General features: G+C 42.1%; 2 protein-coding genes across 2 annotated transcripts; one reads left to right on the top strand and one right to left on the bottom strand.

Annotated features, from left to right (window-relative positions):
* Window positions 1-18,481: 18,481 nt before the first annotated feature.
* Window positions 18,482-64,229, top strand: FAM114A1 (family with sequence similarity 114 member A1). The gene is made up of 14 exons (XM_082243405.1): window positions 18,482-18,618; window positions 27,455-27,738; window positions 30,799-30,886; window positions 33,082-33,168; window positions 35,516-35,613; window positions 37,049-37,183; window positions 43,196-43,351; window positions 46,119-46,242; window positions 48,773-48,858; window positions 49,129-49,296; window positions 51,360-51,499; window positions 55,156-55,228; window positions 57,718-57,771; window positions 63,711-64,229. The coding sequence occupies exons 2-14, from the start codon at window positions 27,460-27,462 to the stop codon at window positions 63,804-63,806; spliced, it is 1,584 nt and encodes a 527-aa protein (XP_082099531.1). The 5' UTR covers window positions 18,482-18,618; window positions 27,455-27,459; the 3' UTR covers window positions 63,807-64,229.
* Window positions 52,818-53,358, bottom strand: LOC309544500 (ATP synthase subunit d, mitochondrial-like). The gene has a single exon (XM_082243406.1). The coding sequence runs from the start codon at window positions 53,319-53,321 to the stop codon at window positions 53,040-53,042; it is 282 nt and encodes a 93-aa protein (XP_082099532.1). The 5' UTR covers window positions 53,322-53,358; the 3' UTR covers window positions 52,818-53,039.
* Window positions 64,230-72,089: the final 7,860 nt, after the last annotated feature.

The following is a 72,089-nucleotide window of genomic DNA, read 5'->3' as shown; positions in this document are numbered from 1 at the left end:
CATGCCACTAAAGAAATTCCATTGAATCTACTGAACTTGATCCCTATTCAGTATCCAACCTCCTCTGGTTGAATCCTAAATCTCATCCACCTGCTCTGAACCCAATTACTAAACACACCCTTTCAATCTGGGATAATGTGAAAACCACATATGGACTTCAGTCTGCACACAACCCCCTTCTTTCCTTCTTACAAAATCCATTATTCTATCCTGCCTGGGTTTCCCCAAGATCTTTTCGCAATTGGACCACCACCGGTCTAACTCGCTTGTATAACATGGCCTCTCCCTCAGGCCTATTACCATTCCCGGATCTATGTGAAAATTTTCACTTGCCCAACTCTGAAATATTCCGTTATTTGCAAATCATAAATGTTTATTCTATGCACACGTCTAGAGATGTCCCTTTGAATCAGCTATCGCCCTTCGAACATATATGCTATACAGAGCCTCATGCCAGAGGCTTAATTTCAAAATTGTACCTGCAATTACTTACCAAACCTGATACTGGTCCCCCAACATATGTGGCAAAATGGGAATCCAATTTAGGTCGCACCTTAAATGACACTATGGTTGGACATCTGGACTAATACCAAATCCTACTCCACCAACACTGTTGCGGTTGAAGCCTCCTATAAGGTCTTTATGCGCTGGTATCTGGTTCCTGCCAGGATTGCCAGAGTTAGGCACACATCTACATACTTGGTGGCATTGTCCCATTGTCACCTCATATTGGGGTGAGATCTTTGATCTTGCATCCACAATGTTTGACACCCAAATTCTACCTGACCCGGTAACGGCTCTTTTGAATGCTAAACCGGATTGTCTTTCGCGCAAACAATTTAGACTTTTTATCCAACTCCTCACCGCTGCAAAGCAGACGATAGTCAAAGCATGGAAATCCCCTTCTTTAAATTTCCTTGAAACCAAGAACCAAGCACCATATGAATTGTGCCATGTTACATGCTAATATGACAGCTTTGGAACCTTGAGCAAATTTGACTCCATCTGTAGACCGTGGATTTCTAAAATTCTTCCTCCAGATTTTAATGAATCTGTTACTTTTTTGGTAATGCCCTTATCCACACTGGATTCTTGCCCTATTCTCGAGACCTACTTTCTACCTTTCTTTCCATCCTTTTCTTGACTCTGCAGCCTCTTTTCTCTATTCTTTTTCGGCTCGCCCCTCCTCCTTTCTCTTTCCTACACCCTTATTGTATGGTTTTCTTTAAATACAATTATTTTTAGCTACAGTCATCTACAGTTGTGTTCAAAATTATTCAACCCCCACTGAAATTGATTGTTTTGGCCAGTTTGACATTGATTTTGATCATTCAGTGATCCTGCTTACAATTAAATCAAAGAGGCACGTGTAGGTCAGACAAATATAACATAACATTTATAATGAAATAACCACAAATGTCTTTTCTGTGCTCACATCATTATCAGTTTTATTCAACCCCCAAGTGACATTCAATCTTAGTACTTAGTTCAACATCCTTTTACAGTTATAACAGCTTTTAAACGTGAAGCATAGCTTGACACAAGTGTCTTGCAGCGATCTACGGGTATCTTCGCCCATTCGTCATGGGCAAAAGCCTCCAGTTCAGTCACATTCTTAGGCTTGTGCACTGCAACTGCTTTCTTTAAGTCCCACCAGAGGTTCTCAATCGGATTTAAGTCTGGTGACTGTGATGGCCACTCCAAAATGTTCCAGCCTTTAATCTGCAACCATGCTCTAGTGGACTTGGAGGTATGCGTGGGATCATTGTCCTGTTGAAAGGTCCAACGTCTCCCAAGCCTCAGGTTTGTGACGGACTGCATCACATTGTTATCCAATATCTCCTGGTACTGAAGAGAATTCATGGTACCTTGCACACGCTGAAGCTTCCCTGTACCTGCAGAAGCAAAACAGCCCCAAAGCATGATTGACCCCCCGCCATGCTTCATAGTAGGCAAGGTGTTCTTTTCTTCATAGGCCTTGTTCTTCCTCCTCCAAACATAGCGTTGATCCATGGGCCCAAACAGTTCTAATTTTGTTTCATCAGTCCATAGAACACTATCCCAAAAATTCTGTGGTTTGTCCACATGACTTTTGGCATACTGCAGTCGACTCTTCTTATTCTTTGGAGACAGCAAGGGGGTGCGCCTGGGAGTTCTGGCATGGAGGCCTTCATTACGCAGTGTGCGCCGTATTGTCTGAGCAGAAACTTCAGTACCCACATCTGACAAATCTTTTCTCAGTTCCTCAGCAGTCACACGGGGACTTTTCTCCACAGGTAGTGCACAGCAGTCGAAGTCAGCATCTTCTTTCTGCCACGACCAGGTAGCGTTTCAGCAGTGCCCTTTGCCTTGAATTTGCGAATGATGCTTCCTATGGTGTCTCTTGGTATGTTTAACATCTTTACAATATTCTTATAGCCATTGCCCTTCCTGTGAAGAGTAATCACCTCTTCTCTTGTCTTCCTGGACCATTCTCTTGACTTCACCATGTTTGTAACCACACCAGTAAATGTCTAGAAGGAGCTGAATATCACAGTCATTTTAAAGCTGCCTAATTGGTGCTTATTAGGCTTTATTGCTGCTCCCTGTCATCCACAGGTGTTTTCAATACCTGATTGAAAACACTTCAATGAACCTCTGTTCTTCAGAGTGGTAGTCTTTAAGGGGATGAATAATTGTGTCAATGAAGAATTCACAAAATAAACATTTACTACTGTATTACAAAACCAATTGATGTCATTTTAGTTACATATGGTTCTTTAAAAAGTCCTTGTAGGATTTCATTCTGAATACAATTACAAATGTACACTAAATTCCCTAAACCCTTTACAGCATTGGGGGGTTGAATAATTTTGAACACAACTGTATTTTCGAAATACTCTGGTCCTATCTCATGGTGTCTTTACAAGACACCCCATGCCTACATTTTTCTTATTATCTTATTGCTCCAAACGGAACATAATTCTTCTTGATGCCCTATACTCATGTTATATTAGTTTGTATGTTGATTTTTTTTACTGTATGGTGTCCCTCAGGGCCACAGTTTGATCCCTTTTGGGGTGTCCTGGAGGAGATCATGACCTTGGTCTCTTTTTCCTTTACCCCGATTGAACTCCACCTTTGCAATATAGTTCTATACTTCAAACTTGATAGATATGTTTTGTTCCTGTTATGACCCTGTGCTATGCAATTTTCATGTATTTGGGAAATTACTTCCATATCCTTATCTATTTTTTATATGATCTTAAACTAATAAAATATTTTGAACAAAAATGCAGATTTCGGCGTTTTGAATACTTTGAAGAGCATTGGAGAGGTTTGGGGTCTTTTAGACCCCAGATCTCACCATAAATAGTCCCTTTCACTGCTTATTACTGTCACAAGGGATGTTTACATTCCTTGTGACAGCAATAAAAGTGATCAGATTTTTTTTATTTTTTGGAACAGTGTTAAAAATAAAAAATAAAATAAAATAGATAGGAAAAAAAAATTTTTTTGAGTGCCCCCGTCCCCGTGAGCTTGCGCACCAAAGAAAACGCAAATGTAAGTGGCCCCTGAAAAGGTAAATGGTGTTCAAATTGGTATTGCCGCCATAATCAGAGCAAGAGCAATAATTCTAGCAAAAGACTGCCTCTGTAACTCTAAACTGGTAATCGTAAAAAAAAATGTAAAGCGCCACCTATGGAGATTTTTAAGTATCGTAATTTGTGTCCAGGAGTGTGCACAATTTTAAACCGTAACACGTTAGGTATCTATTTCCTCGGCGTGACATTATCTTTCACAATATACAAAAATTGGGATAATTTTACTGTTTTGTTTTTTAATTCAGTGAAATGTATTGTTTCCAAACAAATACAGCGTGACAAAAAATATTTCAATGACCGCAATTTTATTCTCCAGAGTCTTTGCTAAAAAAATATATAGACTGTTTGGGGTTTCTAAGTAATTTTCTAACAAAAAATACTGACTTTAACACTTAAACAACACGTCAGAAATAGGCTCGGTCCTTAAAGGACATGTACAGCCAAAGCTTGTTTAGCTGTACATCTCCTATGGATCACAGGAGTGCAGTTCGTTCTGCACTCCTGTGACCCGTTTTCAGCAGAGAGTGGGCTGAAGTCCACTCTCTGCTGACGTCACCGATGTCGGTCCACAATTTGACAAAAGTAACCCTCTAATGGGATTTTTTAGGGCATAAACATCAACGTGAGTAAAAAGTAACAAAATTTTATTCAAAATGGTTAAAAGGACATGACAACAGTCATAAAAATTATGCAATTGGTGGCAACAATGAAACAAACAATGCACAGAAACCCATCTAGTGACTGTCAGAGATCATCTGGCAGAGAATAGCCAGACTTTTTTCTTCTTCAGGAGCGAATGGTTAAAGTGCAGATGCTTTCTATGAATATATAATTCTGGATAGAGAGGCCTAGATTGGCCCATACCAATAAATTTATATTGCGGCCTCCAAAATTGTAGCAGTCTAAGCAACAAACAAAGATTTCTGTAGATTATGGCCTATTGCTGAGTGTTTCCCTACCCTAAGATTCTTATTGCGATCACACAACAGATCCGCATGACATCCGTGGCTGGAGCCTCCATCTAAACTGAGCCTTCTATATAGGAAGGTTCTGAGGGAGGGATGACTCCCGCACCATTTTGCACCTGGTTACTCCTATGTAATTATGCCCCTGGGTGGTCGGCACGCGCTGCCACCCCCATCCCCAAGTACTGGAGGTGATGTTGTGATGTCTGTGTGGAGGACGCCATGCACTGCAGGTGCAATGACGTCATCTGCCATCCGACGCATGCGCCCACTGGCCAGGGGAGTGGCCTCATGCATCAGCCACCAACCGACGCAGTCATGGTCATGTGACGAATGGGAAATTACCCAATCATCTAGACCAGAAGAGAGGCCGACGGAGAAGCTGAAATAGCCTCCCAGACTTCTCCCGTGTGCCATATTTATCTCTTAATACATTGCTAAGTATAGATATAATTTAGAACTTCTGATTTACATCAAAAAAATATATATATATATAAAAAGAATAAAAAGAAAAATACAGGACAACATCCTAATAACAGAAACAACAACCGTTATTTATGAATGTTGCTAACCTCTAAGCACAAGCTCAATATGAAGAACTCACTTGGAAAAAAGAAGGAAAAGATTAAATCAGGAGGAATTCTTAGTGAGATTAGAAATCCTAATAAACTGATAACGTAGAGGTATATGGATGAGTGTAGATGACCTCCCACATGGTTGGTTCATTTCAGGGTCCCTGAAAAGAAACCTTATAAAGAGAGGTTTGTGTAGTGTAGATGGAAATACATTTAGAAGGAAAATGAACTTCTTCAAATTAGCTGATAATATAGAGAATTTATATAAATAAACTACCACAAGATTCCTCTAATTCAGGATTCCCTGAAGAAAAGCCCTGCAGGAAAGGTTTATATGATATGGATTTGTTTATTCCAGGTGGGGATGTGGCCTTCAGCCTAAAAATCCACCTCTATTCGCGTTGTAAAATAATTTTGTTCCGATTCCCCCTCGAGACCTGGATGTACCCTATCTAGGATTATAAATTATATTTTGGGGAAATTGCCATTATGAACAGTGGCAACATGTTTATCCAGGGGGAGATTGGGAGTGCAGGATTTCATGCTTAGTATATGGCGATATGCTCGTTGCCAAAATTCAAGTTTAGTCTTACTTATGTAAAAACATGAAAAACACATTTAGTTTTATCGTTCGCGAAATGTTGGGGTATATATTTATCACCATTAGGTATTGTAATGGATGTTGACACTTCCATATACCTGCAATAATTGCAACCTCCGCATTTGAAGGTACCTACTCGCTTGCATGGGTCTCTGTTGGAACCCTTCCTGTATTCGCAGGAGAATAATTTGTCTCTTAACGACCAAGCTCTCCTAAATGTAAATAATGGAACTTCAGGTATCCAAGGGTCCACCATGGAGTCCATAGTTAGCATGTGCCAATATTTTTGAACAATATGTCTAATAATGGAATGTTGGTTGGAGAAACAAGTGATAATTCATAATAGGGTGTTTTAAGTTTGTGGGGTAGGTGGCTTGTATAGCAGGTCATGAGGTATATTTCCTACTGTCCCTTTTATATGCCTTCTTTAAGGAGGTAGAAGAGTATGCTCGAAGGAGGAGTCTTTCTTTAAGTTTATCTGCCTCTTTTTTTAAATTTTCGTCATCCGAACAATTGCGACGTATTCTAAGCTATTGGCTAGATGGTACTGATTTTATCAAGGGTAAAGGATGGAAACTACTAGCATGTAGGATTTAATTTCCTGCTGTAGGTTTCCTGAAAAGGCTACTGGACAGTAACCCATCCGAATCTTTATGAATCTGCACATCACGAAAGGTGATGGTACTGACATCGTATGTCATGGTGAAACTCAAATTAAACATGTTGTTATTGATGAGTGTCATGAAATTTAATAGATAGTCAACAAACTGTCCATATCAAAAAAGATGTCATCAATATATCTGAGCCAGAGAACCATGGATTCCATGAAGGGAGCCGGGTTCTCTGATGTATTATTATTTATTATTATAAAGGATTTATATAGCGCCAACAGTTTGCGCAACGTTTTACAATGTGAGGGAAGACAATACAGTTACAATACAATTCAAAACAGGAGGAACTAGAGGGCCCTGCTCATTAGAGCTTACTGTATGTATTGATGAAGCGTTCCCATTTACCCAGGTACAGATTGGCGTACGAAGGGGCACAGCATGTCCCCATTGCAACGCCCTGTACCTGGAGGAAATGGGAAGCATTGAAAGTAAAATAATTGTGGTTCAGAATGAAGTCCATCGCCTCAATTAGAAAGGCATTGAATTTCCATTTGTGACGACTTTTCTGAGATAATACATGTCTTATACATGCTAGGTCTTAGTGGTGCGGTATAGAGCTTTACAGCGGCTCAACGTCAATGGCCACCAGAAGCGCATATGGAGGTATACAAATACCATCAATGTTTTGTCACAAATTGATAGTATCCCCAATATAACTAGGAAGCCATCAATAAATTTACTTCATTTTTCGGTCAGGGAACCGTTTCCTGAAATGATTGCTCTTCCGGAGGGTTGTTGTAGAGTCTTGTGTAGTTTAGGCAGGGAGTAAAATGTTGGTGTGTGAGGAAATTTGATACGTACAAATTCCCAATCAGATTTGGACATAATGTTATCAGAGAATGCTGAATCCATTAATTGATATAATTCTTGTTAGAACGTATCTATTTTAGTGGTGAAGATCCGACAATACCATTGTCTGTTATTGAGAATTTTTAACCACATCCATACCGGCGCATAGTAATATGACGCCGGCAGGATGGCTTTACCGTTCCGGGCGGCCGTCATATGACGCATCGCAGCGATCAGGGATGAGGCTTGTCCCTCGGACATAGCCCATCCCTGATCAAGGTAAACAGCCAATAGAAATTGGCTGTTTACCATGTGATCGGCTGTGTCAATCACAGCCGATCACATGAGCGGCTCCAGCACGAGCCGCTCGTTCTCTCTGCAATGTGCGCCCCCGGGGGCGCGCAGAGCAGCGATCGGAGACGAGGCTCGTCCCTCGGACAGAGTCGATCCCCGATCTAGGTAAAGAGCCAATGAAATTGGCTCTTTACCACGTGACCGGCTGTGTCCAATCACAGCCGGTCACAAATGTCAACAGAGAACACGGTAACTAGCTGTCACCGTGTTCTCCTCCTCACACAATGATCCTGTGTGAGGAAGAGAGTGTGGTAACAGCTAGTTACCAAATACAGTGCACCCCAAACACACTGATTGCCCCCCCCAATAAAGAGCACCTGTCACTAGCCCATCAAAGTACCCGAGTACCTGTCATCAGCCCATCAGGTATTCTGATGACAGGTACTCGGGTACTCTGATGGGCTGATGACAGGTACTCGGGTACTCTGATGACGGGTACTCTGATGACAGATACTCGGGTACTCTAATGACAGGTACTCGGGTACTCTGATAACAGGTACTCGGGTACTCTGATGACGGGTACTCGGGTACTCTGATGACGGGTACTCGGGTACTCTGATGACGGGTACTCGGGTACTCTGATGATGGGTACTCGGGTACTCTGATGATGGGTACTCGGGTACTCTGATGACGGGTACGCAGGTACTCTGATGACGGGTACGCAGGTGCTCTGATGACGTGTACTCGGGTACTCTGATGACGGGTACTCTGATGACAGGTACTCGGGTACTCTGATGACGGATACTCGGGTACTCTGATGACAGGTACTCGGGTACTCTGATGACAGGTACTCGGGTACTTTGAGTACCTGTCAACGGAGTACCCGTCATCAGAGTACCTGAGTACCTGTCACCTACCCATCAGAGTACCCGAGTACCTGTCACCTACCCATCAGAGTACCCGAGTACCTTCCACCTGCTCATCAGAGTACCTGACGCCTGAAGTACCCGAGTACTTGCCGCCTGCTCATCAGTATCCATCACTACTCATCAGTACCTATCACGTATCAGTACTGATCATCAGTACCCATCAGTACAGTATCACCTATCAGTATCAGTACTACTCATCAGTACCTATCACCTGCCTGTCACCTGCCCATCAGAGTACCCGAGTACCTGTCACCTGCCTATCGGAGTACCCGAGTACCTGCCACCTGCTCATCAGTACCAGAGTACCTGTCACCTGCCTGTCACCTGCCCAACAAAGTACCCGAGTACCTGTCACCCTTCATACAGCCACCATGTCCAAGTCCAAAAAGGTTTATATACGTCCTTCGTTTAAACCTAAATACCGGTGTTATGGCAGCAGATAGCTGCCATATCCCTGGTATTTTTTTAAACGGTGGACGGTTGGCTTTCCGATAAGGGTTGGCTTTCCGATAATCGGCGGATTCACCGTGGGATCACCCTTCCGGGATGGCGGAAGAGGTGCCCCCCCCCCCCTCCAGCCGCGTCCGGTCCTTTTCCCCGCTTACCGGACCCGCCGGCAGCGGGGAAAACGATCCGGTCCCGGATCCTCACAGACAGGATGTTGAGTGAGGGCAAGCTTGCCCTCACTTGACTCTATGGTCTTGGAGGACCGGAGCTACGGAAAATGTTGTTGCCTAGCAACCGGTTTAAAGGTCCTTTTTTTTTTTTCATTTTATATAATAATTTTTTTTTTTTTCTATCTTTTAGTGTACTTGTGAGATCTGAGGACTTTTTGACCCCAGATCTTACAAAAAAGAGGTCCTGTCGTGCCTTTTTCTATTACAAGTAATGTTTACATTTCTTGTAATAGAAATAAAAATGATCAATTTTTTTTTTGTTAAACGGTGTAAAAATAAAAAATAATAAATAAAATAAATAGTAAAAAAAAAAAATAAAATAAAGCGCCCTGTCCCCGTTAGCTCGCGCGCAGAACCGACGCATACGGAAACCCCGCCCACATATGTAAACGGTGTTCAAACCACACATGTGAGGTATCGCCGCGATCGTTAGAGCAAGGGGAATAATTTGAGCCCTAGACCTCCTCTGTAACTCAAAGATGGCAACCTGTAGAAATTTTTAAATTGTCGCCTATGGGGATTTTTAAGTACCAAAGTTTGTCGCCATTCCGTGAGCGTGTGCAATTTTGAAACATGACATGTTGGGTATCTATTTACTCGGCATAACATTATCTTTCACATTATGGAAATAAATTGGGCTAACTTTACTGGTTTCTTATTTTTTAATTAAAAAAAGTGAATTTTTTCCAAAAAAATTGCGTTTGGAAGACCGCTGCGCAAATACGGTGTGATAAAAAATATTGCAATAATCTCCATTTTAATCTCTAGGGTCTCTGCTAAAAAAAAAATATATAATGTTTGGGGGTTCTAAGCAGTTTTCTAGCAAAACAACTGATTTTAGCTTGTAAACACCAAATGTCAAAAATAGGCCTAGGCAAGTGGCTAGGATGCATGATGATGCTCCTTGGATGTTGGGCCCCTCTATATGGCTAGGCTGTGAAAAAGTCTCACACATGTGGTATTGCCATACTCAGGAGGAGTGGCAGAATGTATTTTGGGGTGTCATTTTTGCTGTGTACATGCTATGTGTTAGGAATATCCTATAAATTGACAACTTTGTGTAAAAAAAAAAAAAAGTTTTTATTTTTTTCCCACATTTTCCAAAAACTTGTGGAAAAAAATGACATGTTCAAAGGACCCATAATGCCTCATAGAATATACGTTGGAGTGTTTGCTTTCCAAAATGGGGTCATTTTGTGGACTTTTCCATTGTATTGGTGCTCTAGGGCCTTGAAAAGTGTGATAGGTAGTAAGAAAGTTTTATGTGTATTTATGCTCCTAAAATGCCTCATGGTGCTACTTGGACGTGGAGTCTCTTTTTGTGGCCAGGCTGTGTAACAGTCTCACACATGTGGTATCACCATACTCAGAAGGAGTAGCAGAATGAATTTTGGGGTGTCATTTTTGCTGTGTACATGCTATGTGTTAGAAATAGCTTATAAATTGACAACGTTTTAGGAAAAAAAAGAAAAAAAAATGTTTTTCTTAATTTTCCCAAGAATTGTGGGAAAAAATTATAACTTCAAAAAACTCACCATGCCTCTTACTAAATACCTTGGACTGTCTACTTTACAAAAAGGGGTCATTTGGGGGGTATTTGTACTATCCTGACATTTCAGGGCCTCAAGAAAGGAGATAGGCCATCAGTACATCTGGTGTGATCAATTTTCAGTAATTGGTACCATAGCTTCTAGACTCAATAACTTTCACTCAGACTAAATAATATACACTAATTTGGGTTAATTTTACCAGAGATATGTAGCAGTATAAATTTTGGCCTAAATGTATGAAGAAAAATTAATTTTTTGCAAAATTGTATAATAGAAACTAAAAAAAAGTGTTTTTTTTTCAAAATTTTTGCTCTTTTTTTGCTTATATCACGAAGAAAAAAAAAACCCAGTTGTGATCAAATACAACCAAAAGAAAGCTCTATTTGTGTGAAAAAAATGATAAAAATTTTGTTTGGTTACAGTGTAGCATGACTGAGCAATTGTCATTCAAAGTGTGAGAGTGCTGAAAGCTGAAAATTGTTCTGGGAAGGAAGGGGGTCTAACTGCTCTGTATGGAAGTGGTTAAACATATATTGACATATTTGTAATTGTCCATGATAACGATGTTGCCACCTTTGTCTGATGGCTTGATCATGATCAGAGGGTTTTGTGATAATTCCCATAAGGCTTGTTTCTCCGCTTGAGACATATTTTCTTGTTTGTTATGTTTAATCTCAATATTCCCAATTTCTTCACTAGTGAGCTTTACAAAAACAAGGACATGAGGATTGAGATTTAGGGCTGGAAATTTGTCTGGTTTCTTTTTATTTTTAGATGATATTGTTGTATCATTTTGTTGTTTATCTGATCGATCGGGCTGATGGAGGAGTTCCTCCAAATCAACTCTATCGATCATATCGGACGTGCCGGGACCACGGAGTCGGGATCTGCCAGGTACCTGGACTGACACCTGGCTCAGCCTCTCAGCACCTCGCTCCCCGTCCCTCCACTGGTCAGCACTCCAATGAGCGAAGTGGAGGCAGAGCAGAGAGCTGCTGACAGGCAGTCAGCAGCTCTCTGCTCGGGGAGCTGTCAGAACCGAGCAATCGGCAGCGTTCGATCACTCAGTTCTCAGTGCAGAGGCACCGGGGGACAGATATATGTAAGTAAGTATACATGGGGAAAAAAGGAAACCCCATACTTCTCTTTTAGGTGGTTAAAGCGTAACTTCCCCTTTTGGGTGGAACTCCCCTTAAAAAAAAGAAAAAAAAATGAAAACTGCAGTCAATTGCAATTGTTTTGCAGATCAAGCAGAGGAAATAAATATGGAATCATTCAATTCTGAGGAAAATATTATGGAATCATGAGAAAAAAATCTACAGTACCCCAATAGTACTTTGTTGCACCACCTCCATCTTTTATAACAGCTTGAATTCTCTGAGGCATGGATTTAACTATCGACAAAAAATATTATTTTTCAGTCCGGCCCCAACCTTCTCTTATTGCAGTTGCAATTGACTACAGTTTTCTTTCTTTTTTTTTTTTTAAAGAGGTTGTAAAGTCAGAAGTTTGTTTATGTTAACCACTTAAGCCCCGGAAGATTTTATCCCCTTCCTGACCAGGCCCTATTTTGCGATTCGGGACTGCGTGATTTTAACGGACAATTGCGCGGTCGTGCGACACTGTACCCAAATAAAATTGACATACTTTTTTCCCACAAACAGAGCTTTCTTTTGGTGGTATTTGATCACCTGTGCGATTTTTACTTTTTGCGCTATAAACAAAAAAAGAACGACAATTTTGAAAAAATAACAATACTTTTGGTAAAAAAAAAATCGCAATAAGCCTATTTTGATTGGTTTGCGCAAAAGTTATTGCGTTTACTAACTAAGGGAAAGATTTCTGTCATTTTTGGTGTTTTTTTTTAACGAGCAATGGCGGCGATCTGCGATTTTTTTTTGCGGGACTGCGACATTGCGGCAGACAGATCAGACCCCTAACTGACATTTTTGACACTTTTGGGGGTACCAGTGACATTACTGCAGTAATCAGTGCTATACATATGCACTGTTACTGTAAAAATGACACTGGCAGGGAAGGGGTTAACTTTATTGGAGAGACAGGGGTTAAATGTGTCCCTAGGGGCGTATTTCTGTAAAGGGGCGTGGCTTTTCGTGTAACCACAGAGATATACGATCCTACACAGCAGGACCGTATGATCTCTGCAGTTACACAAGGGAGAATGACAGGCGGCTTTGTTTACATTAGCCGCCTGCCTTTCTCCTTCTGCACCGGACGATCACGAGTGACCGGCGGACATCGGGTCCACCGGTCCCAAGCGCGGACTTGTTAGGGAACGAGCGGGGGCAGGAACGCACCTCCGGCAGTGCGCGCTCGCCCCCTAGAGGCTCACAGGCAAGCGATGTAGCCCTACGTCACTTTGCCTGTACGGGGCTGACCGCCGCAGTAAATAGTCGTGCGGCGGTCGGCAAACGGTTAATGAATTCTATGCATTAAGATAAAAAACCTTCTTTGTGCAGCAGCCCCCCCCCCCCCCCTTATGCTTACTTGCCTCATCTTGATCCAGCGACGTCCATGACTGTCTCAGTCGTCCGGGACACCCCTCCTCATCATTGGCTAAGACACAGCAGTGGAACCATTGGCTCCCGCTGCTGTCAATCAAAGTCAGTTAGCCAATGAGGAGAGAGAGGGGGCGAGGCCAAACCGCAGCTCCGTCTCTGAATGCATACACGGAGCTGTGGTTTGGGTGCCCCAATAGCAAGCTGTTTGCTGTGGGGAGAACTCAAAGGGAGAGAGGGGCCAGGAGAGACGAAGAAGAGGAGAATCCAGGCTGCCCTGTGCAAAATCAACTGCACAGAGCAGGTAAGTATAACATATTTGTTATTTTTATTTTAAAAAAATCATGACTTTACAATCACTTTACATGTTTCTTAAAGCCAGAAGGTTGAAATGGCAAATGAAAATAGTTTTGAGGCATGTCTGTGATTAGTTATTTTCTACACATTTAAACTATTGAATGAACATTTTCCAAGAGTGGTGATTCCATACTTTTTGCCAGTGGTTGTATATACCCTTTCTAGAAAACTTTGCAATGAAAAAAAGAGGAATTTTTTGTTCACACATATTGTAATACATGTTTACTAACTTGCCGAGCGCCTGCCATAATATTACTGCGGCAGGGCGGCTCGGCTGCGTCCAGTCACGTAGTACTACATGACTGGAGTGCATGTGGTTTCGGCGGCGCGCGCGTCCAGCCGGAGCCAGGCTCCCGCTGTGTTTAGACACAGCGGGAGGAGCGGCGGCGATTGCCGCTGCCCTCCCGCGATCATATGAGAAACCGATAGAAGATCTTCTGTCAGACAGGCAGGGAAAGATCAACAGTTTCAGCTAAGCTGAAACTGCAATCTCTCTGTGCCTGTCACAGAAGCCCCCCACCCCCCACACACACAGTCAGTAAGCATATTAGCCATGCATTTAACCCCTTTGATCACCCCAGTATTAACCCCTTCCCTGCCAGTGTAATTTATACAGTAACAGTGCATATTATTTAGCACTGATTACTGTATTAGTGTCACTGGTCCCCAAAAAGTGTCAAAAATGTCAGTTAGGGGTCCGATCTGTCCGCTGCAAGGTCGCAGTCCCGCTAAATATCTCAGATCACCGCCATTACTAATAAAAAATAAATAAATAAAAAGTCCAAAAAAATCTATCCTGTAGTTTGTAAACGCTATAACTTTTGCGCAAACCAATTCAAATACGCTTTTTGGGATTTTTTTTTTTACCAAAAATATGTAGCAGAATACAAATGAGCCTAAACTGATAAAAAAATTAAATTTTAAAAAAATTTTCATTGGGAATGTTTTATAGCAGAAAGTAAAAAATATGGCGTTTTTTTCAACATTGTCACTCTTTTTTTGTTTATAGCGCAAAATCTAAAAACCACAGAGGTGATCAAATACCACCAAAAGAAAGCTCTATTTGTGGGAAAAAATGACATCAATTGCATTTGGGTACAGCGTCGCATGACCGCGCAGTTTTCCGTTAAAGTAACGTAGTGCCGAATCGCAAAAAATGGCCTGGTCATTAAGGGGGGAAACCTTCCGGGGCTGAAGTGGTTAAACTGGCCAACTGCATCAAAGCAATCCCTCTTATGGACAGTCCTACTCTTCTACTCTTGTTACCAATAAACACACCTTATTTGCAAAAATGTTTTCTAACAACTTTCACCCAGTTTTCACACATTTTTCCAATTAATCCTCGAGGGAAAAATGAGTGAAAGTTGTGTGAATTTTGTGTGAAAACATTTAGAAAACAAATACAACACAACAGATTCAATCACTTGCAAATTTTTATTCTGTCGCAGGGATGGGCTCAGGCATGCGACATAATTAAAATTCGTAAGTGATCACAGTGTCCGGAGGATACTGTGATTACAAATTGAGGTAAAAAGTCAATCAGCAGCTCTTTATCACGTGATCAGCTATGTCCAGTCACAGCTGATCACAGATGTAAACAGAAGTCAGTTATCGGCACTCCTTTCCTCATGCTGACAGTGTGAGGAGAGGGGAAGAGAGCCAATAACTGGCTTTTCTAAAAGGGATATTTACACTGATAATTAAGGCATTGATTTATTAATGTTCTGCTTATCAGTGCAGTCCCAACAGTGCCCACCAGTGCTGCCAATCTGTGCCCACCAGTGCTGCCAATCTGTGCCCATCAATGCTGCCAATAGGTGTCAACCAGTGCTGCTAATAAGTGCCCATCAGTGCCCCCTATCAGTGCTGTCTACCAGTGCAGCCTGATCCATGCCCAGCAGTGTCTCCTCATCAGTGCCCCCCAGTGCTGCCTCATCAGTGCTCAATAGTGCAGCCTATCAGTGCCCATCAATGCAGCCTCATCAGTGCCGCCTCTTTAGTGCCCATCAGTGCAGCCTTATCAGCACACATGAGTGAAGGAGAAAAATTACATGTTTGCAGAATTGTATAACAAACTATGAAAACATTTTTTTTTCAACATTTTCGGTCTTTATTCATTTATGTAGCAAAAAAATAAAAAACCCAGAGGTGAATAAATACCACCAAAAGAAAGCTCTATTTGTGTAAAAAAAAAAAAAAATGATAAAAAATGTTGTTTTGATTCTAACTGCTGAACAGTCCTGGGTCTTCTTTGTTATGTTTTTTATTTCCAGATGCACCAAATTCTTCCAATTGGTGAAAGGTCTGGACTGCAGGCAGGCCAGTTAAGCACCTGGACTCTTCTACTGTGAAGCCATGCTGTTGTCATAGATGCAGTATGTGGTTTAGTATGATCCTGCTGAATAATGCAAGGCCTTCCCTGAAAAAATCATCTGGATGGGAGCATACAGTATGCTGCTTTAAAAACTGGATATATCTTTCAGCTGTAGCCTGGTGCTGGGTTACAGCAATATGGAGAAGGAGATATTGCCTTTTACTATTCTCTCCCTCTGCTGAGTTACTGATGTTATGTTTCTATGCAAAGCATTAAGAATCCTGGGAGTTGTAGTTTAAGACAGCAGACAAATAATGGGACAAATATACTCCTTACACTACAGACCCCAATAGGCACTTTGCAGTAGGAGGAGTGAGAGATGTTTTTTTTTAACAGCCAGAGAAATTTCTTCCATTGAGAACTGAGGGGGGTAGAAAGTTAGCACCTCTGTATGAATATTAACCTGCCAGCAGGAGGCTATACCAGGGAAGATCAAATCCTGAGACTGTGAATAAGGACACCTGAGGGCAGGGCAGCGTCTCCTCGCAGAGGTTGACCCCATGACAGAGACGCATCCCTGGAGGCATGTGAATACTGAGGGGGAATCGCCTGACTAAGATACACGATTGAGTCAACCTAAGAATCTTCTCCCGGCGACACTTACTCCAAGGATTGGCTTCTGGGGAGAGTGGCTTTAACCCATTATAGTCTGGGAGAACCTGTCTTACTTTGGAGGGACCGTTAGAGCTATTGGCTCCGAGGACTGGACGACAGACTGTGTGGCTCTCACTTATTTCAATCTGGTAAGAGGCAGTGTGGTCTCTGTGTGTCACTTCCATTCCTACTTAACACATATTTACAATATTTACTATCTGGTAAGCATTTGGGACTTAAGGGTGCTGGTGCTTCATACTATCAGCCATCTGGTGACGGTGTGCACTCCTCAGGGTGATGTAATAGTATTCAACAGTATTATGCTATGGAGTGTCAATATTTCTTTTATATATGACCACCACCTGTGGATGTGAGGATTATCTGAACACATCGATTGAAGGCTGGGTGTACTGATCCGATTTGAGTTTTTGGGCGAACTCCATTCTGCTTTCTGGTAAGGAGATATGAACGTTGGTCTAATCATCTGATACTGGAATCTTATTTTTTGGACTGTGCCTGTCATTTGGATACAGACTTGTTACCATTGTGGACTATCAATATTGTGCTTTATCTGACAGAACAGTGTAAATAGGAAGTGCCGGTTATCGGCATTCCTCTACTCATGCTGACAGCGCCTGAGTAGAGAAGAGGAGAGCCGATAAGCGACTTTCCTGACAGGGGGATCTTACATAGTAGATGAGGTTGAATAAAGACAATAGTCCATCCAGTTCAACCTGTGTAGGTGTGTGTGGCTGTAATCATCTCACATACCCCTGAATGTTCTGATCCTTGAGATGTACGTCTAAGAGTCTTTTGAAAGCCACCATACTTCCCGCAGAAACCACCTCTTGTGGTAGAGAATTCCACAGTCTTGTAGCCCTCACAGTAAAGAACCCCCCACGTTGCCTGAGGTTAAAACACTTCTCCTCTAATCGCATTGTATGCCCTCGAGTCCTCGTGCAATCCCTTCGACTGAACAGCTTTTTTTCTAAGCTGAGATCCCCATTGAGATATTTGTAAATTGCTATCATGTCCCCCCTCAGGCGTCTCTTCTCCAGGGAGAATAAATCAAGCGATTGCAGACGCTCTTCATAATTAAGGTCCTGCAATCCCCTAATCAGTTTAGTTGCCCTTCTCTGGACTCTCTCCAGCTCCAACACATCCCTCCTGAGGACTGGTGACCAGAACTGGACAGAATACTCCAGATGCGGTCGGACCAGAGTTTTATAAAGTGGAAGGATCTGCACTGATAATCGGTGCACTGCTTATCAGTGCAGTCCCATCAGTGATGCCTACCAGTGATGTCAATCACTGCCAACCAGTGATACCTGTCAGTGCCCCCTATCATTGCCCATCAGTGCTGCATATCAGTGAAGGAGAAAACTTACTTATTTACAAAATTTTGTAACAGACACTATGAAAAACTTTTTTTTAGAAATGTTTGGTCTTTTTTCATTTATTTAGTAAAAAAATAAAAATCAGTGGTGATTAAAAAATACCAAAAGAAAGATCTATCTGTCTTAAAAAAAAAAAAAATTATAAAAATTGTGTTTGGACACAGCATAGCATGACCGGGCAAATATCAGCACTGAAAGCTGAAAATTGTCATGTGCAGGAAGGGGGTGAAAGTGCCCGGTAGGGAAGTGGCCCAGTATGCCTTTATACGTGTTCACAATTTTCTACTTTGACTTCATACAGCTGATCAATGCAGCTGTGGACATGGGTCCATAACCTACAATACTGTTGTGCTCAGATCTGAAGAAAAAAACACACAATCTGCTGTATGGATGTGAGCGCAGCATTTGTTTACACCCATGTGCATGAGCCCTAAAGCTATACTATATAAAGCCAGCAGATGATTCAGATGTAACTGAACAGCTCTTTTGCATGACCTGTCCCTTTAATGAAGGATGACATTTCAGGGTCCCATACTTGGATCATCCCAGTGTAGAAGTCCTCCTCCAGTGATCATGCAGGGAGTGGGTGTAGCACACAGTGCTGTGTGTCTGGCCTCCATACAATGGGCTGCACATTGTCCTGAATGGGAGCTGTGTGTATCCAGCCTCCAGTGTACGTGGCAGGGAGGGAGGAGGAGGAGGCTCCAGGCTGATCAGTGGAAGGAGGGAGATCTGCTCTAAGGTAAGAACATTTCCTCTATTTATTTACACTTACATCTTTGTAGGAAAGTCCTGATCCCAGCCTGAGCTCCTCCACACCCTGCACCCTACACATCAACACTGTGCACACATACTGAATACAATGTATCACCCTCCATGGAAGATCAGATCACCAGCTGACAGCAGGCTTCCGAATCACAGGACTAAAATGTAACCATCATGTACAATCAGATCGAATTCTATAATAGACAGTTATGTATAATACAGGAGAGGACTTTTCATGGCAGCACTTTTTGAGTTCTATACTGAAATATCCAACAAGTCATTTAACTTGGACTGTAAGGCTTGGGTGCTATGCACAAAGATACCTGAGGGAGGCGCTGCAAGCTCAAAAATCTCTGCCCAGCACAGCTGTACAGCTGACATGTGTGATGTGACAGCCCACTACAAAGCACTAGAGGGAACATAATAATCTGTATCCATTGAGCACCCCTGTCTGCTGATCTACCAGGACTGCTTTCCCTTTATTTCATTGCTTGTCTAACACCAACAACTACTTTGGAGTTGTTACTATATTCAGAATTATTCAAATAATCAATTGCATGAAATGTAGGATTGGCGGCCATTAGAAAAATGAGTGCCAGTATACCCTGGGGTTGCCACCTCATCCCTTTAATCCAGGACGCATATTAATTACACAGGTTCTGTGGCTGATATAATGCAGATCATAGGCGTGCGCACAGGGTGTGCCAGGTGTGCCTGGGCACACCCTAATCACTCTGGGTGGCGCAGATTCCCCCTGCTTAAACCCCTGATATTTTACCAAAGTCCCCTAATGGGCCTCATAAAAAATGTGTAAAAATGATTTAAAAAAAAAAAAAAAAAGTGTAAAAAAAGAATAAAAAATAATACAAATAATAAATACACCAATCTCTGCCTTACTGACACTGTTCACTGCGCTACTGACACCGTCAGTGTGTATATATATATATATATACACACACACATATGTGTTTGAGCTTTGAGGTGCACACCCTAATGCAATAGGCTGTGCACACTTATGATGCAGATAATGCACCAAGTGAGTTTATTTACCACCTTAATCAGCCTCAGAATCTGTGTACTTAACCGCTTGCCGACTGCCGCAAGTAGATTTACTGCGGCGGTCAGCCCCTGCCAGGCAGAGTGACGTTAATTAACGTCACTAGCCTGGGAGGGTCTGGGGAGCGAGCGCGCGCCCGCGGAGGCGCGCTCCCGCGCGGTCACGGACCCCCCCCCCCCCCCGCGCGTGTGACCAGCGGACCCGATGTCCGCCGGTCACTCGGCGATCGTCGGGGGAGAGGGAGAATGTCAGGCAGCTTGTGTAAACAAGCCACCTGTCATTCTCCTCGCTGTAAAGACACTGATCACACGGATCTACTATGTAGATCCATTGATCAGTGTCCTTACAGCTCAAGCCACAGCCAATCACAGTAGAAAGCACGCCCCTAGGGACACACACAGCCCCTCCCTCCCAAATAAAGTTAACCCCTTCACTACCAGTGTATTTTTACAGTAACAATGCATATGTATAGCACTGATTACTGTAGAAATGTCACTGGTAACCCCAAAAGTGTCAAAAATGTCAGTCAAGGGTCCGATCTGTCCGCCACAATGTCGCAGTACCGCAAAAAAAATCGCAGATCGCCGCCATTACGCGTTAAAAAAAAACAACAAAAATGACAAAAATCTTTCCCTTTGTTAGTAAACGCGATAACTTTTGCGCAAACCAATAAAAATACGCTTTTTGTGATTTTTTTTTTTTACCAAACATAGGTAGGATAAAACAAATTGGCCGAAAATGTTAAAAAATTTTGATTTTTACATTTTTTGGGGGGAATTTCATATAAAAAAAATGTGAAAAATATTGCTATTTTTGCAAAATTGTCGCTATTTTTTTGTTTATAGCGCGTGATCAAAAAATCGCACAGGTGATCAAATACCACCAAAAGAAAGCTCTGTTTGTGGGAAAAAAAGGACGCCAAATTCGTTTAGGTACAGCGTCGCACGACCGCGCAATTGTCCGTTAAAGTCACGCAGTGCCGAATCGCAAAATACCCCCTGGTCTTTTAGCAGGAAAATCCTCCGGGGCTTAAGTGGTTAAAGTGTGTCCTGGTTTAAAGGGATGAGGAGGTAACTCTACAGGGCTGACCCAAGGCATTGTGCTGCCTGGGTCCAAGAAAAAATGGTGCCCCCCCCCCCCCAAAAAAAAATCACAATAAAAGGCTTGCACGTCCATTATAAAATGTACAATATATCCTGTTATCTTCTTCCATAACTCACCACCAGACCGGTCCACCAAACACCCACTGTCTGTCCTCAGTCCTCCTGTCACTCCTGTGTCCGCCGCGGCCACCACCCTAGAAGATCCAGCCTGCCCTGCGTGAGATGGAGTGCGCTGATATCTGGCGTCATTGCGCACACCACGATCACGTGAGGGACATTCCCTGGAGGAGACTCTCAGCCTCCTCATACTCCTCAATTTGCACTACAGGCGGGAGGATGAGATGGGGAAATGCCGCCCATAACGCGCCGCAAACTGATGACACACAAAACTACTGGAAAAAAAATCTTGGGAGTCAATTTGCCACCCCTCTCTAAAGCCCCGTACACACGATAAGAAATTCGGCTGGGAAATTTCGTCCGACGACCGATCTGCCGATTTTCGGATTGTTAGTATGGTGCTTCCGACAACCGACTCCTACTTTTTGGCCGAAAAAATTGTGGTGTGCAGGCTATATCATTTTTGTCGTCCGTCAACATACGTCCGATTTTCGTCTAATTAGTACAGATTTCGATGGGGAAAAATCTTATGAGAAAGACTAGGCATGCTCAGAGATGAAAGAACACATAGAAAGCAATCCAACACATCACTTCTAAAATAGAATTCTGTCGTATGGGAAAATTTGTGTGCAGTCTAGAGCACATTCCAACCAAGAGACACCACTCTGGACAAAATACGGTCGGCAGAAATTCGTTGCGTGTGTACGAGGCTTAAGTGATCCTGGGTCCAATGGACCCAGTGGGACCCATGGTGAGGCCGACCCTGCAAACCTAGTATACCCTATGGCAGTGATTGCAAACCTTGGCACCCCAGAAGTTTTGGAACTACATTTCCCATGATGCTCATGCAGTCTAGTTCCAAAACATCCCCCCCCCCCAGCTACAAGTTATTGCAGTATGTTACCCTTGTATCCTAATCTGCATCCGAGTCAGATCCCAGTCTAGAGGTTGGATCCATTTTTTTAAAAGTGGTGTGCGTATTGAGGGTGGAGTAATAGTACGTTAACCCCTTCTTGTCTGGGTAAATCTGAGCAGTTCAGTGATAGTGCTACTGAGGATTAGAACTCTTTTCCTCTTAAGAATCTGGCTTTTTACATTTAGGGAATAGAACTTGGCAGTTGTGGAAGTTTTTTCATTGGAAATTAGTTTGTAAAGGCAGTCCTATACAGCATATGGAGGATTAATCCCGGAGCCTGCAGCGTGGCATAATACACATCTGGCTGCTGAGAGATAAAAATGTAAGTATGGCTGGGCAACACCGTTGCATATTAATGATTTCATTAAGAAAAGCCATTTCTAAGTAGCAGGATCAGCCGGGGACAGTTAATATGACAGTTAACAATGACTGAGAGGAGAGTCACTTTAAAAACTCTGATTCTTCCTATTGCTGTTCTTTTATAAATCCTGCTTAATCATTGATCATTTTTAACTTTAGGAAAGAGCCCTGAGTATGGAGATTTGTGCCGCTGAGTTAATATTTATAAGTATGGCAATAAAAATTATTATTTTAAATGCTAAATCGACATGTATTAGTGTTGTAAGGAAACCAAAACTGTATTGTTATAGTATTGTTTGTATATTGACTGGCATGTAGTGTGCCTGTGCATGTGTGTGTGTGTGTGTGTGTGTGTGTGTATATATATATATATATATATATATATATATATATATATATATATATATATATATATATATATATATACACACACTCCAACAGTGTGTGTATATATAAATGGTTTGTGTGGAGTAAAAAAAAAAGTGTGGAGTATATTTGTATTCAGCCCCCCTGAGTCAATACTCTTTAGAACCACCTTTTACTGCAATTACAGCTGCAAGTCTTTTTGGTGATGTCTCTACCAGCTTTGTTCATCTAGACTAGAGAATTACATTTATGCCCATTCTTCTTTGCAAGCTCAAGCTCTGTCAGATTGGATGGAGAGCGTCTGTGAACTGCAATTTTCAAGTCTTGCCACAGATTCTCAATTGGATTTAGGTCTGGGCTATGCCTGATCCATTCTAACACATGACTATGCTTTGCTCTAAACCATTGTAGCTCTGGCTGTATGTTTAGGGTCGTTGTCCTGCTGGAAGGTGAACCTCTGCCCCAGTCTCAAGTCTTTTTTGCAGACTTCAACAGGTTTTCTTCTAAGATTGCCCTGAGTTCGGCTCCATCATCTTCCCATCCTCCCATCCACTCTGACCAGCTTCCCTGTCCCTGCTAAAGAAAAGCATCCTCACCAGTGGCGGCCGGTCTATAGGGGGCGCAGGGGCGCCGCCCCCCCCCCCCCAATCTCCGTGGCCCAATAAAAAAAAAAAGGAAGAAAAAAAAATACAATTTTCAGCTCACTAGGGGCGCCGGACTAACTGGTGGCTATGGGGGGGTGGGGTTTTGCACCCACGTGCTTTTAGCAGAGCTGCCGATTGGCGGCCTTCTGGGGGTCATCGGGGCCCAAAGCAATGCGCCCCGACACTCCCCACTTTCCGGATGTCCTGGCTGTGATTGGTCCAGTCTCCAGCCTGGACCAATCATAGAGGACATCCCGGGTGACGTCGCGTGGGGGGCAGTGCGTGTGTTAGTCATGCGCCGTCCCGACGTCAGAGAAGAGGGCAGCGGGCGGCACGCATGGAGGAAGAAGATGTCCGGTGTCCTGTCGGAGGACACAGGTCCGACCGAGTCGCGGCCCCCATGGAGGAAGAAGACGTTGACTCCCGAGCAGCACGCCAGGGAGTCGGGACAGTGACGGGCGGCGCGCATGCAGGGCGAGGACTCGGAGGAAGAAGACGTCCACTGCAGTGGCACCAGAGGTAAGTGAAGTCTCGGGGGGGGGGGGGGGGGGCACACAAGCACGCTGGTCTCTGCATTGAAAGAGGCATGTATACTGGTCACTGCATTGAAGGGGGCATGTATACTGGTCACTGCATTGAAGGGGGCATGTACGCTGGTCACTACATTGAAGGGGGCATGTACGCTGGTCACTACATTGAAGGGGGCATGTACGCTGATCACTACATTGAAGGGGGCATGTACGCTGGTCACTACATTGAAGGGGGCATGTATGCTGGTCACTTCATTGAAGGGGGCATGTATACAGCTCTGAGGGCTTCACAGAACAGCTGTATTTATACTGAGATTAAATTACACACAGGTGGACTCTATTTACTAATTAGGAGACTTCTGAAGGCAATTGGTTCCACTTTATTTTAGTTAGGGGTATCAGAGTAAAGGGGGCTGAATACAAATGCATGCCACACTTTTCAGATAATTATTTGTAAAAAATTTTGAAAACCATTTATCATTTTCCTTCCACTTCACAATTATGTGCCACCTTGTGTTAGTCTTTCACATAAATCCCAATAAAATACAATTGCACTTTTGGTTGTAACATGACAAAATGTGGAAAATTTGAAGGAGTATGAATACACACCGTATATATATATATATATATATATATATATATATATATATGTGTGCGTGTGTATGTATGGTGTATGTATGTATGTATATGTATAATATATATATATATATATATATATATATATATATTATAAATGTGTGTGTGTGTGTGTGTGTGTGTGTGTGTGTGTTTATGTATAAATTTTATTCTGTGTGTGTGTATGTATGTATGTGTATGTATGTATGTATGTATGTGTATATATGTATGTGTGTGTGTGTGTGTGTGTGTGTGTGTGTGTATATATATATATATATATATATATATATATATATATATATATATAAATACATTTTTATATACTGTGTGTATGTATGTATGTGTTTATAGTCCTATTTGTGTAAAATGTAATTTAGCCCTCTAGAATAGATCTCTGTAGAAACAGTGTTCATGACAATAAAGTGTTTGCAGCTATATTAATTAATTAATTTCTTATCTGTCTCTGTATCACAAAACAGTTTTATTGTTTAGAATATTCTACATTTTTTTTTTTTTTTTTTGTGTTCTATTGACCTGATATACTGGTATATCAACCTTTCTCAGCCTTTTTACCCCAGAGGAACCTTTGAAATAGATTCCATGTTCTGGGGAACCCTTGCAAAAAAACAATTTTATTGGTGGTCAGTGGGAAGAATTCAACCCCCCTCCCTCACGTTGGTGGTCAGTGGGCAGGATGCCCTCCTTATGGGCAGCTAAAAAAGATCATTGGGTTAATGCAGCTGACTTGACTGACTCAGACCAATGCAGGCACCATCAACATGGGAGGTCAATCAGCCACAGCTAAAGGAAGTCTCAGGAGGAACCCTAGTTGGAATGGCTGGGTTATACAGTAGACAGATTTACAAGTATCTATGACCGTATTTGGTGCATACTGAATGTGTTGAAGTTATGTCTAAAAATGATGCCAAGTATGTGCTTTAGAAGGTGTAACAGGTGTTCTGTTCAGGAAGTATCTGTTTCTTTGTTGCTCATTTCAATTGTGACCGAACCATATTTTTATACACATTCATGTCTTGTAATGTTAGATAATGTGGAGTTTGATAAACTCCAACTCCAGCTAAGGTTTTCTCTTTTAGGGCTCATTCACACGGGTGACGGGTTGTACAGCCCCTGTGAAAATGATCCATGGCCTTTCAGAGGCGGTTCAGGGACAGTTTAGTTGTCTCCCTAATTCCAGTGATTTGTTTTTTCCTTGCCAACTCCTGTGGGGATTTTACATTGAACTACATTTTGCACACAGTTGTGGCACAATGCCGCCTGTCAGACCTGTTAAAAGAATTGTAGCTGTGGCAGTGTAGAAAGGCCTGAGTGACCACCATGTCACATTTATAGGCAGGCAGTCAGGGAAAGACAGAGATCAGCTGCCTGTTTTTACCTCCCCCTGGCCACCCATGTGATCTTAGGATAGAGTGGGGAAGGGTTACAGCTCAGATTTTAGGTGCTATGTATATGCCCCAATTTGTGAGATTTACCCTTGTGGGTTGCTCTGTCTGGCACCCATCAGTTTCCTTTAGATCTTGCCACTATATAAATCCTATATCCTAATGGTAATAATATTATTAATAAACCAGTAGTTGGGAGATATATTCACAATGGACACATACAAAGCCAAAAAAAAAAAGCAGGTTGAGCTTTAGCTTTTTGAAAAAGTACAAAGTAGAAAAAACTTGGCATGGCCCCTCTTATACAGAGCAGCAACACAGTGCTAATCTCCCACAACTTTAAGGTTCAGTTTTACCAAAACCTCTTTATTTATTCCATCCCTCCCTCCTAATCGAGGTGTATTATGTATTTACCATTTACCAACCTCAGATGCAGACAAATGCTGCAGATGTACCAGATGTAGGAGGACAGCCACACCGCCTGTAAACATTCCCCAAGCCTTGGCAGAATGGCAGCCACATGCTAAAAATCATCTGAGGCCTAGAGATAAGAAAAGCAGCAGAGAAAGAGATTTGTGTACCTATGCACCTACCTATTAACCACTTTACCACCGGAGGATTTTGCTGTCTTACGTCCAGGCCACTTTTTGCGATTCGGCACTGTGTGACTTTAACTGACAATTGCGCGGTCGTGCGACGCCGTACCCAAACAAAATTTACGTCCTTTTTTTCCCACAAACAGCTTTCTTTTGGTGGTATTTGATGACCTGTGCGATTTTTTTTTTTTTTTTTTTTTTTTTTTTTTTTTTTTTTTTTACTTTTTGTGCTATAAACAAAAAAAGAGCGTAAATTTTGAAAAAATAACAATATTTTTCACATTTTTGTATATGAAATTCCCCCCCAAAAAAATGTAAAAATCAAATTTTTTTTAAATTTTTGGCCAATTTGTTTTCTGCTAACTATGTTTGGTAAAAAAAATCACAATAAGCGTATTTTGATTGGTTTGCGCAAAAGTTATTGCGCTTACTAACTAAGGGAAAGATTTCTGTCATTTTTGGTGTTTTTTAACGAGTAATTGCGGCGATCTGCGATTTTTTTTTTTTTTTTTTTTGCGGGACTGCGACATTGCGGCGGACAGATCGGACCCTTGACTGACATTTTTGACACTTTTGGGGTTACCAGTGACATTACTACAGTAATCAGTGCTATAAATATGCACTGTTACTGTAAAAACGACACTGGCAGGGAAGGGGTTAATTTTATTAGAGAGGGAGGGGTTAATGTATGCCTGGTGCTTACTAATGTGTGTGGGGGGAGGTGACTGAGTGACACAGGGACAGATCTCATGTTCAGCTATGCTGAACCCTGCAATCTGTCACTTAGGAGATCCGCCCACTCTGTTTACACAAGCGGGCAGATCTCCAAACTCGATTCCCCGACGATCGGGGAAGAGCAGCGGCAATCGCCGCTGCTCCTCCCCTGGCCCGACTCCCGCTGTGACTGAATACAGTGGGAGCGAGCCTCCGGCGGTGCGCAAGCGCCGCCCACAAGGGGAGGAGTCCAGCGACGTAGGTCTACGTCGCTGGACGGGAACGAGCCACTGTGCCGCAGTAGAGGCACAGTGAGCGGGGGTAAAGTGGTTAATGATCTGTTGTATGAATTTTTAATGGTTTACTTCATCAGATGTCTTTCCTACCCATAGCCAAAATGTCAAGCGAGGAAAGTAAAACGGAGGAAGAAAACACAGAGACTGCTCTAGAAAAGATCACAGATCTGGTACTGAGTGAGGACAGCAAGTCTACATCCCAGGAAAGCACACAGAGCAGCCAAGAGTTCTATACATCATCTGCTGAGTCGGCTCCAGACTCTCAGGAAAAAGTCCACCAAGATGGGCAAACCCAAGAAAGCCCAGAGGAACTTTGTGAGTCGGTGAGCTTAGAGCCAGCATCTGAGTCCACAGACAACCAGGAAGAGCATGACCATCCCGTATGTCATCCTTTTGTTTTCTTTCTTACTTTCAAGAGCTTTAATTCTAAAAAGAACATGGTTTGGAAAGATGATCACCATTGCTTCTTGCACTGCTCGATGGAAAATGAACATTTACAATAATACCATTTGTATAATTACAGTATATCTCAGTGTAGATTTAAAGATTGATTCAGCAAGTGGGAAAGTTTATTTTTTCTGTTAAAGGGAAGATTGAAAATCCCAAATAAATAATCGCCTTTGTTACATTGGTCTGCTTTCTATATGTGCAAGCATTCAAGGTAGAGATTCTGTGCAAAGCTACCCTACCTAGAAACCCCTCATAAACTTTTAAAGATGTTGTTGTTTTATGTTTTTTTTTTATTTAACTTCCTAAAAGCGGAAAAAAGAAATAAAAAAAAAAGGAACATACAAACATTACAGCAGTATACAAAATAGATACAGATAAAGCAAATGAGTATTACAATACAGGGACATGGAAAAAATACGGCCACTCGTAATGAACCATAGGGCTAGCTGGCAGGAACTTTTGTGTGGACACCTAACCTGTTTCGGACTAATATAGGAGAGTCCTTCTTCAGAGGTGCAACGATGGGTACTATTATTTTCTAAAATATAAATGTATTATGTTAGTAATGTAATCATACCTATCACAAATAAGTAATGTGTGTATATAGTATAAAGTAGAAGGTATATCACAAAGATGCAGTAATATCACAGTCAAAACATTACATAAGCTATAATTATACTTACAAAGTTCAACAAATATATTGCACATCATAGCCGGATGAAGAATAACCACTGCCGGATGGACCCATACGATGCCGGATGGCCCCGCAAAGATCCCCTTTGTTGTGAACCAATAAGTCCTCAGAGTCGCAGTCACCAGGACCCCAAAACGAGCAACCGCCCACCCCTGGCTGGAGTATAGATGGGCGATTGCTCGTTTTGGGGTCCTTGTGACTGCCACTCTGTCTCTATCTGAGGACCTATTCGTTGAAAACATAGGGGGTCTTTAATCGTGCGGGTCCATCTGGCAGTGGTTATTCTTCATCCAGCTATGATGTGCAGTATATTTGTTGAACTTTGTAAGTATATTTGTAGCTTATGTAATGTTTTGACTGTGATATTACTGCATCTTTGTGATATACCTTCTACTTTATACACATTACTTATTTGTGATAGGTATGATTACATTACTAACCTAATACATTTATATTTTAGAAAAAAATAGTACCCATCATTGCACCTCTGAAGAAGGATTCTACTATATTAGTCCAAAACATGTTAGGTGTTCATACAAAAGTTCATGGCAGCTAACCCGATAGTTCATTACTGTACTGGTGGCCGCTTGTTTTCCATGTCTCTGTGATGTAATGCACAGGTGTCAAACACAAGGCCCGTGGGCCGAATGCGGCCCCCCCAGGCCATTTCATGTGGCCCTTGCACCTCTCCTGCAGCTATGGCACTCCCCTTGTCTCTGCCACCCACCTTGTCTCAGTAGTCGGCAGCAGAGAGGACAGGACTCCTTTGCCAGATCCTGCACTCCTGTGAAGCTGCAGAAAGGCTTGTCATTGCCCCCCCCCCTTTCTCAGCAGTTCGCAGCAGAGAGGAGGGCAGAACTCCTCCTACAGATGCTGCACCTCTCTGTGCAGCCGCAACACCACCTTGCCTCTGCGTCCCCTGGTCTCAGCATTCATCAGACTCTGGAAGCTGACTCCAGCCCTCCTCTGCTTCTCCTCCAGACCCTGCACTTTCTTCTTCCCAGACCCACCCGCATCTTCTTTCTGACAGCAGAACAAATTAAGGGGGTGCATTGTGATGTATGGAAATGTGGGTGACTCTTGAATTCTGATGGTGGGGGCTCTTGACATCTCGTGTAAGGGGGCGTGGAGTGCTCTGGACATCGAATCTTACAGATATAACTGGCCCTTTCAGGGCAACCATAATGCTGATGCGGCCCATGATGAAATTGAGTTTAACACCCCTGATGTAATGGGTACCCAGTTGTTTTATCTGTATGTATTTTGTATACTGCTGTAATGTTTGTATGTTCCTTCATTTTTTTTTTTAACAAGTTTTTTGATTTTGGTCTATCTTTAAAGTCCATGAGGGGTTTCTAGTGCAGTTTTGCGCAGAATCTTTGCTTTTCAAATATATATTGGCCATGACAGACTATTCTTCTCAAACTACCACCTCTCCTCATACCATAAGCATTCAATGTATGTTATTTTTTTTAGCAGATGTTGTGAGATCCAGATTTATTGGACTTTACATTTCATATAGCTCTGCCTTCATATTCTTTTTCTCAAGACAGATGTCTATTAATGCAACCATAAACATAACAACATATAAATGAAGAAAAAAAAAAAATCTTAAATAAATTGGATCATTTTTTATTTTCAGTACTCTAAATCCTGCAGTTGGTAGCAAGGCAAAAATCCTTAAAGGGTCCATTTTTGCCTGCCTCTGAAATTACTAAAATGCAAATTAGTTGAAATAAACATATATTTTTCTTTTCATAATTTATGGACCAAAACATGGTTTGGTCATGCCCCATACACACGTGCAGATTATCTGCAGACTTTTGTCTGCAGACTTACCAAAACCATATAATATGAGGTCAAACCTAAACACTTTCAATTTGTATGCAATCCGGCAGGCCCTTGCACTACATAGAAAAGGTAAGTCTGCAGACAAAAGTCTGCAGATAATCTGCACGTGTGTATGGGGCATAAGGCAAACATTGTTTTCATAAGTTCAACAGGGACTCTTTTGAGAAAAAAAAAACAAAAAAATAAAATGTTTTAATGTATTTGCAATTCATTCAATCCATTGCCAAGACAACACAACTTTGTGCACTGCTCCTCAACAGAGGGTCAAAAGAGTCCCTGTAAAATGTGAATTCACTGCCATGTGTTTGTGTGTTGTGTCAGAAAAAAGGTCATATGTCCACTTTTTTGTGTGTTCTGGTGTGTTGGCGGCCCATTAAAATGGCACATCATACCACAACATGAAGATGTGAATAGACCCGAAGTAATACTTTTATTAATCCTTCAGGATGAAGAAGGTGCTGCAAAAGGAAGTAGCTGGTCTACCTGGGGGACATGGGGCAAATCCCTCTTATCATCAGCTAGTGCAACTGTAGGTAAGGAAATTCTCTGTATTTTAACTGTTCCATGCAGATTTAGAATGCATTTGGGGAAATTTGAGTTACAAAGCTATGGCATTCATAGACTATATCATACACTTATCAGATAGGCACCCAAACATGACTTCAGTAAAAAAACTAATTTGATTTTCTACTTAAATCACCTTGGAACTGGAAAAGTCATGAGGTTTAAAAACTGTATCCCAAGCACCAACTAACCCTTTATTGGGGGCACAAATGCTGGCTATAGGTCATTTGTCAATGGGCAAATGCAGCATGTTTCAGTTTGAGACCCTTCTAAATGTCCTCACAGATGCTTCTGAACTTTTTTGATTTTCCTCTGGCCTGCATTTGTCCCCCTAAGCTGCTTCAAGCTGTCTCTTCATTCCTTTTGACTTGTATATTAAGAAAATCAGTTCTACCTGAACAAAATTGGCCTGCATTCAGGCAGGAAGTGAGGGAAATCGCTCTTAAAGATACAAACAGCAATAACAACACAGTTGTTATCAGTGGCGGCTGGTGCTCAAAATTTATGGGGGGGGGGGGGGGCGCAAAAAGAAAAATGTAATGGGTATTGCTTCGCGTCAAAAAACGCGGTAAAAAATTGCGTGACTTTGAGGTCATGGTACAGGCATGGCACAGGTGATGGTATAGGCATGGCACAGGTGATGGTACAGGCATGGCACAGATCATGGTACAGGTGATGGTATAGGCATGGCACAGATATGGTATAGGCATGGCACAGGTCATGGTACAGGCATGTCACAGGTCATGGTACAGGAGATGGTATATGCCCCCTTTCAATGCAGAGACCAGCGTACATGCCCCCTTTCAATGCAGAGACCAGCGTACATGCCCCCTTTCAATGCAGAGACCAGCGTACATGCCCCCTTTCAATGCAGAGACCAGCGTACATGCCCCCTTCAATGTAGTGACCAGCGTACATGCCCCCTTCAATGCAATGAACACTGTGCTGTGCCCCCACAATGCAATGAACACTGTGCTGTGCCCCCACAATGCAATGAACACTGTGCTGTGCCCCCACAATGCAATGAACACTGTGCTGTGCCCCCTTCAATGCAATGAACACTGTGCTGTGCCCCCTTCAATGCAATGAACACTGTTCTGTGCCCCCTTCAATGCAATGAACACTGTGCTGTGCCCCCACAATGCAATGAACACTGTGCTGTGCCCTCTTCAATGCAATGAACACTGTGCTGTGCCCCCACAATGCAATGAACACTGTGCTGTGCCCCCACAATGCAATGAACACTGTGTTGTGCCCCCACAATGCAGAGTTCAGCGTGTGTGCCCCCTTCAATGCAACTGTGCCCCCTTCAATGCAATGAACTTTGTGCCGTGCCGTCCCCCCATCAATGCAGAGTTCAGCGTGCATGCCCCTTTCAATGCGGTGTGCCACCCCCACCCCCCCACCCCCCAGACCAGTGCACTTACCTGGAGCAGGTCCCGGACTCCCGGCGGGCGGCTTCTTCTCACTCCGTCTTCGGCGGGCGGCTTCCGGCTTCGGCAGGCGGCTTCCGGCGGCGCATCTTCTCGAGTCCTCCTCCCGCTCCCGCCTCCTCCTCGGCTCAGCCAATTGCATGGGGTTTGCCATGTGGCCAATCAGGAAGCTGGTATTAGACCGGCTTCCTGATTGGAGGAGGAGGAGGAGGATCGGTGTGACAATAGCGAATTTTCATTGGCTATTGTCACACAATGGGTGGGCTCGGGACGCACTGGTTTTCCCCCCCGGGACCACCCTTTCCATCGCCCTATTAGAGCCACTGGCTATAATCAGGTGATTGAAAAAAAAAAAAAAAAAAAAACATTGCCCCTGCGCCCTCAACACACCAGGCGCCACTGGTTGTTATAGTGTGAAAGGATTAAATCTCTGTTTTTTATTGTTGTCTGTGTCCTCATTAGGAAACCTTTCCCTTAATTTTCTGTCCTGTATGCCAAGATGTGAAAAGCAGTCACCAGAACAGACAGTAGGGGAAATCTACGCAACAAGGACACATATGGCAATGAAGACTCACCAGAGGTTTTATAGCTCTTCACCACCCTGTCCAAAAAACAAAAAAAAAAAAGCAATTGGTCTATCCTTCCTTAAATGAGTCTGTACTGTCTAGTAGGCTGAGATATTAAATGTATGAATATATAAAAAAAATAAAATGAGTACTTTTTCTAAACAGGTCATAGCCTATCTGCAGTCAAGGAAAAAGCTGGAGCCACTTTGCGAATGAGAAACTCAGAGTCTGAGTCCGATACTGGAGAACAGGGTGAGAATTTTGTGTCATGTCTGATCACTACCAGAAACGTGCCCTGCACTTACATTTTCATGGAATTAAATGTGCAATGCTCCGTTCACTTCCTGTCCCAAAGACACAACAGAAAGTTAGTGGAAATCTCTCTAAAGTGAGGGGAATTCCCCACTCAGACAGTTCTCACCGTAATAGGTGTCAAGAAGATTTTCTTTCATTTCTTGTTCTGGAGACAACTGTAAAATGTTGTATTTCCCCCCCTCACACAGAGCGCTAATGCAATGTACAATTCATAATCCATATTCCCACCAGAGCCGCTGATAGGGGGTAGAGCCAGCCCTCCTGTAATGGGCCTGGGTCCCTTCTGTTAAGCTGGGAGCAGGTAAAAACTCTTAAAATACCTTTGGATTCATGCACAGTAATCCCATAGGTCATGGCTCCTAGAGAATATTTACTCATATTTTATGAGCAGGCAAATTAATCTTCCAGGCTGTGGCTCCCAACAATTTAAAATAAGGTTCTGGCCTATTCTATATACAGTATATATTCGTAAGGGCAGGGCAGAACTTTAATTTAATTCTCAGGGGCCACAGAACAGAGGATTAGAAAATGAGTAAATGGTCCCCTCTCCATGCCTGGCCCTTACTGCTTCTAAACTGATGAGGCCTGGGGGGGGGGGGGGGGGTGTTACGTAATTGCTGTAACCACAGCTGGTGGGATTACTGTGCATTAACTATAAGGTATTTAAAGTCCCTTCCTTCTCTATGTGGGGTGAAGGAGTAGGCCCATCAGGCACGCTTTATTGGAGGGTCCTGTCAGGCAGACTGTATGGGGCCCCTCGAGTTCTAATGGCCGTCCAGACTACCACACACAATACATCAGCACCACATACAATAAGTTGCAAAATCCATTCTTTTTATGACAGGTATTTTCTCCAAAATGCTTTCACATTAGATATCAATTTTAGTGTATAAAAATATACCGTTAATTCCCACTTCACACAGAAAACCACCCAAAATGTCTTACTGGTTTGCGGTGTAAAGTGGGAAGTAGGAATTTTATATACAATCATTTTCACTTTACAGCGCGGGGTAGGGGGCATTATAGTTTTTATACATTGTCTCAATACCTGCACCTCCTCTTCGTAATAAACTTCACCCCCTGTGTTGGGCCCTTTAATTGTGTAATTGGCTTAATTTTAGACCTTTTAATTGTGTGATTAATTTAGATTTGGACCTTTTTTAAATTGTATGATTCAGTACTTATGAGCCACACACTTGGAAGAAGCTTTCTGGAAATAAGTGACATAAAAGTCTCTATACCTTTTCCAGGTCAGTGACTCAGAAAGCATAAAAGCCAAAGCATTAGCAAGGCAGAAGAGGCCAGCAATGGTAGCCCACATATACCTGCCATGACAGGTTTTCTTAGACAATAAGGACACCTAAGAGCAAATTGTGTTGGCAGTATTGCTGTATGTTCACTGACGGACATAGTCTTTATTTGTTGCTTTAAGATTTTTTAAACTCAAAAATGGGATGGAAGTTTTAAAAAAAAACTTTAGGAAGTTTTATTATCCTTAGAAGACTTCTGTACATAAACTGGCAGGCTTACAGTCCTTTGATATATGTTGTACACTTGTGGAGGACATCTACTCTTTGTAATATCATTGCATTTTCTTACTGTGAAATACTTTAATAAAAACATTGAAACAGAAAAAAACTTTAGGAAGCAGTCTTCATATGTAAACTGCCACCAAAACATAATTCTACTATGGTTTAGAGCAGGCATGTCCAACATGCGGCCCGGGGGCCACATGCGGCCCGGAACCCCAGGTAATGCGGCCCACTGCCCCCTGCCAATTTTTGTTTTGCTGGGGAGGAAGAAAGTCAGGTTGGGGGCTTGGCCACAGCGGCTTCTAACTAACGGTAGGCAGAGGCTGCCTTGGAGGGGGGGGGGGTGAGGCGAGCATGTGCAGTGTTTCTGACTCTTACCACCATGACCACTTCAAATCACTGAAGTGGTCATGGTGGTTAGAGTGTTTCTTTAATATCTCTCAGAAGAAGTAAACCTCTGTATACTGATTCCATTTCATTTCATCATCCTCTAGTTGTGTTAAATTAGTGCGGCGGGTGCGGCGGCGTGGGAAGGGCACGGCGGCATTTTATTACTTATATACCTTAACTGTAGTATATATTTTATATGCGGTCCGAGAAAATTTCTCTACACTCAATGTGGCCCAGAGAAGCCAAAAGGTTGGACACCCATGGTTTAGAGTGATAACAGCAATTTTGAAAATACGGTTTTAGTGTTATTAAATTTTGTAACAATAAGATACACGTTGACTTTTTCTGCCATTGTCTTAAAGTGTTGCCAGAAAAAGGAGATTGCCCAGCAGAGCCGTCGTCACCTTCAACAGGTTCCCGTGGTGTATTTTCCACCATAACAAATGTTGTACAAAACACAGTGAGTAATTATAGCCTGCCTTTATGATGTATTGAAGTCTTTAATTTTCTGGATTAGATAATGTCTTTAACCTTGATCATAATGTCACAAAGCCTAGCCCTAACTGTAACACTTAAACCCCCAACCCCTAAGCCTAACACTAATCTAATACCTAAATCAGACTCTCTCATTAGGGGTGCTTCGGAACCCTGGTGTGCCACCTGAGGTTGTCAGGGGTGCCGCAGCATCCTGGTTGAGAAAGGCTGTCAGATCTGACTGAGCTCCCGCTCTGCCAAACTGTACATTGGCACAGCAGGTGCCCATTCAGACAGTGAAATGAAAGCGAGTCAGTTGCAGCAAGACCCCATTCACCTGGGTGTGTACTTCCAGCCACGACATGTGTACGTCCCTGGCTGTTGCCACTGCAGCTAAAAGGAGAACAGTGTGGTAAAAATTCAGCTCAACCACGTGGTTTACCATCCCCAACCTCACGTATGAATGAGCCCTTGGTTCACATCTGTGCTGCTGTGTGTAGGGCAGATTATTCATTTCAATGGGCATTCTAAACCCAGAAAAAGAAGTCCCTGACCCTGTTTTTAAAACTGCACCACACAGAAAATGCACAGCGTTAGCCAATGCATGGGGTACCATTAAGAATTAATGACACCCTCTGCATGTCTGCTAAAGAGCAGCACATTTGTATGTGTGTTGGGAAGGCACATTCCCCTACACACAGTAATGTAAACCAAGCCTTAGACTGGGGTGCTTCCAAACTGAAAATACTTTACAAGGGTGCCCTGACTGGGAAATCACTGCCCCAACACTGCCCCAACTAATTCCTAACACTGCACTAATGTATACAGTATCATACCCACTTTGTTCTGAGTCAGATCCAGACAAAATACAGACCTTGGTCTCTAAAGCAAGGTATACACATTCTGTTCCTTTTTTTTTTTTTTTTAATTATTAGTGAAGAATGAAAAAAAACTGACCGATTCCCGCATCAACACAAACAGGTTGGTGCAGGGATCTCTCCTGCAGTTCTATTGTATTCTGACAGCAGGGATTTCCCCCCTCCCATCAGAATATACAGATCAGCACTGCAGCCATTGGCTGCATTCACTGATTGAATGCTGGTTTACCAAAGGTAATGGCCATTGGACAGAAGTCGTCGTTAGACCGCCTTCTGTTGAACAGCCAGCAGTACACACGAACACAAATTTGGCCAGTTCCTGCTGAACCGGCTGATTTTCAGTCCATGTACTGTATATACCCTGCTTAACACTCAAACCTAAATATCCAAGGTTTCACTCACTGCATTATTTCTTTTCTGTATAGTTACTAAAAACTTTATTAAAAGATTTTTTTTCATACAGAAGAAGGCATGTTCTTTTTAAAGTAAATTCTAAAGATTTTAGCACACCATTATTGTTGTAACCCTGGTAAAATTTTCTAGGGTAAAACCGTTCTCAGCGGCGGTCTGGATGCCTTGGAATTTATAGGTAAGAAGACAATGAATGTACTCGCAGAAAGTGACCCCGGCTTTAAGAAAACGAAAATCCTTATGCAGAGGACAGTATCTTTATCACAGGTATACAAATTCTGCCAGAATATAGAAATGGAGAATGAATTCTGTTATGCGTTTTCACTAAACATTTTAAATTGTGTCATAAACACTTTTGAATAGGAAATAATATGAGAAGGAATGCGTTGTATTTTTTTTGTTTCTGGCTGTGGCCCCAATCAGTATATTTTATTTTCCCACTACCTGTCCCAGTGGAAATGTTCAGCGGGTCTAACCCTTCCTCACACTCCAACTGAAAAAAGCTGTGACAGGAGATACAATTTAAATTATAATATGTATGATAGAATTAATATATCTGATGTTACAATATTGAGATTCATCACCTAAGATGTGTATATATAGGAAACATATAGACTTTAAAGAAACAGATCCAATGTACAATTGTACTTTATATCATATTGGGATCTTTACACAAGAAGTTTTGCCTGCAGATTTTTTTGCTGTAATGTTTCCATAAAAAGGAAATGCCACTGGAGGGCCCATTCACAATTGTGCCACTTGTTATACGACAGTGGACATAACAAGTCGCAGCTCATTGTTTGGAATGGCACGTATTCAGATCTGTGTGACTTAAACACTTCAATACTGGGCACTTTTACCCCCTTCCTTTCCAGGCCAATTTTTAGCTTTCAATTCTGTCGCACTTTGACAATTGCACAATCATGCAACACTGTACCCAAACCAAATTTGTATAATTTTGTTCACACAAATAGAGCTTTTTGTTGGTGGTATTTAATCACCACTGGGGTTTTTTTTTTTTGCTAATTTATTCTGCTACATTTCTTTGGTGAAAATAACCCAAATCCGTGTATTTTATTTAGTCGGTAGGAAATTTGTAGTGTCCACAAACTATGGGAAACAGTATATCTGAAAATTGATCAACCCTGATGTACTGACGGACTCATTTCTTGAGGCCCTAAAATAACAGGACAGTTGAAATACCCCCCAAATGACCCCCTTTTGAAAAATAGACAGTTATTTAGCAGGAGGCATGTTTTTTTTTTTGTTTTAATGTATGGATCGCTATATCCAACAATGAGGTAAGGGGAAATCTATTAATGGGGACACTGGTTCTGGAAACAATTTTTGGAGATTTCCTCTAACTTTATGTTGAGTCTTTGGGACAGAAAATGAGAGGATATTTACCCAAATAGTATATAAAATTCACAAATAGGGTAAACAGGACATACTATATTTGAAATGTGCATGGGACATTCCATCTTTTAAATATATAAAAAGCCTGTGGTAAAATCAAAGATCTATAGTACCACCATCCATTTGAAATTGAAAACTAGAGGGAATTTTTACCAAAGACCAACCTCCCAGTAGGGTCAATGGGGGATAGGGGAAGGGGGATTGGACTGGAATGAGGACTTTATGGGTACTGTATTAATAAAGTAATCAAGAAGTAAAATACAAAATTTTATTTTGAAACCAGGTTTAAAAACAATGAAAACATATAATACATATAGGTACTGTATCAGAGATTTTGAACAGTTGTATGAGCACAGATGCAGTTTTATTAATCCAATAGCGGATTTTCAAACTTCCAGATGTGTGTACCTTAAAATGTTTTGTGGCAAACCACTTCTTCAGGAGGATATTATACACACTATGCTCTTTCTGACAATAATAAACAGTAAATTAGTAATGATGTAATACAATATACAGAACAGTGAAATATATATATATATATATATATATATATATATATATATATAGGGGGTATATGTAGGGGTATGGGAGGGCTATCTTACCTAGTATTCAAGGCTCAAATGGATCACAGACCTGTGGGCACAACCACCAAAATCCTCTCACCGGCAGACATGGGAGAAACTAGATTTAGACCAATTATATAGATGTTTTTAATATATGGTTAGGTTTTATAACGAGGGTATTCCCACCTCTATCCTGTATACAAACAGGGGAAGAGGAGTAGCAATGATTGGTCATTCCTACTCCTCTTCCCCTGTTTGTATACAGGATAGAGGTGGGAATACCCCTCGTTATAAAACCTAACCATATATTAAAAACATCTATATAATTGGTCTAAATCTAGTGTCTCCCATGTCTGCCGGTGAGAGGATTTTGGTGGTTGTGCCCACAGGTCTGTGATCCATTTGAGTAGGGATGCACTGAAATTTCGGCCGAAAATGAGCCTATCTCATTTCGGAAGATAATGGGTTAACATCGCCAAAATTAATATGGCCGCCGTGAGAAAGAAGGAGGGCGCAGTGCAGGGCAGGTTTTAAAAGTCCTGCCTCTGGCCGGCCGCCCGCCTCTCAATCACGTCCCTACTACGATCTGTGCATGAATGGAGGGACATACCAGGCGGGAGGGCGGGGCGAGCAGCCGCTAATAGATAGAACTATGTGATCCTTCCCTGTCAGCTCAGTGGTACTGTGTGTGAATGAGAACTGACCTGACACCGGGCGGTGGGGCGGGGGGAGCGGCCGCTAATAGATACAACTATGTGAGCCTTCACTTCCCTGTCAGGCACGTATCTCCTCTGACAGGGAAGTGAAGGCTCGCATAGTTGTATCTATTAGCGGCCGCTCGCCCCGCTCCCCCGCCCAGAGTGTCCTTTCATTCATATACATTTTGCCGCTGACAGGGAATTGAAGAGAAGTTAAGGCTCACATAGTTACAGATATTAGCAGCCGCTCACCCGCCCTCCCTCCCGGAGTGTCACTTCATTCATGGACAGATCGTAGTAGTAGTAGTGACATCACCGGGAGGCGGGCGGCCGGCCAGAGGCGGGACTTTTGAATAATGGACACCGGAGGAGCTGAGTGAGTAGGAGAGGGACGCTGAGGCTGAGGCTGATGCGGGGGGGGGGGGTGATAGCTGAGGCAGCTTACCATTGGTATTAGTATTAATTATGAAGCATGAGGGGGTTAATGTATTGTCACTGCTGGTCACTGCTGCATTAGTGACCGACCAGTGGCAGTTAATTAACCCCTTTGTGTTGTATTAGTGCAACCAGTATCAGTGTTAATTAACACTGATACTGGTTGCACTAATGCAGCACAAAGGGGTTAATTAACTGCCACTGGTCGGTCACTAATGCATCATTGACCAGCAGTGACAATACATTAACCCCCTCATGCTGCATAATACAAATACCATTGGTAATTAAATTAACCTATTGCCAACCCATCACAGTACATATACTGTGACAGGGTGGCAGCGACAGGTGTACATCGCTGCCTGTTTTTGGTGTATACCTATCTATTTTAAAATTATTTGGGGGGGAAAAAGTCATTTTCAGTTTCGGTTTTCGGCCAAGGGCATCCTGCATTTTCGGCCCAAAATTTTCATTTCAGTGCATCCCTACATTTGAGCCTTGAACACTTGGTAAGATAGCCCTCCCATACCCCTACATATACCCCCTATATATATATTTCACTGTTCTGTACGTTGTATTACATCATTACTAATTGACTGTTTATTATTGTCAGAAAGAGCATAGTGTGTATAATATCCTCCTGAAGAAGTGGTTCACCACAAAACATGTCGAGGTACACACATCTGGAAGTTTTATTAATCCAATAGCGGATTTTCAAACTGCATCTGTGTTCATACAACTGTTCAAAATCTCTGATACAGTACCTATATGTATTATATGTTTTCATTGTTTTTAAACCTTGTTTCAAAATAAAATTTTGTATTTTACTTCTTGATTACTTTATTAATACAGTACCCATAAAGTCCTTATTCCAGTCCAATCCCCCTTCCCCTATCCCCCATTGACCCTACTGGGAGGTTGGTCTTTGGTAAAAATTCCCTCTCATTTTCACATTCCATCTTTTAACATGCAACAAAATGAGTAAAAAAAAAAAAAAAAAAACTGACACAAAGCACGAGTCCCTAATGGCCTGAAATAAACCAGCTAGTTAGGAAACTCACATAAAGCCCCATGTTGGTATTACCTGGGTCACAAAAAGGGGACATTTACCAATATGACACTCAATTAAAATAAAGTACAAACGATGTATCAAACAGCAGCAGATTATAAGATAAGTAAAATTGATATTATTGTAAGGAAATTACAGTATATGCAAAACCTCTGTACACACAAGAAGGGCGGTTGTACAAGATTTTTTTCATGGCTGATAACTTGTTATATGTCGGTGACTCACTAGATGCCAATAACCAAAGGTTTTATCTATAAAACACGTCAGCCTTGGCAGCGCTCATATTTCTCGCTGACATTATTACAGAATTTATAAGCTAGTCAACCGAATCTTAAAACCAGCAGACAACCTAAAGTAGACAGGGAATGTTATGTTTCCATTTGCTGCTTCAAAATATAGACCTATTTTTATATCGAAGCAAGAGATTTCCATTAAAAGGTTGGTCAAAACATAACTGCACACTAGTCCATGCTCTAAATCTACACATATATCATTACATATCTTTGTTGCAGAGAAATTAAAACACTTTAGGGCAGTGGTGGTCAACCTTCTTGATAAAGGGGGGATCAAATGCGGCCCTCAACATCACCAAAAGGCCAGACATAAAACTCAGTAAATATTCAGTGTCAAAGACAGCAAACACACAACAGGATATAGTCAAAGATTAGGGGCATGAGACAAGAAATGGACACAGACTGTGGATATAATACAAAAGATAGTCAGAGACTGCAGACATGATATATAGCATGGTCAGAGACTGTAAACCTGATATAAGATATAGTCAGAGACTGCAGACCTGATACAAGAGATAGTCAGGGACTGCAGACCTGATACAAGGGATGGTCAGAGACTGCAGACCTGATACAAGAGATGGCCAGAGACTTCAGACCTGATACAAGAGATGGCCAGAGACTACAGACCTAATACAAGAGATGGCCATAGACTGCAGACCTAATACAAGAGATGGCCAGAGACTGCAGACCTAATACAAGAGATGGCCAGAGACTGCAGACCTGATACAAGAGATGGCCAGAGACTGCAGACCTGATACAAGAGATGGTCAGAGACTTCAGACCTGATACAAGAGATGGCCAGAGACTGCAGACCTGATACAAGAGATGGCCAGAGACTACAGACCTAATACAAGAGATGGCCAGAGACTGCAGACCTGATACAAGAGATGGCCAGAGACTGCAGACCTTACACAAGAGATGGTCAGAGACTGCAGACATGTTGAAGGAGACTGCTAGAGACTATAGGAGGAGGAGACTGGGGACATGCTTCAGAAGACAGTCAATGACTGGAGACATCTTACATGAGACTTCTAGAAATGTCTGCTACAAAAGGGCAATAGGGAAACACAGATCATCTGCAGGGGGTCCGAGGGCCACACAAAATGTGCCAAAGGGCCGCAGGCTGGGCCCCTGGGCTTTAGAGAGTAATTAAGTGATTTCATCTCTATGTAGCCCAGTCTGGGAAACAAAACCAATGTTGAAATTAACATGCAACTAAAACATAAACAGATTTTTTGTTAAGGCTTGGGTAATTTCTGCATAAAAGCACTATCCACACATCACATGGTTTACAGTCAGTGACATGGAGTAATACATTGACACTTCAAGCCTTTTCTATTTTCCATTTTTTAGAAGATTGTAAAAAAATGTGTTGGTGGGGCACTGAAATCACAGGTGTAGAATAAATATAGTTTCCAATTCTTGGAGGCAGCTCCCCATCGACTGGGGTGCTCATGAAGACCCTCAAGCAGTCTGAAAGTTCAAATAAAAGGATGAGAGAGGCACAACCTAAGATTTAGTCCAACTTTTTCAAACCGGCAAACTGTGCTGGAATTACATAATTTTCATTTTCCAGTAGTATCCTACATTATTGCCAGCATACAAGCCCAGATGAAGGGGAATTTGGGAGCCCCTGATACGGTTTGGCTATACCTTCTATTCTTCTTCTGATTGTTGTAAATAATAGATACTCACTGGACTAATCTTTAAGTTATGGCTCTTGCATGCTTTTTTATAAATTAAAAAAATGTAGAATGGAAGAAAATTTGCTGATTGATTTGCTTCATTTTATGATTCCTACATGGTAGATGTTAAGGGAAGCTAAAGAAAAGGAGAAGCAAAGACTGTCTGCTGAGCAGGTGTCTGATGAGAGGACGGCGCACTATGGATTGTTATTTGATGAGTATCAGGGACTGTCACACCTGGAGGCTTTGGAAATACTGTCCAACGAAAGTGAGACAAAGGTAACATATGAGAGTGATCCTGGTTCTAGCTGACCTAGTTATTACAATGCAGCTTTTTAAATGCTTTGGCTGTCGTCTTTTGTGAATGACCATTTGAAACAAACCCAAATTAAGTTGGCCAGTTTAATCTGTTTTACAGCAGCTTTAGTGCCGGTTCACACTGATGCGAATTTGTTGCAAATATGATGCGTTACAAAAAGCCTAGCTTTGCATGTCATCCAAAAACACATTGTGTTTAATGACGGTCCTTCACAGCTATGTGTATGCGATGTGGCAACAAAAAGGGTCCTGTGCGAGTTTACTGCACTGCGATTTTCCTCTCCAAAGACACCAATGGAAACCGACATGAAATCGCCTTTAACGTTCAGTTCTTTGCGAATACTGCTTTTTCTGTGTAGATTTTTACATATTTCCCCCCTTGCAGAAATCACAGCTGCATTCAATTCCTAAACACTGTCTTTAGCACAAATCGCAATGCAAAATCGCGCTGAACTTCAGCAAAAATCCGCATGAGAAACACACCCATGTGCTTTGAATAGGTGTAAACCCAAAAGGGGAAGCTCCGCTTATTTGCCTCCTCCCACCCTCTCCCACCCTCTCTGCTGACACATTTGGCACCTTTTGGGGGGAGTGGGTACCTGGTTCTGACAGGTTCCCACTTCCAGGTGACTTCGCTGTAGCCCCCCTCCTCCTTCTCCCGCTGCAAAGCCATTCACAAAGCGCAGCACACATGTGCAGTAGGGAGACGGCTGTGAAGCCGCAAGGCTTTGCTGCCGGTTTCCCTTACCCGAATTGGGTTTGGCAGCCCCTGAGAGCCAATTGAAAAATTGGCTCAGGTGAAGACATCACTGGATTCGTGGACAGATAAGTGTCCTGATATTAAAAGTCTGCAGCTACAATATTTGTAGACGCTGACTTTTCATTTTTTCTGAGGGAGCCTGGAGTAATGATGGAAATTATACAATGTTTAGGCCTAAATCCTAACTATACCAGAATATGCATATCTTTAGTCACAACAGAGATGCAGCAATCACCTTTGTAGAAGGTAGAACTTCGGTTGGATAATTGTGTGCTTTCCATCCCTGCTAAACCGGAGGAAGAGTGCAATACCAGCCCAGATAGTTTAGAATACACAATGGAAGATGTTGTTTGTGTCCCTGTGTCTACAGATGTATTTATTGCTGGCCTTAACAGTGCCATGCCACCAGGAAAATCCACCCCAGTGATTGGGAGGGAGAATGTGCAGTAGTCACACCTATATAGATATTGCAGTCATTGCCAAACAGGTTGGATTGGATAGGATCATATTATGTTTATGGATATTAATAATGTTTTGAACCAGACCTGTTTCTATTTCAGTTGTTTAGTCTTTTACACCCTGTTAGAAGCATGCAGTTGCTGGGAAAATAAACTAGTTTTTAAGGTATTTATGTACCTTTTTTGACTTCCACTTAACCATGGTTCAGCATATTGTCTGTGCAGATGAGGGCTTTCTGACAAGTGGAGTGGAGAAGGAAATGGAAGTCCCCATTTTTTAAGGCTTATGTGCAAGTTATTGGCCATCAAAAGGGTATGGGGACCCAGGTACTGCCCTGGGGGACATTTATCAATGCTAATTTTTATTTAAAAAAGGATTGTTTTTAAAGGAGCAGTGATTTTAATGATGCTTAAAATGAAACAATAAAAATGAAAAGTTCCTTTAAATATAGTACCTGGGGGGGGTCCCTTAGTTTGCCTGTAAAGTGGCGCATCTGTAGCTTGCATAGAACATGCTGCAGCAAAACTGACATTTCTAAAGGAAAAAGAATGCATTTAAATGTACTTCACGATTGCAAGCTAAATGAAGAAAACAGAGTGGGGTTCCCCCCGGTACATACCAGGCCTTTTGGGTCTGATATAGATTTTAAGGGAAACCCCACGCCAAAATTGCGCTCGGAGGGATGTTGGTCTGCTGAGCACACAGTCAATATGTAATTGGGTGCGGGGCAACGAATGAATCATCAGCTGTCAGCAGGCTTCCCTGCTGACAGCTGAAAGAAAACAAAATTGCTGACAATACAAAGTAAATAATTAAATAAAAAAGGCATGGGGTCCCCCAGTGCATACCGAGTTCTTCTTCCTCTTCTTTCTCCCTCTTCCAAGGGGGCTTCCAGATTTTGATAAACCCCCTGCCCACAGACCCCCACAACCTCAGCCCAGGGTTGTCGGGAAGAAGCCCTTGTCCCCATCAACGGATAAACGGAGCAGAGCCCCCCTGCACCAAAGCACCCACCCCTTTACATTGAGGGCATGTGGCTCGCCCCCCCCCCCCCCCCCCACCCTTTCCTGGCCTGCCATGCTGCATGCTCGGATAAGGGTCTGGTATTGATTTTGGGGGGACCCCACAGATTTTTTTTTTTTGCCAGAAATGTTTTTTTTTATCTTCAGCTGTCAGTGAAGAAGCCCACTGACAGCTGATGACTCATCCCACTGAACGCACAGAAAATTAAGGTGTTCAGTGAACAGGCGATGTTTGGACCAAACTTTTGCTTGGACCAAACCATTCGCCCAACATTTATCCATGAGTAGCCATGCTCACCACACTGTATTTTTATACTTTATTTACTGATATTTTATATTTCTGTACTCTTCTGTCACAAAATTTAGTTATGTCTGACAACGGTGTGAATTTTTAGAGGCGAGATGCAGGTGCATTTGTCTGAGTTTTTTGTTAATAATGCTGAAAATGTACAAAAAAGTATAAAATAGTGACCATGTGTCCCTACAGGTCCAAGCTTACTTATCATCATTAAATGAGGAACAGCTGGAAACACTAAAAGCAGAACTTATTGCAATCAAAGAGATTTTCCTTCAGAAAGACTTTGACAATGGAGAAGAATCCAGCAAAGAAGGTATTTTTTTTAAGGTCCTTCCCTATGTAGTAAAGAACATTAGAAATAACTCATAGCAATTGAGGTTGGACACTATGGGTTGTAACAGTTTGTAATTTATTATTTGCCCTGCTGTATTGAGTCTACAGACTCAATCTAAGGCAGACCATAGATTATGCAGTTTTCTTTCCTTCCACCACAGATTGAAGGAAAGAAAATTGCTTGATTCCCCCATTACACAGTCAGTGTTGTTGGGGGGAATCTCTCCCAAAGCTATTGTGTTCTGCCAGTGGGGAGCCTTCCCTGCCAGCAGAACATAATGATTAGTGTTCTGGCTATAGCCAGCTGCACTAATCATTCAGGAAAAAACAGACAGGCTGATTGCACGCAAGACAATTCATGGATCGAATTGTAAACAACCAGGGTGCCCATTCATGGATCGAAGTTCGGCCGGTCGCTGCTTTAAGCTGGCTATACAAAGCTCAAAGTTTCAACTGTCGGTAGCCCTGTCGGCACCACCTGGCTTAACGAGCTTCAAATGAAAAATTGAAGAACCTGGGAGGAAATGTATTGGCCAAACAATGACTGCAACCTATTCGATGCAGTCACTTCTTTAGGTATTCAAGCAGCCACGGTTATCACAGCTGCTTGAATACAGTAGCCAGCATGGCTAGCCTTAAGCTGGCCATACACTGATCAAGGTTCGGCTGGATCAGCAGGGACCAGCCAAATTTAAATCAATGTGCAGCAGTTTCTGTTTGACAGAAGTCAATTATTTGATCAACTTCTGTTAAAGGGACATGCAGGAAATGTTGTTTTCGATCAGTGGCTGCAGCCAATCCAAGTTCTAGGTCCAAAAAAAAAACCAGAAAGGTCTGTGTACTTTTCTGTTTTTCAGAGCTGAACATGATAGATTTGAGGTAGTCAGATGTAAATGGACACACATCTGTTTACATCCCCCTGCCTATAAATGTAAAAAGTGCGTGAAGGTTTACCTGGGAAATTGATGGTATTTTAATGTACAGGCTTGACTCTAGTGTCTCTACTATATGAGCACCTGAAGTCTGTGCAAAGAAGAAACAAAACTTCTACACAAGGGTGATGTTCTATCTATCCTTGCTATCAGATGCCTCTGCTAAACAGAATATCCTTACATCCATGTTCCTGGGCCACTTTGACAGCTTTATCTCTATACTGAATGGAGATAACCGAAGAGCACATAACAATGTCAGTTTCTGAAAACAAGGAGAGTATACTGGAGGAGACTGGACTCATAACACAAGGGATTGCGTGCCTGCAGACTACAGTGACATAAATGAAGGCATGATTTTGCTAATTTGTGTATTGTAGGTAAATAGGTGTGCACAGCCTATTGCATTAGGGTGTGCACTTCAAAACTCCAAAACATATGGGTGTGTGACATATTTACCTCTTTCTCTTTTGCCTCTTCCCCGCTCTCCATCTTGAAACAATGGGGGGAGGAAGGGAGCACACAGGGGGACCCGGGTAGCAGAAAGAAGAGGAACAGGGACAGGAGGGGTGGCGGGGGTAGCATATATTGGTACCGATCCCCTGCATTTTCCTCCTGTGGCAGCATAATGTGGACAAGAGGGAGAGGAGATGAAGCCTACTTTCAGCTGCTGCAGAAGAAAAATACAGATCGCTTCCACTAAATTCTGCTCCCACCACCCCTCCTGTCCAGGTTCTGGGGGTCAGCAAGGAAGGACTGCGGTTTACCTGTCACCTGCCCGGAATCAAGGGGTAGATCAGTGGCGGCCTGTCCATAGGGGGCGCAGGGGCACTGCCCCCCCCAACAAAAAAGAAGAAAAAAAAAAAAGATTAAAAAACAAAAAACATTTCCATTTTTAGTCCACTAGGGATGCCGGGCCTAGTGGTGGGTATGGGGGGGTGGGGTTTTTGTACTGTGGGGTTTGTGCTAGGGGGTCTGTACTGTGGGATTAGTGCTAGGGGGTCTGTACTGTGGGGTTTGTGTTAGGGGGCCTGTACTGTGGGATTTGTGCTAGGGGGCCTGTACTGTGGGGTTTGTGCTTGAGGGGTTTGTGCTGGGGGGGTCTGTACTGTGGGGTTTGTGCCACTCTCAGTCAGTGTATCCCATAATAGGGTGTCTCTCACAGTATATCCCATAATAGGGCCCCTGCTCCCTATTATGGGATATACTAGTACTGATGGACCCCTTAATATGTGATATATTGGGGGAATTTGTTCACGCAAGCAAAATACAGGGGACAAAATGGATGGAGTCTATAAGGGGTGGGGCTTCCGAGAAATGGGAGGGATCAAAATGGAAGGGCGGGGTCTTGCGCCCCACCATCTTAAAACTTCACTAGCCGCCACTGGGGTAGATCGCGATTGATGGGTTGCTAACCCCAGGATTACGGTGTGCCCAGGCATAACTCATGTGCACGCCTATGCGTAGGTAGAATTATGATATAAAGAACAGAGGTTGAGATTCTTCTGCCTGTGAGATTTTTTTTCAAAAGCAATATTGCAATATCTTTTAACTATTTCAATCCTATATTTGTTTGTGCAGAGGAAGAGAAAGAAGAGTTTGTCAGTATGCTTACTGAATTATTATTTGAGCTCCATGTTGCTGCTACACCTGACAAGCTAAATAAGGTCAGTTCTATTTTTCTTACATATGGATATACAGTATTTATCGCCTTCATTCTTATGACTGCAGTATATTTGCATTTTAGGCTTCTTGACTTTTTTCTTTTTTAAGTATTATGGTCATAACCCATTTCTATATCTTTTCTAACCGTTTCAGTTTTTCCTGGTTGTCCTGGGAACTTTAGCAAAGCTTTCTCTTTCATTTTAATTTCACATTCATTTACATTTGAGTAAAAAGATATCTAGTTCAATCTTTTAGTGCATTCTTCTCTGCAGGCCAGGAAGAAAGCCCATGATTGGTTGTCTTCAGAAAGCATGTGCCCAGAGGAGCCGCCAATGGACTTGGAGGCAGATGGACAGGAGGTGACCGAGATTGGGAAAGAAGATCCTAAAGAAAGCAGTGAAGAACTTATAGCTGAACAACAGAAAGGCATCACCACTGAAGTAAACATTTTTTAATAATATAGTACTAGATGAGCATACTGGTATAGTAGGTATATGTATAGGTTATCATTGATGATAGAAAGGTAAAAATGAATATTCATTGAACTTTCATTTTGCTCTTTTCCTCCTTTTTAATTCAGATACAGGTGTAATGAAGACTATTGACAGCATTCTCATAACAAAAGGTGTTAAGTAGATATTATTTTAATAAAATTGATAAACCCCTTTTGTTCTGTGGATGCTGTGCAACTTTATCTGAATTAAAAGAAAAATATAATAACAATACTGCCCAGTGCCTTCATTAGTTGGAGTAGGATGACAATCACTACAGGTGCTTCATGTTCTGTTTCCAGATCTTGGGTTGCTCGAGGTGCAATTTTTCCTAATAGGTGAGAAAGCTGTTGTAAGCCACTATATAAGTGATTATTTACTATCAGTAAATATTGTGATTTATCTGCTGATCCTGCATCAAAAAACTACATTTTGGATGAAACTTCCTTGATTTCTTTACACTTTACCTACAGTGTATTACCATAGAGGAGCTTAAACAGAGGGGTGCCAAACAAACATTTTATAATGTATATAGAATCTATTTACTAGGCTGCCTGTAGCCTTGAATCTTATCAGTTCCTGGCGACAGAACAAGTTCTGTTACTATAAATGTAATACATGACCTGCACATGGTGTATAAGACATAACCTCATGGGCAGCAAGATTTAAATAACCAACAAACACCCAGCAACATGTAAAAAAAAATCTAATCAGGTTGGAGACTCAGTTTCACATAATATGGATATCAGTATCCTGCAGGGCATAGCATCTTTATGTTTTAATTAATATTATTCCTGTTATTTATATAAAGTATTTATATAGTGCCTATAATTTATGCAGTGCTTTACATACAAGGAGCATAATCTAAAGTGCTTATCTCACATGAATAAATACATATGCTGGGGGCAGTTTAGACAGACACCAATGTAATGGTGTTTGCCTGGCTTTCTTTAGCTTTTGTAAAGTGAGGCACTGGTCTGGCACAAGTATGCAACCCAGCAAAGACAGAGTAAACTCAGATATGCTAATCTTTAAACATTTATAGAGTCAGTAGGAAAGCTAGGGATCAGTTTGACAGCTGGGGGAAGTAGTACATTCAGAAACCGAGATTAGCAATGGCAAACTCCTTATTTCCTTACTATCGTTTCCTTTAGGAAGTTCAAAAGATTAATAGATACATTTATATTTCAGGAAAAAAAAAACTCTTCAATCTATAGAATTCAATTTATATTTAGCATTCAGCATATTTAGAGATCTGCTTAAAGCGGACTTTCAGTCCTTTTTTCATCTTTCCATCTATTAAATCCTCTGCCATTGTTGCTTTACCTTTGGATAGTAAAACATTTCTTTTTCTGCCAGTAAATGCCTTATACAGCCCACTTCCTCTTTCTTGTCTGGTAATTAGCCTTGGCTAATGACATCATGCACAGCTCTCTCTCACTCTTGTAAGAGTTTGCCAGCAAGAGAGGGGAGATGAGTCGTAGGACAGCAAAGGAGAGCTGCAGAGCTGGAGGGGGCATGAGTATTCATCAAGAAACAAGAAATGTGCAAGCAAGCAGTGGTGTGAGTGTGTCTGTCTGTGTGTGTGTATATGTATATAATATTATATATATATATATATATATATATATATATATATATATATATATATATTGTGTCTGTGTAAATCCAGGAAGTGAATAGGCAGCAGCTTTAGCTGCCCACAGTTAAAATGGCTGCAGCCAGACTTCGAGGAGGAATATTTCTGCAGCATATTTGGCAAGTACAGAATCACAGTATATATAAAATAATATGCAAAGTGGTTGGAGGGAAGGTTCAGAATGGAAAATATATTTTATTACAAATGATGAGCAGACTGCAGTTCCTCTTTCATTTATAATACCTGGAATCTTTGGTCATTAAATGAAGTTTGAAAAAACGGCTTTAATCCATTTGAAACATTAAGAAATTGCCTTTTCTGTGAACCTGAAAGTAGATGGTATTATCAACTCTACCCCTTCTCCTATATTCAGGATGTGTACATGACGTCTATTGAAAGTCTGGCTGAAATCACCGCTCGCTGCATCGAACAGCTTCATAAAGTGGCAGAATTGATTCTTCATGGACAGGACGTAGAAAAGCCAGTGAAGGACCAAGCTGTTGTCTTAACAAAGTGAGTGATCTGGATGTGTTTCAGTGTTTATAATGTAGGTAGGGCAGATATTAGATACAGATTTTCCATCATAGATCTCTTTACTTAAAATAGATTAATCAAAATACATAAAAATGCTACATTTAAACTTTATAAGGCCTCATGCACACTGCTGATGTTAAACTCACGTTTTTGTGAGTTTTTGGGTGTTTTTCTTTTTTTTTAACAGCCCTTAAACTTCCCTCTCGAAAAATTTGGCCACCTAATGTGAAGAGAGGAAAAGACCCTGATGTTGGGAAACATGGAAGGAAAAAGGAGAAGAGGACAACAGAAAACAAGATAGATAGATAGCATCATTGAAACAATGAACATGAAGTTAAGCAAACTCCGGGAGGCAGTGGAGGACAGAAAAGCCTGGCATGCTATGGCTCATGAGGTCACGAAGAGTCTGACACGACTAACGACTGAACAACAACAACAAACTTCCCTCTATGTTATCCTATGTGTCCATGCACACATGGACGTTTTTTAGAAGTTTATCAGCAGGGGAGTTTATGGGCTGTTGTCTGAATGCCCTAAAATTACATTCAAGAGCAGTTCTTCTGACAACAAACGCTGAATGCTGGAAAACGCTCATAAACCTGCATAAACTCTAGGCACGTTTAGCACTTCAGCGTTTATCTATTTAAATGGCCAGAATAAATTAAAAATCTGGCCAATGAAATACATAAACTGCTAAACTCTTTTGAAAAAATGCAGCTTAGGTGAGTTTTTGACCCTGTCAGGATAAACAGCATTTACAAGAAACCAGTGTGCATGAGGCCTAAAGATACAGAATTGTTGCATGCAGATAATAATGAAGGTGAGAGGCCAGATACCACTTGGCTCCTTCTCTGCACATGGCTGGCTCTGTTACCTTCACCCCTCTTGTCTGGTCAGGCATGTTCTTTGAGTTAGTGTCTTTAAACTCTGGTGGAAATTACACTCAATGCAGCAAAAATATTAAAAGGATACCCTTGATATCACTAGACAACAATATGCTGTATATTCTACTAAGTACATACAGTGATACGGAAAGTATTCAGACCCCCTTACATTTTTCACTCTTTGTTATATTGCAGCCATTTGCTAAAATCATTTAAGTTCATTCTTCTTCCTCATGAATGTACACATAGCACCCCATACTGACAGAAAAACACAGAATTGTTGACATTGTTGCAGATTTATTAAAAAAGAAAAACTGAAATATCACATGGTCCTAAGTATTCAGACCCTTTGCTGTGACACTCATATATTTTTTTTTTTTTTTCAATCTTTACAGAGGATTTATTGACATAAGTTGGCGTTTCTGTGCTTCTTAAAGTTCATTAATGGGCTTGTGTGGCCAGTAGGGATATTTCTCTTTATCCAGCTTTGTTTCAGGGAAAGCTTCCACTACATCTTCAACTGTCATCTGATCAAACGGAATCATGTTCTTAAACTTTGCAAGCTCTTTCTCATATGAGGTCACCCTGGCTTTAGACTCTTCAATGAAGGCTAAAGCAGATTTGTTAGCTTCCTGTTACTGGGCATTTATCTTTTCAGTTTGAGTATCTTTAGGCTCTGGGACGGTAAGGGCATTAAACTTCTTCTCAAACTCATCCACTAGGCCTGCCTTGGCAATTGTGGTTCGGTAATAGGCCCAGTCGATTGTTGGAGGTTTGACAGGGAGAGAGGTCAACTTGGCAGCCACAGCATCACTGCGGGTCTTCAGTGCATTAAACATAGCTTTTTGATTTGGAGGAACTCTTTCTGCAAATGCCAACCAGTCAATCGCCTTGGTAGCAGCTCTGCGACTCGCCATGATTATGGTCTCTATCCTCCGACCTCCACTCACACCAGCCAGCGACACTCATATATTTAACTCAGGTGCTTTCCATTTCTTCTGATCATCCTTGAGATGGTTCTACACCTTCATTTGAGTCCAGCTGTGTTTGATTATACTGATTGGACCTGATTAGGAAAGCCACACACCTGTCTATATAAGACCTTCCAGATCACAATGCATGTCAGAGCAAATGAGAATCATGAGGTCAAAGGAACTGCGTGAAGAGCTCAGAGACAGAATTGTGGCAAGGCACAGATCTGGCCAAGGTTACAAAAAGATTTCTGCTGCACTTAAGGTTCCTAAGAGCACAGTGGCCTCCATAATCCTCAAATGGAAGACGTTTGGGACGACCAGAACCCTTCCTAGAGCTGGCCGTCCGGCCAAACTGAGCTATCGGGGGAGAAGAGCCTTGGTGAGAGAGGTAAAGAAGAACCCAAAGATCACTGTGGCTGAGCTCCAGAGATGCAGTCAGGAGATGGGAGAAAGTTGTAGAAAGTCAACCATCACTGCAGCCCTCCACCAGTCGGGGCTTTATGGCAGAGTGGCCCGACAGAAGCCTCTCCTCAGTGTAAGACACATGAAAGCCCGCATGGAGTTTGCTAAAAAAACACCTGAAGGACTCCAAGATGGTGAGAAATAAGATTCTCTGGTCTGATGAGACCAAAATAGAACTTTTTGGCCTTAATTCTAAGCGGTATGTGTGGAGAAAACCAGGCACTGCTCATCACCTGTCCAATACAGTCCCAACAGTGAAGCATGGTGGTGGCAGCATCATGCTGTGGGGGTGTTTTTCAGCTGCAGGGACAGGACTACGTTGCAATCGAGGGAAAGATGAATGCGGCCAAGTACAGGGATATCCTGGACAAAAACCTTCTCCAGAGTGCTCTGGACCTCAGACTGGGCCGAAGGTTTACCTTCCACCAAGACAATGACCCTAAGCACACAGCTAAAATAACGAAGGAGTGGCTTCACAACAACTCCGTGACTGTTCTTGAATGGCCCAGCCAGAGCCCTGACTTAAACCCAATTGAGCATCTCTGGAGAGACCTAAAAATGGCTGTCCACCAACGTTTACCATCCAACCTGACAGAACTGGAGAGGATCTGCAAGGAGGAATGGCAGAGGATCCCCAAATCCAGGTGTGAAAGACTTGTTGCATCTTTCCCAAAAAGACTCCTGGCTGTATTAGATTAAAAGGGGGCTTCTACTAAATACTGAGCAAAGGGTCTGAATACTTAGGACCATGTGATATTTCAGTTTTTCTTTTTTAATAAATCTGCAACAATGTCAACAATTCTGTGTTTTTCTGTCAGTATGGGGTGCTATGTGTACATTCATGAGGAAGAAGAATGAACCTAAATGATTTTAGCAAATGGCTGCAATATAACAAAGAGTGAAAAATTTAAGGGGGTCTGAATACTTTCCGTACCCACTGTATATATAGGTTCCTCAGAGTATGGTGAAGCATGCTGTTGACATATACTGCCATTCTGTATCTTTATCCCAGTTTTTCTGGATTTCTCCTCTGCTTCAACTTCATTCTGTTGCCATTTTCTACTTTTTTGTGCCAAAAGGCCAGACCTTTATCATTATCACAGCTCTGCCTGAACACCACCTGCTCTGCACAATATTTGTTATGAGAAAGCCATTGCAAGCCAAGATGATAGAGCAAGGGGGGATCCAAAAATTAGATCCCAGATTACCAGATTTCAGCAAATGTCTCACAATAGCTTTGTTGGGGGGGGGGGGGGGGTAAAATATTTTCTCTTTTTAATGTTTACTGGTATATTTTTTGTGCATGCTCCTTTAGGTTAACCGGCGCTATGTGTAAAGAAGTAACATCCTTATCAAGCAGGTTTACTGGCTGTCTGACCACTGTTGGGGTGAGTATTCAGTCTGAGGAGGCTGAGAGCAATACCGGTATTCTTTAAAGCTGAATTTACAGTCATTTTAAAGACTTGTTTCTATGCATATTTTCATTATATGAGACAACAGTGTTTGCTTATCACATAAGAACAGTGCCAGGGCAAGGTCATCTAGTGCCCTCCTCTACCCCTCAAATCTCCCCTCTGAGCGCAAATCCCCCCCCCCCTTCCAGCACAACTCCACCACCCCAATTCCTTTTTCATAACAAGTCATCTTCCACCCAAATTTCCCTTCCTAGCACAAATATCCCTATTAGTATCAACCAGCCCCCCCCCCAAAAAAAAAACACCCCCCCTCTTAGACCCCCTCCCCTAGATTTCCATTGCTAAAACAAATCGTATACCTGTCATCCCCTAAATCCCCCCTCCCAGAACAAAACCCCTCCCTTCCAACCCCCCCCCTCTTCCAGTACAAATTCCCCCACCTAGCACAAATACTTTCATTCCCAGCACAAATATTGGTTTCTCTGCCCCCCCTTCCCATTCACATTGTGTCCCCGTTGCAATTCTCAAAAAAAAACACAGACCTTCGATGCAAAAAGCTGTGGGATGTCCTATCTCCCAGGTAATTCCTCATCTTGACACATCAGAGTTGAGGAGGAGCCTAGGGAAAGGTGGCTTTAACATATTTGACAGGCAAGCAGTGAGAAGAGATGCCGCAGCTGCATTGCTATTGGATCGTGGCTCTGGGACACCTCTGCTGTCAGATCAGGACTGTGTAGGGTTTACTTACCTTGTCCCTAACCACATTCTTTGCTGGGAGGAGATGGGGGGTAGGTAAAAAAGCTCTGCACAGTCCCAGTCTGTCAGACCTGATCCAGGAGCACTGCAGTAGCAGAAGGGTGGAGCTTGAGAGGAGAGAGAACACAGCCCGCACCTCCTCCTCCTTGATCTCTCCTGCTATCCAGATTCAGTGCTAAGGTGATAGAGGTATGCCGCTGTCACTACTCCTGTATGCTTGTAGGTGTAGGAACTCTCCTTGTCTCCTTGTGGCATCCCCACCTCACATTATACCACAGCGCCCAGGGCAGCCACCCCTCCTGCCCCCTCCATGTCCTGGCCCTGCATAAGAAGGTTGCACTTTCTGCTTACTAAGGCTGGATTGTCCTTGTCCTTTACTCTGCCTCTTTTTGCAAGTCTATAAGTCAATTCAGATTCATAATGATTTAATAAAAATATTCAAATCCCTGAAAGGTTTACAGTGTACTAGGATTTTGTCTCATTAGTGGTCTGACAAGGATTCTGAATGCTCTGTGTGACCTAGAAATATCCATTAGAAGGAGAGTCTACAAACAGAATATATGATAGTTATGACAAAATACCCTAACACAAGTAATAAAATGTTACATTAAGGGCTTCTTGAATGGCTATCCCGCCCCTGGTCAAAAGCATGGTTTGCTATGGATCACTTTTCAGAGGTTGTTTGACAGGCACTTTCTTTAGCCCTCAAAATGACAAACCAACACTTGCATTGCACACAGTTGTAGGGTAGTTGTGCCGCAGCCCCATTCACTTGAATTGGTCGCGTTTGGTAGTGGCACACAGTGTAAATTTTTACATAAAATTTCTATTTTGTTTTAGTCATCTGAATTTTTTTAGCCCCTATTTTGTCGACCTAAATCTCCAGTACATTTTAGTTGAAAATAATTTTAGTCAGCTAAAATCGAATGGGTTTAGTTGAACTGTAATGCATTTTATTAAGCATTTCTCTAGAATTTTGTAATTGTATACTCCTGGAGTAAAAATCGAATAAACATGTTATTATATATGGTATTAAAGTTTGAACATGCACAACAGACACCTATGTGATATATAACCAATGTTAATTTTGTAATCGAATTTTGAATTAGTTTTAGTCCTAGTCTTTTGACTAAAATTACATTTTAGTTTTAGTCGACTAAAATAAGGTTAATATCTCGTCAAAGAAAATATGTTATACAATTAAATAAACATCAGTGGTCATATTATAAAGCGCTGCGCAAACTGTTGGCGCTATATAAATCCTGTATAATAATCAGTGGTACCACTTGCTGAATGTGACATGCCCTTTTAACTTTTGCCATGGTCGGAAAGCCTCGGGGGCACAACATGGGTACAACCCTAATTGGCTGTATTAGCTTTGTATAGGTGGATGGTCAGGAGTGGAAAAACCTCGGCTCAACCACCTGCTTTTACTGGGGTCTGACCTCCTGCGTGAACAAGCCCTGAGAAGGTCACACTAAATATGTACTTGCTGAAATTGCTGTATTATTTCCCTTTAAGGTGGTGCTGTTCTTCATAGTATTTTTCTAAATAGTTTTTGGTTAGTTTTGGCTCACACTTTAAACCATGAATCCATGTTATAGTAAAGTTGTATTTGTTTAGGTAATAATAGATGTGCAGTTTGACTTTCCAGCCTGTAACTATTGGAAGATACGTTTAATACAGAATGTTTGTTTGTTTTACAGAGCAAGCTGAAGGCAGAAGTCTTGAATCCGATGATTAACAGTATACAGCTAGAGGTAATATCATATTCTCTTTCTCTGTAACAATATATATATATATATATATTTTTTTTAATTTATTTTTATCACCTCTGAGAACAGACCTCCTTACTTCCTATCTGTGACACAGGTGTCAAACAGAACAGGAAGTGACAGGAAATCCTCCTAGTGGGGGGACGGGCAGCATTAAAAACTACATTTCTAGTAGAACGAGAAAGGTTTAGCAATTCTGATGGGGTTTTATTGCTGTCTACATAAGGCAGATTTCCCCTTGGATCCTTTCTAGGTCAAATAGACTAGGAAACGGGGAAAGATCTCCTTATTGGGGTATAGATAGTAGCACTTGAATGCAATAATAAACGTTCCACATGCTAAGCAGTTTGATAAACATCCCCCACTATTTAACATGTATGGTATGTGGGCACAAACACTTACCTAGTCTTTATTCACCACCACCTGCTCTGGATTCTGTAGCACAGCATCTCCAATCTTCAATTTAAGTGGGTGCCAGCAGCCAATTAGCTAGGAGGAAGGGGGAGTGGCTTGCACAGGCTGTGTGTGTTTGTTTGTATGGATGCACATCCATTCAACACTAGTCCTGGCCGGTAGTGTGCATGCAAGGGTGACTCAATAGGACCCATCAAAGGAAAAGAGCCTGATCCTGACCTGGATAAAATGGCCAGTGAAGTTCCACCATGCCGTGCCATTAACATTAATAAAGTACTGGTGCAAAAATCCACAAAATAAAGTTCTGGTGTGTGCTTCCACCTGTGCTCACAAGCTGCTCACCTCAACATTTGACTCATGCTTTACCAATGAGTCAAATTAAGCTTTTCACTGATCATTTCCTACATTGAAGAAGATTTTTGGAAGATTACTGTGGTGTTAAAACTTTGGACTCTATGCCATATTGGTTTATCTTATTTTCATGTTCACTTTCATTTTATTTAAGCGCTGTACTATCTTCTTTACGAGCAATATCAATGGATGTCAATTGATGTGTCAGCTGCTATAGGGATCTCTGAGCGCAATTTGTTCTTTTTATACCTTTTTATTCTCAGAGTTCTCTGGTCCAGTCACATGATCTCCCCAGTGGCCGACGTCAGGGGAGAGGAGAGAGCGCTGACAACAGATAGAATGCCTAGGTGACATCACCTATAGGCTTACTATAGGGTATCTGTTGTCGGCTGTCCCTCCTCTCCTCTGAAGTGGCTGCTGGGGCCAATTGCATGACTGGACCAGAGTGCCCTGAGAATAGGTAAGTATAAGCATCTTCCTTCTACAGGGTAGTTGTAGAGGCATTAAAAGTGGGGTGGAAGCAGTTTTAAGTTTTTAGTCAGCCTGGACTTCTACTGTGTTTCATTGTTATTTAGGTAGCTGCTTTAACCAGTTCCGGACCACCCACCGCATATATACTGCGGCAGGCTGGCCTTCCTGTGCGAACCGACCTAGGGCTACACCGGTCGTGCGCTGAGAGAGAAGGACGGGCAGCTGTTGTAAACACAGCTGACCATTCTTCTCTCTGGAATGGTCATAGAGTGCCTGTGATCCTTCTGTATAGGATCACAGGTCTCTATAGTGATTCCATAAGCCCCACCCCTATACAGTTAGAATCACTCCCCTAGGCTCACATTTAACCTATTGATCACCCACAGTGTTAACCTCTTCCCTGCCAGTGTCATTATTACAGTAACAGTGCATATTTTTAGCACTGATTACTGTAATAATGTCACTGGTCCCCCCAAAAGTGTCAAAAATGTCAGTTAGGGGTCCGATCTGTCCGCCACAATGTCGTAGTTCTACTAAAAAACCTAGATCGCCGCCATTACTAGTAAACAATAAAAATGACATAAATCTTTCCCGTAGTTAGTAGACACGATAACTTTTGCGCAAACCAATCAAAATACGCTTATTGCAATTTTTCTTTTTTTTTTTTTTACCAAAAAATATGTAGCAGAAAACAAAGTGGCCTAAAATGTTAAAAAATTTTGATTTTTTAATTATTTTTTTTTTGAGAATGTCATATAGCAGAATGTGTGAAAAATATATATATTTTTTTCAGAATTGTCGCTTTGTTTTTGTTTATAGCGTAAAGAATAAAAATCACACAGGTGATCAAATACCACCAAAAGAAATCTCTATTTGTGGGAAAAAAAGGACATACATTTTGTTTGGGTACAGCGCCGCACGACTGCGCAATTGTCAGTTAAAATAATGCAGTGCCGTATCACAAAAAATGGCCTGGTCGTTAAGGGGGTAAAACCTTCCGGTCCACTAATGGTTATTTATTTTCTGTTTCAATCATTTTTTTTCAAGTTTAACAAGTGGCCAACGTGCAATAGTTATGCTCACACAGGGACTAGCATTGACAGTTATCACACAAGTTAGCCAAAAAAAAAAAAAAACAGCCCAACGAGGTAATGTAAACATAAAGGAGAACATAAGAACTAACACAGCAGCAGAAATAGACCTGTTTCATAAGGCGGTTAGGGCCAAGAGATTCCAAGAGGGTTCCCCAAACCAAAGGGGTATCCCCTGGCCCAGTCAATACCCATATAGTGGTGCCATATACAGCCTGAAGAGAGAGAAAAACTGGAACTCAGGAGGAAATTAGGCAGAAAGGTGACGCTAAAGAAAGAGAGACTGCGCACCTAACAGGAAAGGAGCCAAGGAAGGCTAAGGGAAGCAAGAAAGAAGGAGGACCAGAGGGTTATAGATCAAGAGAAGGGGGAAAGGTAAGGGCTCAGGAGCATCGGGACCATCTGTCATAGACGGCCCAAGCTGGCTGAGGGGAGAGTGGGAACAGCATATGACAGTCATGGTTCCCAAACTTTAAGGAACTTGGCATGGGGGTCATTGCAGATGCTGGACATATGGTAATATGTTAATAGTTATTTTCATTTAAGTCCAGTGTACAACTTGGCATGACCGTGCAATTGCCGGGTAAAGTCACGCAGTGACAAGTTGAAAAACGGTCTTAAAGTGGTTAAAGTAGAAGTTCATCTTTTGGATCATGGTATATGTTCCACCCCTATTTAGGGTGGAACATGTAACACGCTCCAGCTCCTGCAACCTCCCCGCATTCCCCCTTACTGTGACAGCGGGCAGGGGATCCTCTCCCTGCACCCGCTTTCACAATTCAAATACAGCACGGCCATGTGGGACTCCGCCCACACGTTTGCTTTATTCATTCACAGTTTCCTGTGAATAAATATATTACAACTACCATCAACCATTGCAACTGACGGCTTGTAGTTCTGAATGGACTATGAGGACCCTGATTACCACTCGTAGTTCATTCACAAGCCCTGCAGCTTGTAAAAAGTCAGCCTGTAATGGAGATACAAGCTAAAAGCTGCAGGGCTTGTCTGTAGAAGCCTGACATTGTACCCTGGACCCTGACCCACTGATCACAGGTGCAATGTTTTCCAGGGTCCTGCATGGAAAAAAATAATATATGCACATTTTATTTTTTCTGCAAAAATACATTGCAGTGCATTTATTATTTTTTCTTAAAAGGTGAACTTATCCCTTAAAGGTGTATGAGTGCACAGTGCTGGGGACACTGATTTGGATATCACTTCACAAAGCTAACACACCAGGATAAGCATTCTTCATTTAACCACTTGCTGACCAGCCGCCGCACTTACTGCAGCAGGTTAGCTCTATTACACGAAACAAAGTACCTGTATGTCGTTTCATGTAACAGCCAGTGGGGGGCGTGCGTGCCGATTGGCCAGAGGGGGAGCCAATCAGTGTGTCCGGCGGATGCCCACGATCGCTCCCCATACAGACAGAACGGCAGTCTGCCTATGTAAACAAGGCAAAACGCCGTTCTGTCACAGATGAACACAGGGATCCTGTGTTCCTGCTATTTAGGAACACAGATCTCTATGTTCATCTAGTGAGTCGATCCCCCATACAGTTAGAAAGCACCCACACTTGACCCTTTGATCGCCCCTGGTGTTAACCCTTTGCCTGTCAGTGTCATTATTACAGTAATCATGCATATTTTTAGCACTGATTACTGTAGTAATGTCACTGGTCCCCTCAAAAGTGTCAGTGGGGGGGTCTGATCTGTCTGCCATAATGTCGCAGTCCCGCTAAAAAATGCTGATTGCCACCATTACTAGTAAAAAATAAATAAAAATTCCATAAATCTATCCCCTAGTTTGTAGACGTGATAACTTTTGCGCAAACCAATCAATATACACTTATTGGGATTTTTTTTTTAACCAAAAATATGTAGCAGAATACATATTGGCCTAAAATTATGAAAAAAAATGATTTTTAAATTGTATTTTTATTAGCTGTGTTTTATAGCAGAAAGTAAAAAATATTGTTTTTATTTGTTTGTTTGTTTTCAGAATTGTCACTCTTTTTGTTTATGGCTACATTCACACCTGAGCGTAGCGTTTTTCGCGCGTTTTTTACCGCGATTTTACCGCGATTTTTGCGGCGTTTTTTACCGCGATTTTACCGCGATTTTTGTGCAGGCGTTTTTAGATTGAATGGAGATCAATGGAAAACGCCTGTAATATGCCCAAAAAGAAGCTCATGTACTTTTTTGAGCGTTGGGCGTTTTGTATACAGCGTCAAAACGCTCAGATGTGAACAGGGGCCATTGAAATGAATAGGATTTGTCTTGTTGGGCGTTTTGAGAGCTGATCCTAGAGCAGAAAAACGCCCCAAAAACGCCCCAAAACGCCTAGATGTGAACGGAGCCTTAAGCACAAAAAATAAAAATGACAGAGGTGATTAAATACCACCAAAAGAAAGCTCTATTTGTGGGAAAAAAGGACATCAATTTTATTTGGGTACAGCGTCGCACGACTGCGCAATTGTCAGTTAAAATAATGCAAATAATGTCAGTAAAAATATTGCCGTATCGCAAAAAATGGCCTGGTCGTTAAGGGGGCAAAACCTTCCGGTCCACTAATGGTTATTTATTTTCTGTTTCAATAATTTTTATTCAAGTTTAACAAGTGGCCAACGTGCAATAGTTATGCCCACACAGGGACTAGCATTGACAGTTATCACACAAGTTAGCAAAAAAAAAAAACAGCCCAACGAGGTAATGTAAACATAAAGGAGAACATAAGAACTAACACAGCAGCAGAAAATAGACCTGTTTCATAAGGCGGTTAGGGCCAAGAGATTCCAAGAAGGTCGCCCAAACCAAAGGGGTATCCCCTGGCCCAGTCAATACCCATATAGTGGTGCCATATACAGCCTGAAGAGAGAGAAAAACTGGAACTCAGGAGGAAATTGGGCAGAAAGGTGACGCTAAAGAAAGAGAGACTGCGCACCTAACAGGAAAGGAGCCAAGGAAGGCTAAGGGAAGCAAGAAAGAAGGAGGACCAGAGGGTTATAGATCAAGAGAAGGGGGAAAGGTAAGGGCTCAGGAGCATCGGGACCATCTGTCATAGACGGCCCAAGCTGGCTGAGGGGAGAGTGGGAACAGCATATAACAGCCATGGTTCCCAAACTTTAAGGAACTTTGGCATGGGGGTCATTGCAGATGCTGGACATATGGTAATAGTTATTTTCATTTAAGTCCAATGAGATTTGAAAATTAGCCACATGGCTAAAATAAAGATACCAGATCTCGTGTTTAAAGCTTTGTAAATTAAGTCAGTTGTTTTCTTTTTTTTAGTTCAGTTGCATGAATAAATAAATATGCATCGTTGAAAAATATGTAAGGGTAACATGCATCATAAACCACTAATATATCTGAAACGTCTTTGTTAAATTTTAGGATGTAAAGAAAAATCTTTTCCTAAATTTTGAATAACAAAAGTTTAGTAATAAAGTGGACAATTCAAATGAATTGCCTGACTGCTGTAAATGTGAAAGTTGAAAACGTGTAAGTGATTATGAGAACTGTACATTATTGTCATTTTCCTTTTATATTTGCCCTGCAGATTCTAAATTATTGACCTGTGATTGTTTTTCAGGGCAATAACAGCACAATTTATATCCAGGATGCTTTCAGACTGCTGCTTCCCATACTGCAATTTTCCCACATTCAGGCAACCTCTTCTAAAGCCTAGCACCATCTGCAACTACAACCAGAGCTAAATCACAGCAAAACGTAACAATACTGTTCCAGTTGACTGTGATTAAACCAATAGGAACAGCTTGCTGCTGTCTGCCGTATGCAAATTTGCACATCGTAGTGTTAAACAAAGGTTTTGGAAAGTGTTTCATAAAGTTGATGATTTTGTCTAGATATTTAATGGTTTGATCTGCAGAAAGTAGAACACCACTGAATACTAACAGTTTAGCTTTGAATAACAAATAATTAGACCGCATGTTATCAAGAGACCTTTTAATTTATTTTTTGCAACTATACATAAAACCTAAAATTAGCATGTAAAATGTTCATGCCAAATAAATAATTGTCCTCCTTTAAGTTAATGAAAGCCCTGTCTTCCCAAGAATAGGTATCTGGTGAATATGCCAGTCCATGGTACTTTCTCCTGCAGGGTGAAGTCACTGCAATGTTGTCACCCTCTGCAGCAGCACCTTTTTCATACACTAGGGAAGAGCGTTATTACCGCTAAAAACACTCCACCCCTTCCCTGTCAATCAGAGCAGGACATGTATCCACCTGAACTAGGAGGAGGGTTCCTAGAGGGTGTTCTGTGTCACTTATCACCAGTGCCTGGACAAGGGGTGGACAGGAGAGGAAGCTGCCCTGGGCGCATTGGTTTATTGCAGGGATGGGGGCACCCAGACTGTAACCCTAAGGTGGGGGGTGGCAGTTTGGCATCTTTTTCCCTGGGCGCTGGATGACCTTGTCCCGGCACTGCTTATCACTCCTCCTTGCTTCAGTGAGCTAAAGACCCTTCTGATGATGTCATGATGTGAAAGCTGTTATGAAGAGCCTTTAAATTAAAATTTGCATCAGTGCTGGGGTTATGTACCGCGACCTAGTGTAGGTCAAGCCTCTAATATAAAATTTGCTTCTACATTTGGGTTATGTACAGCAACCTAGTGTAATAATAATAATATTTAATAATAATACTACTGTAATAATATTTGTAGTATAACTATATTGCATTGGAATGTAGGGTATGTTTTTCATATTTAAATACATATGGCTTCTTCAGACACGGTTACCTGAGTCCATTCAATGTAAATTCCAGTTTCCCACCCCTGCAGTTGCTGCATACAGCCTTCCATATATATGAATGGCTGTGCAAGGCTGTACTCTGGGTACACCATAAAATGTTCTACTTTTTGCATATGCCTGTACACTGTACACCTTTCATGATTAAGGGAGGCTGTATGCAGAACCTGGGCTTTCCAGGCATGGGGAAAACCCCACATTGACATTGAATTGTATCAGGTGCCTGTGTACAATAGGTTGTTATAAGGGAAAACATAAGATGGTAGTCCATTTCTATTAGACACTTGTATATTTCTTATATATACTGCTCCTGCTTCACAGTGTGTGAAAAACTCTGCAGTGGCAGTTGAATGGTCAAACCGATGTTACGGTCAGGTATATAGCAAACAGAGAACTTTAACATGGCTGGTTTTTTTATTGTCCCAAGTATCCAGCCCCCAAAACTTAACTGTGTTTTCAGTGGAGTTCTCCTTTATGAGCCTAATGTAACATGGTAAATAATCTATGCATAATTTAAGTGGAAGAGACGTGGTATCCTAATGAAAAAAAAATTATTATTTTTCCGAAATTGTATCCTTATGTAATTGCTCATGCTATGAAATGTCTGTGTAGCACAGCGTTTAGTCTATGACAGATTATATATTATATATTGTTAGCAATACTCCATTGAGTAACTGTTTACAAAAAGAAAACATTTCAATTATTGTTTGTTTTGTGCTTTTTTTGTTTCTAAAAATTCACCTAGACTTTATTTTTGAGTGAATAGGGATAATCGAGCCAACACAATATGAATTTGCCATCATCCCTTTGTACATGAGGAACTGTTCAGAAGATTTGAATTGTTATATGATCAACCTCCAAAGCCACCACAGAAAAGCAAAGTTCCTAAAGTATATACTGTACATGGGCTATGTTTCACTTTGAATAACTTTTAATTTAATTTTTCAGGGGGTTACATTGAGATGTTGTAAAAAAAGGTACAGTACTTGTTGCCGTTGGGTGGGGAGCTACAGGAAACGCTGTAATAAAATGTGTCTCTTTGAAGACAAAAAACCTTTACATTGCACCTGTCCTTTGAGGAACTCTGTTGAATAATTTCCCCCAGTGAGGAACCAATGTTGTTATCCCATAATAAAGAAAATATATTGTAGAAATCTTCATCTTGTTTTGTGTGAATCTTTTAAAAGTAAAACACCGGTTTTCTGAATTAATCAATATATAATGTGCATATTCAGGGTTTTTTCAGCGGGAACGTGGGGGAACGCAGTTCCGGCACCTCTAGCACTGAATGCATGAAATGGCAAGGGGTGTTGAGGTGTGCCGGAGAATCTATTGTTGCTGGGATTAATTTGTTGCTGGGAGGGATCTACTATTGAGGGAGGGGTCTACTGTTGGCTGCTGGAGGGTCTATTGAAGCTGGCTGCTGGGATATCTATTGTTGCTGGAGGGGTCTATTAATGCTCTGATGGATCCATTGTTGCTTGGGGGTACTTTGTTGTGGGGGGGTCCTTTTGTTGCTGGGGGAAACTATTGTTGAAAGGGGGGTGTATTGTTGCTGGATGCAGTGGATATATTTTATGGCTTATCAATAACAAATTCCATAAAATTATACAAAATTATACTTGGTGGAACTGGGAGGTAGATAGAGGGAGGAATCAAAGGATGGTGCTCAGAGGTGGGTAGGGGCGGAGACAATGGGTGACTTGAAAGGGGAGTTCCTGCACCTTTTCTATGAGAAAAAAAGCACTGTGCATATTTAATACACAAATCAATGAAATATGATACACAACCCATTATGTATTGAAATAAATATTTAAAAATAAATAACTTTTCCAGTTTATGCGCCAACCAGCTGATTTTCTAAAAATCCAAATTCTCTTCCTTGCAACCATAGTTACCATACTTTATGGTAACTATGGTTGCAAGGAAGAGAATTTTGGATTTTTAGAAAATCAGCTGTCCGTACTTTATGGACAAGATTTCTCAGATTTCTTATCTCCTGCTCAAGTAACTGGCTTATTGCTTTTGCCATAAACCAGCACAGAGTTAAAAGTTAAAATTGGGGGCATCTGTGGTTTTCTGTAGTGAGCATTTTTCCATGTGATTATATAGGCAGCTCCGCTCACTTAAAGCGGAGTTCCGGCCTCAAATACCTTTTTCAACTAAAAATACCCATATAATAGTAATCCAGCTCCCTTTACAGAACCGCTATTCTCATACTTACAAGGTGTACAGTATTGAATTTTAGTCAAAATCTTACTTTTAAAACGCTGTCTGGGCGTGGCCATGTTGGATGTGGGCATCTGAAGCCGCAGTGTAATCTGCTGTGTCCTTCTTCCTGATTCCAGGGAGTGTTTTGGGAGTTCTTCCTGATTCCAGCCTCCTGGGAGTGATGACAAACAGCTCACAGGATGCAATGCAAAGGTGGAAGGGATGTTGGTGGGTGCGGCCACAGAGGGGGGAGAAGGAGGAAGTACAATCAAAAATGCCCTGAAAATAAGGTAAGTGACCCCCGAAAAATATTGAAAATGCCCAATTGTTGATTAGCATAGTGAGCACTTCAGGAATCACTAAAGTTGTAAAATTGGCCGGAACACCACTTTTAAGTGGAAGTAAAGGCAAAACCTAACTCTAAACCTACTCTCAGCCACATTCTCAGCCTAATCTATCTAGCCCTTTTAATAAAATATCGCTATAGTTACCTGTTCTGCAACCCCTCTGGTCCGGTACCACACTGAGCTCTCAGCGGCGGCTGCAGTGTGTAGGAGAGGCAGTCGACAAGGAAAGCCCCATAATAACTCTATGGGTGACATCACTTCCCAGGTGTTTCCCAGCCATTGTTGGCCGTCTCCTGCACACAGAGGGCGCCACCGGAGACCAGACCAGAACGGCTGCAGAACAGGTAAGTATAGCGATTTCTTTTTTTTTTTTTTTTTTTTTTTAATTTATAGGGTTAGATAGATTACGCTTAGAATGTGGGTAGGTGGGGAATGAGAGTAAGTTTAGAGTTGGTTAGGTTTTGCCTTTACTTCCACTTTAACATTCACTTTCAGCATCTGCAATAGCAAGCTCTGTCTCAATATCTACCAAACAGAATCCAACATTTTAAAACCAATTGGGTTCATTGTAGCACACTAAGGCAAAGGCGTAACTAGAACCTTTAGGGCCCTGGTGCAAGAAACCATGAAGGGGCCCTTCCCACCAAGTCCGGGGCTCTTTTACCTATTGTGGGACCCTTTATTATGGTCCAGTAGCAGTCCACGTTCCTGCCATCTTCTGGCCCCCCCAAGTGTGACCTTTGTGACCCTGGTAGTTCTTCCACTGGTGTCAGTCATTTTTTATTTTTGTTGTTTTATTTTTTTACCAATTTCTTTATTTTTTTTTACAATTTTATTATTTTTTAGGACCCCCATTGGGGGGGCTTTGGTGAAATATCAGGGGTCTTAACAGACACCTGATGTCTCGCTTTTGAGACTGAGAAAGGAACTGAGGACAGATTCATCAGAAACGTTGTCTACAGCCTCCGCTGCATAGGATGAATGAAATGGAAAAGCTCTGTAGATGGCTTTCTGTTCATTCATAGACTGAGGCATAGTAAACACAGTTTACTATGCCCCAGCTAAGAATTAATTTTTAAAAAAAGTTTCATTAAGACAAGGAAGGGGCTGGTAAATTAAGCATTTACTGACTTCTTCCCAACTTTTCATTCTGACAGATTCCCCCCACAGAAGCTGTCAGGAGAGGGGAGGGGGCAGGAGAGGGCGCAGACAGTGGGGCAGGAGAGGGCGCAGACAGCGGGGCAGGAGAGGGCGCAGACAGCGGGGCAGGAGAGGGCGCAGACAGCGGGGCAGGGGGGGCCACAGACAGCAGGACAGCAGGGTCTGGCTAGGGGGGGCAGCATGAAGGGAAGCCAATCCTCCATTTTCCTCCTGCTGAATGCCTGGGGGAGGGACAGAGGAGGAGAAACAGGTTTCAGCAGCTGCAGAAAGGGATCGATTTCTCAGCATGCTGTATCCCGCTGCACCTCCTATCCAGGTGTACAGGGGCCCCCTAGAGCATGGGGCAGAATCGCAATTGTGACCCCTGCAGTTACACCCCTGCTGTAAGGCCCCTTGTATACGGGCATCATTAACAAAAAAATCTGTGTGTAAAGACCTGAGTAATGTTGAGTATAAGCGTGTAAAGGTGCGTTAGCATATAGACTAGTAAAGACTAGTAAACTTCTTCTCAATTGCCAGTGTTGTAATATACTCATTTACTGCATACTCGCGTAAACATGCTTATTGCTTATAGATGAGCATACGCGGGTAAATTGCTGCACTCAAAATAAAGTTTTCTATTTTTGTTTTACTGCTCTGTATGCAGCGTATTACTGATCTTTACTCAGCTGTGTGCATTGTTTCGTAGACAACAATGCATCTCATTTCTAATCCGTAAAAAATGCTGAGTTTTTTACTCCCATGTGCAAGAGGCCAAAATGTGTGTTAGGGGGAATTAGCTTTGCACTGCAAGGCACTCCAATACCCATCTACTGTGTGTGACCATGTGCCATGATCCACATTATAATGTACTTTCCAGGGTGAAAAAGCCCTTTTACAATTTTGGTAATAGACGAGTCTATTACCAAAAATAAAAAACAATTTGGACCATATTTTGATTAATATAGTGCCATAATGCAGTATTTTTCCTGACTGAAGTATTTCAGGAAAAATACCACATTATGGCTACTAAATGGAGCGGACAATCATAGGAAACCAACGTATTAGGAATTCTGACCATATTTGCATATGCTTAAGTGCTGTGCAAATGCCTATAATGTTAACCCATTATTTTTTTTTTTTTTTTAAAACAGACCCCTAAATGTTCACTTGTAATTTTGTTAACCAGTTAAGGATGTTCTTCATATGTTGTTTTACAGTTTTTTCCTGGTTTTAAATGCTGAAACTATCTTTCAGTTTATGGGCTTGTTCACAGCCCTTGCCACCTGTCTGAAAAGCAACCCGTGGTGTATTGCTTTCTAAAGACTAGTACAGGAGCAGCTGCAAAACATTCAGAAGGTGATAATGATGCAACCATGATCCTAACAGTTAGTGAGTGGCCCTATTCACTTGAATGGGTCATGTACGGTGGTGGTACTGCCTGCCAAACATGAAGTAGGGCATAATTTTTGCCTCCGCATGTGGACAACCTCATGTGACTAACCATGCAGCTTAAGAGGGGGGTCGCTAAAACCGTGGCTCAAGCCTGATGGTCATTCCCTGACACTAGTTCCCCATCATGTCCACTTCCTATGTGATTAACAGCAGGCAGTGGGGCAGATCCCTTGCCAATAGGCAGGCCGCTATTCGTTATCGAGTCTGGTCACTGTCTGCTTTCAATCACAAGGAGAGCAGACCTGATTGCGGACTAGTGTCTCAGCTTCCCAATCAGACACAGTCCACTGTCAGCATCACTGGTTGCTAAGAGGCTGTTGCCTGTGAAGCGGTCTGGTAGGGTGGGAAAGTCATAGCAGCGGCAAATATGTCATCTACTACACAGCGTACAGAGACCAGCACTCTGATTGTCTCTGTACGCTGACTTCGATTTGGTCCTAATTACTCCAGTTTTGTTATATACGAACTGAAGGCAATTATTTTTGAATCTGGTGCAGTAATAGCTCTTCTTCTAAAAATGGCCCTGTAAGCAACTACCTGAATCTGGCATGTGTTTACCAAAACGGGCATCAGATATTTTTTAATCTGGTGCAGGCCATTTTAAAGGGCAGAACCACCATAAAAAGTGTCTGTAAATGTTCTCTAAAGCTCTAGCCTCAGATTAACTTGATTTTCTGGAGTACAGTGCTGTGAAAAAGTTTTGACCATCTTTCCTGATTGTTTATTCTTTTGCATATTTGTCACACTTAAATGATTCAGATCATCAAACAATGTTTTACTATTACACAAGGAAATCCCAAAATGCAGATTTTAAATGATGATTTAATTTATTAGTTGGAAAAAAGTTGTCCAAACCCGCCTGGTCCTATGCAAAAAAGGATTTGCTCTCCCCCCCTCCTTGCTAAATCATGAAAGAACTGTGATTAACCACATTTTCTAGAAACTTGAGTTAAATTTCACTTGCGGGGGGGCGTGTCCAAGATGGTGCTGTGAGAGGACGGATGGTTCGGAGCTCTGCTGTGATCTTAAACCTGGCTCTCCAGCCTATCCTGTGCCGTGCAGGTGTACCCGGCTAGCTGCTGATGCCTCGAGGGACCCCCCACTCCACATCATAAGGGGAAAAAGCTTTGGTTCTCGCCTCTTTCTGAGGCTGTAACACTGGACCCAGCTCTCCACGTGGTGCCAGCGCTCCGCTGGAGATGGATGAACCCACAAACCTGGGCTTCCAGCAGGTAATGGCCGCCATTGCCACATGTCAGACAGCCCTGACGAACAAAATTGAAGCTGTGCAGCTGGATGTGGGACTTGTGAGGCAGGACATTGATAAAATTAGATCCCGGGTGTCAGAGGTGGAGCAGAGAACAGGCCAGCTTGAGGACACTGTTCCAGAGCACTCTGCTGCTTTTATTTCACTAAAATCCAGAGTTCGTGCCCTGGAGTATAAAGTGGGGTTGCCTGAGGGGGTGGAGGGGAAGAACCCACTACTTTTGTGGAGGAATTACTGCAAACCCTTCTCCCTGAGGCCCAATTCCTCAGATCTGTGAGGAAAGTTGTTCTTCCCTGACTATTCTATGGAGACACAGAAGCTCTGCAGATCATTTGACCAAGTTAAACTTGCTCTGCATGCCCATGCTATAAGGCAGGGATCCTCAAACTATGGCCCTCCAGCTGTTCCAGAACTACACATCCCACGAGGCATTGTAAAACTCTGACATTCACAGACATGACTAGGCATGATGGGAATTGTAGTTCCTGAACAATTGGAGGGCCATAATTTGAACACCCCTGCTATAAGGTATAGCATGTTGTTTCCTGCTAAACTGAGGGTGCAAGATGGCAAAACGTCCGCTTCTTCACATCACCTAAAGAGGCTGCCTCGTGGCTGGATACTTTGCGTCCCCATCGTTAATCTCAGGCTCTGATGGATCTACCTGCATTGGGGAAGTGTAACGGAACCTCAACCTACACTGTACTTGTGGAATTCCATCAGTATACGGCTTCCTACAATCTTGAAGATATATACCAGATTTTCCCAGCCGCCCTACATA

This window comes from Pelophylax lessonae (assembly GCF_965119305.1).
Source record: "Pelophylax lessonae genome assembly, chromosome: 1".
Lineage (NCBI taxonomy): Eukaryota > Metazoa > Chordata > Amphibia > Anura > Ranidae > Pelophylax > Pelophylax lessonae.
Note: the sequence above shows the minus strand (reverse complement) of the source record. Positions and strands in the feature narration are given on the sequence as shown.

Coding starts and splice junctions, on each gene's coding strand:
- FAM114A1 (XM_082243405.1), top strand. CDS start 27,460: ATGTCAAGCGAGGAAAGTAAAACGGAGGAAGAAAACACAGAGACTGCT. Junction 27,739..30,798: donor AGGAAGAGCATGACCATCCC/GTATGTCATCCT, acceptor TTAATCCTTCAG/GATGAAGAAGGTGCTGCAAA. Junction 43,352..46,118: donor CCAACGAAAGTGAGACAAAG/GTAACATATGAG, acceptor GTGTCCCTACAG/GTCCAAGCTTACTTATCATC.
- LOC309544500 (XM_082243406.1), bottom strand. CDS start 53,321: ATGGCGAGTCGCAGAGCTGCTACCAAGGCGATTGACTGGTTGGCATTT.